Source organism: Rhea americana, unplaced genomic scaffold (assembly GCF_003343005.1).
Source record: "Rhea americana isolate MKP2758 unplaced genomic scaffold, rheAme1 scaffold_132, whole genome shotgun sequence".
Taxonomy (NCBI): Eukaryota; Metazoa; Chordata; class Aves; order Rheiformes; family Rheidae; genus Rhea; species Rhea americana.
The window spans coordinates 2,594,612-2,666,700 of record NW_028185395.1 but is presented as its reverse complement, the minus strand read 5'-3'; the positions used below and the strand labels follow the sequence as shown (position 1 = coordinate 2,666,700).

Below are 72,089 nucleotides of genomic sequence, written 5' to 3'. Positions count from 1 at the left end.
ACTGTTAGTACTAAAATCTTTAGGAACTCCTGAATTTAGTCTCAGGGACAGGGCAGTCTGGAAGTTTACTCCCCTTTCCAATGCTTAAGCAAGCTTGAATCCTGTATTAATGCCATACAAATATCTTTTTTTCCCAATGCATGAAGATGAAGTAGGGGTAGCCGCCCATGGTGGTGGCCTGCAGATGAGGAATACGGAAGTCAAAAGCCCTAAGACCACCTGTGTGTAAGCAGCCACTAATCTTTTCTCTGCTCCCATATGCTTGTCACGTGGTTGTGGTGGGCAGGTGACTCAAAGGAGAGGAAGGAGGCTGTCTCTGCTGAGCTCCACAAACCAAGGAGGTACAGGCTAGCTGGAAGTAATGTGTGAGAAAGCATACAACGCTTATGCCCAGAGTGAGAGTGGACAGTTTGGGGAACAACCTTGGTTGCTTTCTGCACAGTGGGAGATGCAACCTGCAGTCTCAGTGAATCCCTTTTCTAAACAATATGCGTGTTGCTGGTAAAACTGCCTTCAGAATCTGAATTACAAAGTGAGCTTAGTCAGCAGGGTCAGCCTGCTGACTCAACATCCTTTTTTGCAACCCAGTTACCATTGTCCCATATATTCCCAAAAGAGCTAGAGGGGCAAGGGAAATGAGTAAGGTCTGAAGATGCGACATAGAACAAAGAGGTGCTGGCAAGGCTGTGGGAACTTTTGCACCTTGACCATGCACTGGAAGCAAACTCTGTGGTCTGTTTACCCCGGGCATGCACACCCACGTAGCTTTCTAGTCACACATGTAGCTAAGCCCTTGGTGGAATTACAGTCAAAAGTAGCAATGGATAAAGGTGTCCATGGGAATTTCACTGTGATCCTGCCTATCCCTTTGAGTACCTAAATACCATTTGAAACATGGTCCTGAAAAAAAGGGATTAACTTGTTTCTTCCACTCCTTCTGCTTTCTTCTGTATGTTCTGGGTTGGCACAAGGTGAAATGAGAGCAAGGGACTGCACTTGTAAAACCTGTGAACTTTATGCAGCAATAAAGTAGCAAGAAGCAGTCACTAGCAGCTTCAGGTGGGGTATTGATATGCTTATTGGACTTGGCCACTACTGTTTTGGCAGTAAGATTTACTAACCCATTATCACTGTGGTTTGGTATTGATAGCAGCTCTTAAACTTTTATTCATCCTATTATAATAACTAACAACCTGTTCTTCTGATTAAAGGGTTAATTGCACATCAAGTACATTCAAAATCTTAATTTGATTTCCATTCGCACACATTCGCCTTGTGCAACTGTGTGGACTCTTCATCATTACAGCTGTTTCTCATGGCGATTTTTACACTGGGTTCACTGAATCAGCAACTTAGAGTAAATTAGTGTAAAAAAGATACAATTTTACGAGCATGGCCAAGTTATCTGTGTAAAAAATACTCTATACATCAAAAATGTAACTAAATATTAGCTATCAGCTAATTAAAAAGTCTGATATTCCAAGCGTCATTTTCCTTAACTATCATTAAGGTCATTTCATAGGTTTAATCATTCCTCTTGTCTAAGGAAATGGATAGCTGCAGAATGCCAGGCTATCAGCAATCTGGTTTGCTCTTGAGTAACAAATAGCACAGCCAGAATATTGCTCATTAGGTTTTAAATCCTAAATAGTGTTTAAGGAAAAGAGCTGGCTTCCTTCATTTCTGCTGAACAGCACCTAAATCCTTGACTGGTACTCACTAAAGTCACACATGGAACCAAAGCAAGGGAGATAAGGATGTGTAATTGGTAATATGAGACAGCCTGGGGCTGTTTACCTCAGATTTGTTACTTGGGTGTTGCTGAGTCTATAGGGCAAAGGGAGGGCAGTGACCAAGGAGCACAGTAATCTGTAACCCTATAGTCTTGCACTAGAAACAGTCCTACAGAGCCAAGGGGATGAATGATATAATCTCCACTCTTTTCCACCTTTTCACATGTATGCTATTGCTTTTGTTTAACAGGGGGTGAAAGCTGTCCCACTCCATCCTGCTCCCACTGTGCTCTTGCATGGGTGAAACTGGTTTCATTGGGGTGGGCTGGAAGAGTTGCCTTGCTCAGTGAAAATGATGCATCAAGGTGACGTCTCCCAAGAGGTGCTGGCAGGCAGGAGCTCCGGGGTAGCCAAGTGGGGCTCACCAGGGATAGTGCTGGGGGTCCCACTTTGCACCAGGGGGGGCAGCAAAGGCAAGCAAGCTCAGAGGGAGCAGCTCACCCCAGGCTGGTGGGGGAGAGGGGTTGGTGGCCAGAAGCAGGGCTGTCATGGAGCAGGGTGCCCTTCTTGAGGGACTATGGTTTCGTTTGCTCCAAAGATGTGGTGGTTTCTGCTGCATGAGGTTGTGACAGGCATGAGGGCATCCATCTTGCCTTGGGTTGGCCTCTACTGTCAACAGAGAGGAACTAGCATCTTCAGGGCAGGATTCATCTGCCCTGCCTAGATGTCTGCTTTAGATACGATGAAATCACCCAGAGATACCTGTTTCTATCCCTTGACTATGAAAGAAATGTAGAACAACATTAACTCATAGATGTCTGCATTATAAGATGTCCATATGTGATCACAAGACCCTCCACCCCGTTAGCTGTCATGCCTCAGCAGAAGGTACCAGGTTGTCCTTCATGCCAAGGCCTGGTTCGGGGCGGGGGTGGGGGGTGTCAGCAAGTCTGGGGCGTTACAAGCCTAAGCAGGATATTGTAGTGGATCATGGAGAAAAAGCAGTAGTTTATGCAAGAGTGGGGCATTTAGCAGCTGCAGCATCTGATTGCAAAGACTATGGTTCTGCAGGGGCACAGCTAGTACAAGAAGATTTTACTCTTCTTCTCCAAGTCTTAAGCACTAATGGCCCATAGGGCTTGCTTACGACAGTGGCATTCATGACCAACATTTTTCCTTTCCTCTTGATTTCAAGTATAAGTGGGAGGGTGGTCTTCCTACAGGGGTGTGGGGTATGATACATAGCCTTCACAGCTTTCCATCCCATAAACAGAGGTTTATGAGCACCACCCATGTCAGGACAGACATGCATCTTCACCACACCATGCCTGTGTCAGAAAGGATGCACAGCTGCACCAAGATGCTGTTGCAAGTGACCTTTTCTCCCTATAGTGCTGCTGCTTCCCATCCAGTGCAGCCAGCATGCAGAGCTGCAGCCAGATTATATACGTTGGCAAGACTGCACAGGACCTAAAAAAGGTATGTGTGTGTGAGGATTATGTAGTAGGGGGCGGGGAGGAGAAAAAGAAAGGATTAAAGCAAGGATAAGCTGAAAACTCCTTTTATACTAACTGTTGAGGATTTGTCAGTGCATATTGCTAGAGCTAAGGAAACTAGTGAAGGAGAACAGTGACTGCTTCAGTTCCTTATGACCAATCATCACCCAGTCTTGCAAATTCATGGAGCCTACTGCACTGGCTCTCAGAGCAGCAAGGGAGCAGCGGCAGGTTATTGCTGCGCAAGCCTGGCAGGAGACGCCTGTTCTGTTTCTCTCCGCTAGTGACCTGCCTGTCTCAGACAAACAAGCTGGCAGCACTGCATGTCTCCTCTGACAGTGTAATGAAAACTGAATAAACCCCTCCTCCCCTTCTGTTATATTTTGCATGGGCATGGGGCCTTGGAGTTGGTCTGTTGCTAATGAGCATAGTCTACATGCAACTTTCTTAATTCTAGCAAGAAGTGCTGAAAATCTTAGTTAGAAGTGAGAGAGAATTTCCAGCTTGTGTCATGTTTGAAAATTCCATTTACCTTGCGTTGTTCAATCTCACCCTAGGAACTGGAATCTGATGCACTAAAATATCTTGGTATTTGCTGGGTTGTCCTTAATGACTTCTGTAACAGGATAGTGCAAATGTGTATTTACAGTGAGAGTATGGTGTTAATAATGCCAAGGTCACGGGTTCGATTCTCGTACAGGCCACTTGTTTGAGGGTTGGACTAGATGATCTCCAGAGCTCCCTTCCAACCTTACCAATTCTATGATTCTATGTATTTACAGTTTACTTACAAGAAAATATGGTCTGGCTCTCACAGACAAAAAAGCCTAGCAAATGAAGCTCTCAGGTCACTGTAAGGAGTAATTTGACTTCATTCTGCTTGTGCAATGTCAGAAGTGATTGATATCTTAAATATGAGGAAAGTTTCCTGCTTTGTGCTACAGCTTGTATCACAATTGTCTTGCTCTCTTTTATGAAATGATTTCTCCGTGGTAGCTAGGAACATTCTCCTTTTTCATTCCCTACATTGTACAATGCAGTTTGTAATTATTTCATAATGACTTTAATTATTCATTCTTTCATTAAGGTTACAAGTGACATTTTTAGTTAATTTTTCTTTTTTAGTTGACTACTCAGCTCTTAAAAGACATAGGGGAGGTGAGGGGCGTAAAAGAGAGAGAAATGGTTATTCAGTTTCAGAACTATTCTGAGATAGACTCAAAGTGTAAAACTGGTTGTCATTTCTCAGACCAAAACCATTACAGTGGAAAATTGCCAAAGTCAAATGGCTCTGCAGGAACTTGCTTGTTTTGCTGTCAGCTTGCTCAGGCTCTGACCAGGGAGGCTACAGGGGCTGTCCTTCAGCACACTGTGCCAGCTAGGCTGGCAGGGAGTTGGGAAATGAAATCTTCCATCTATGACCTGCCCAAAGGTCTGTCACAGAGCTAGGCTCCTTTTTAGCCTTCTCTCCTAATCCTCTTTTCCTCTTCACCTCCCTTTCCCATCAAAAAGCTAGTAGGCTGCTACAAAGGTGGATATTCAGTGTCTTGAATAAAAAGGCACTGAAACAGTTCCACTTTCTGTGTGATTACCTTATATTATGTCCCTCAGGTACCTGCTCTTCTACTCTGAAAAGCTGTCTGAGCAGGGTTTGAGGGAGTTACTATGTTTGTTTGAGATATCCAGATGTATGGTCCTGCCTTTCTTAATGGGAAATCCTGCTGCCACTGGGCATAGATGATACCACAAGTGTACGCATGCGTGGTGGCATGGAACATCTCTCCAAAGGCTCCTTTATATCTGGAAACTCCAGATGTCAGCTGTGCACACGCAAATGATGTGCAAAGTAATCTGTTTTTTTTTAAATGAGGCTTACTGTTCTACACTACACAGAGCGCAAATTGGTGGAAATAAAAGCAGAAAGATTTTAATGTGGGAAAAACGCTGAATTCCATGACAGTTCATAGTGAACCATTGCTGGAGTTTTGAAAAATACCCTTTTGGTAACAGTGAAAAACGTTGTGCCTAGTATAGGGTAACTTGATATTGTGGATCTCATTGAACTGGAAGCTGGTGGTTGCTGAGGGTCCACTGATGATGGTCTACCACCATGTAAATCATACATGAATATATCAAAGCTGGGCAACAGAGAAGAGTTCCAGCAGTGCTCTGTGTATAGTACAGACCCACTATCAATGCAACATGGCTGACAAGACTAAAGAAAAGAGTAGAATAAGTTAGTAATTATTTCTACTCTCTATCTGTAAAGGAACTACATGGCATGAGTGGATCAATGAAGACAATAAAGTACTTTCTGAGCCCTTAAAGGGAAGGTTGGGGGTAGCCTTGGCTGCAGTGACCATGAGATGATGGAGTTCAGGATCCTGCAGGAAAGAAGTAAGGCAACAAGCAGGATTGCAACCCTGGACTTAAGGAGAGTGGGCTTTGGGCTTTTCAGAGACCTAATTGGTGGAGTCTCATGGCTTAAGGCACTAGAGGGTTCAGTAGAGCTGGCTAGACATCCACAAATCCATGGGCCTGGATGGGATGCACCCATGGGTACTGAGGGAGCTGGCGGATGTTGTTGCCAGGCCACTCTCCATCATCTTTGAAAAGTCGTGGAGAATGGGAGAGGTGCCTGAGGACTGGAAGAAAGCCAGTGTCACTCCAGTCTTCAAAAAGGGCAAGAAGGAGGACCCAGGCAACTATACGCCGGTCAGCCTCACCTCCATCCCTCAAAAAGTGATGGAACAACTCATTCCAGATGTCATCTCCAGACATATGGAGGAGAAGGTGATCAGGAGCAGTCAGCATGGATTCACCAAGGGGAAATCCTGCTTAACCAATCCAATAGCCTTCTCTGATGGCATGACTGGCTGGGTAGATGAGGGAAGAGCAGTGGATGTTGTGTACCTTGACTTCAGCAAGGCTTTCGACACTGTCTACCATAACATCCTCCTAGAGAAGCTCAGGAAGTGTGAGTTAGACGAGTGGACAGTGAGGTGGATTGAGAACTGGCTGAAAGGCAGAGCTCACAGGGTTGTCATCAGTGGTGTGGAGTCCAGCTGGAGGCCTGTGGTTTAGTGGCATCCCCCAGGGCTCAGTACTGGGTCCCATCCTGTTCAACTTCATCAATGACCTGGATGAGGGGACAGAGTGCCTCCTCAGCAAGTTTGCTGATGATACCAAGCTGGGAGGAGTGGCTGATCCACCTGAGGGATGTGCTGCCATTCAGAGAGACCTGGACAGGCTGAACAGCTCGGTGGAGAGGAACCTCCTGAGGTTCAACAAGGGCAAGTGCAGAGTCCTGCACCTAGGGAGAAATAACCCTAGGCACCAGTACAAGGTGGGGGCTGACCTGCTGGAGAGCAGCTCTGCAGAGAAGGACCTGGGAGTGCTGGTGGATGACAAGTTGACCGTGAGCCAGCAATGTGTCCTTGTGGCCAAGAAAGCCAATGGTCTCCTGGGGTGCATTAGGAAGAGTGTTGCCAGCAGGTGGAGGGAGGTGTCCTGCCCCTCTCCTCAGCCTTGGGGAGGCCTCATCTCGAGTCTTGTGTCCAGTTCTGGGCTCCCCAGTAAAAGGGAGACATGGAGCTACTGGAGAGAGTCCAGCGTAGGGCTATGAGGATGATCAGAAGGCGGGAGCATCTGCCCTATGAGGAACGTCTGTGAGAGCTGGGCCTCTTCAGCCTGGGGAAGAGAAGACTGAGGGGGGATCTTATCAACGTGTACAAGTATCTGAAGGGAGGGTGTCAAGGCGACGAGGACAAACTCTTTTCAATTGTCCCATGTGACAGGACAAGAGGCAATGGGCAAAAATTGAAGCACAGGAAGTTCTGCCTGACTGTGAGGGGGAATTTCTTCCCTGTGAGAGTGACAGAGCACTGGACCAGGTTGCCCAGATAGGTTGTGGAGTCTCCTTCTCTGGAGACCTTCAAGGCCCGCCTGGATGCATCCCTGTCTAACCTGCTCTCTGTGACTCTGCTTGAGCAGGTGTGTTGGACTAGACGATCTCCAGAGGTCCCTTCCAACCTTGCTGATTCTATGATTCTATAATTCTATGCTTAAGACTGAGGAGCACTTGCTGGAACTAAACTTAGCCCTTTCTGAAACTCAACTTCTAAATCACTAGCCTGGGTAATTTACATTCATATTCCTAGAAAGATCGCTACAGAAAATGTTGATCACTTTGAATAAAGCTTGAAAGTCTGGGTAAATTCATGAAAATATTGGACCAAAATTCAATAAAGGCACAGGGCGGATTAGGCTTGGGAAGCCCAAGACAATATAGTAGAATGGCTTTAATAATGACTTATGTAACCAAACATGATGTGATACTGTGCTTTGAGAAGTCTGTCCTTTTCTCAGTCTGTCCTTGCCAGATCATGGCTCTCTTTTCTGTGAGCAGGTATCAGCTTGATTTATGAAAATATGTGCCTGCTTATATGTGATACGGTTACATTCTTGTGAGGTTTGCCTTTGTACCCTGTGAGAAATTGTACAATACTGTACAACACCATACCATAAGCTAAATACTTTAGCAACTGGTTAACTAGCATACTTCAAAACAGTCATCACTAGGGAAACTCCTAATGAGCATGTTTTGATTAAGATTCTGCCAGCGATAGTCTTAGCCCTGAAGTGATTAAATATTTGCATCAGTGATTCGGAAGTAAATATAACTCTTCTACTGATTAAGATGTGTGACTTATGCAGAATGGTAAACAAAGAGGCTAGAACTGTTGCCCACAATGGTCCTGACTTCTTGATAAGCTTCGCCCACTTAAATGAAGTGTATTTAAATAGTCGACTGCACAGATACACTTTTAGGAATAAGGAATGAAGGTCAAACCTGCAGAATAGGGCAGTGTATCCCAGCAGGAATGGACTCAGAAAAGGATTTGGCAATGGAAGGATAATCAAATCAGCATGAGCTCCCACAGTTATGTTGTGGCCAAAAACGATTAATGGAATGCTCGGATTAATAGTGCATAAGCAGGGCAGAAGTAAGGTGATGTTAACTCTGCATACGGCATTAATGGGACTGATGCTGGACAGCTGCACCAAGTTTTTCCATCAACTGCTTTAAAGAGAAGCTGAAAAGGTATAAAAAAGAGCCATAAATGACTAGATGGCTGCAGAAACTGCCTTGCAGAGAGACCTAAAGAGTTCAGTCTACTGAGCTTACCAAAAGGAAGATGAGATGCAATTTGATTATTTTGCCTAAGTATCTTTTGGGGACTTGGGGAGAGAAAATACCAAGCTGTAAAGGCTTTTTGACTTAATTATATATGTGGACAAATAGTTGGAATCTGAAGTAGACACTGAAATACTCTACAAAATGTAGAGTGAATGATAAACAAACGATATAAGCTATCAAAGACGGTGATATTCCCTGTGATATTGTCAAATCAAGACAAAATACCTGCCAAGATAGTCAAACATTACTGACTCACATATAGTGTAACTGAGAATGACTGAAGGACTTGTGATATACAAGGTATCAGACTAGCAGATCTGGCCCTCTTAATCTGCCAGTTAACGGTCTATCTAACAGTCTATGACTGTTTTGAAGTATGTTAGTTAACCAGTTGTTAAACTATTTAGCTTATGCTATGGTATTGTACAGTATTGTACAATTTCTCACAGGGTACAAAGGCAAACCTCACAAGAATGTAACCGTATCACATATAAGCAGGCACATATTTTCATAAATCAAGCTGATACCTGCAGAGGCTCATCATAGAAGGTTTTTACAACAGCCAGTGATACCCAGAAAGCTGGACTAACCAAGGAAATTAGGTACTACTGAATTTTATGGAAATGAGGTTAATGATAGCTCCAGATTATCAGCGGGTCTCCAGCGTACATCCCTCAAGCCTCTACCAGTTGTGCCAAGGTGGACTGCAATGAGCTCATCGTCGCAGAGTACAGCTCTCTCTGATAACCATAGCAGATATGAGTGCAGTTCAGGGCAGGCATTTTGGATCCCTTACAGGTAATGACAGTTCTGCTGCCTTGTGACCAAGTACCTTTTACAGAGTGCATCACACTCATTTCTTGTTCCTAGGTGTAATTTTGAACAAAAGCATTCCCAAACGTATGTAACAAACAAATAAGCGTGTACTAAGCTTGCCAGCTCCTGCTCTGTGGTTTTCTGCCTGGAGTCCTGGTAAGTGGATGACACAAGTGTGTTGTTTTTTTGTTCCTCTATCATCAGTCTCGTGTGGGTTAATGGAAGGACTGAGTGAGGCAACTTCTCATACATAGTTGGTGACTATGCAGTGTTGAGGGCTTTAGTAGCTTCAGTAGCTTCCTGAGTCAAAGCAGAACATGCAACTTTCATTATGAGACTGAGACGCAAACAGTTTTGTTGCCTGGAAATCATACTCATTATCTTGCAGGGATTTCAGTGCTGGAAATAAATGTATGTATCTGTATGGAGCATGGAGGGAGCTTTATGTCATTTCTAAAATGATCCTGGAAGATGTACCAGATGGCACAGCCGTGTGGAATAATCAAAGTTTCATATCTATCAGAAAGATTCTAAAATTCCAAATCATCTGTACTTCTGCTGCCGATCATATACAAAATCATATGAGGCAGAGCTGAAGAAAGGGCTATTTTTCCTTAGGATGTGGATAGTTAAAGTGCTTTTCTGCCAGGTGCAATAGCTGCTCAGGAGCAGGGCATTTGAATCCAAGTCTCCTGTCCCTCATAGAAAGGCAGTATTATTCCAGGGTGAATCTCCTGACTTCCTGACCTGTTTCACTTTACAGAGAAACTGCAGTGGAATGTCTGAGGGCCAAGTTCAGGTCTCTTCCCCAGTTAATGTCTAAGTACATTATCCAAGTAGAACAACTACAAGAGGAGAGATGCCAAATATCTTCCCCTTAGAATACTTAATTTCAATGACACAAACCCTGTCCTGTCTCAACAGGCATGTCTAAGAGCTTTCTTGAAACTGAGCAGGAACTGAATTTGAAATTTGCTTTTCAGCTCCAGGATGAGTGCTCAGTAGCAAGGTTGTTGGCTGTAATGGGATAAGCAGCTTTCTATGAGAAAAACATGAGTTGGATCAACATTGAGAATCCCCTTTGGAAACAGGTGAACAGCTTCCAGGGACTGAGCTCAAATTCTGAGACACGAGTCTTTCCTCAGTATTCCTTTCTGCCTAACTTTTTGTGCTGACTTCTGTGTATCTTTTTTCCCAAGTGCCTGATGCTCTCTCTCCTTAAGCATTGTACAGGGGTCTTAAGTTGGTGAAGAGAGTTTCAGGAGAGTCTTGGTGCTACATCTAACTCTCAAGCTGCCATGTGAATTGAGACTCTAGCCTTTTCATCAGACTATGAGAGTATTTTTTTCACCTAATCTGCTCATGACAGAGTTGTAACATTTTTCCCCCTAGCCATTACTGCGTGAGCACTGTCACTTAATCCACCATGCCCAAGCCCTGAGGCTAGTCTGTGCTGCTCACCTTGGAGAATGCAGACTGAGGAGATGCAATACCTGAAATCCACCTGCTCTTAGCTGTGATTTCTAGCCAGTGGTCTGAGCATTGCATTGGTATGTCTTGTTAAGATGAGGGTAGGTATTGGCCTCGGAGAAGGGGATGCTAAGCATTATGGAGGGTTTCTTGAGACAACATCCAGGCCACAGGGAAGCAGGATGCTCTGCCTTCTGGCTAAGCATAGGGACATGTAATATGTCTTGCATCCAGCTTACAAAGAAATATGTAAGGTCTAGAAGGTCTTTTTAGAGAATGCAATCCAGGACACAGTTCACTGTACCAAGATTGCCAAAAGGAAGACGATGGTTGCCAGGGGTGTGGAGGGGCTACACCTACTCTTTGTATGAGTTTGGAACTTGTGCTCTCCCCAAGAGCACACTGACTACTTGGGTAATCCATTCTTATCCCACTCCCCTTTGGCAAGGGGGACTTATCAGGCAGTGCTGGAGGACTGCCAAGATGTGTCTGAAATAACCTCTATACTGGAGACTTTTCCCTAGAGATAGTCAGCCCTCATCTGCTTCCAGGATGATGTGTGGAGACGGAGAACCTTGCTGTTTCTTCTCTCATGATAACTCAGGGAAAGTAAATTCTCTACAAGTATACCATGTTGCTGAAACCCAACTGAAAGTAGTGGGTTCATGTAAATTCTGCTCAATCTCTGACAAAATAACTCTATTTTTTGAACAAGAAGAATGATGATGTGTTTTTTTGCTCTCTCCTGATGTGCCTTGGGATTAGCTGGCTATGGTAACTGAGGGCCACTTAGGTACAGACTAATGGATTTAAACACAGACTAATGGACCAATGTCTTCCGCAGAGCCGAGACAATCCATTGCACCTGCTTTGTTCCAGTGTTATCCCTCTCAGTTTGCTCTCTGGAGCCAAAATGCTCAGACGAATAACCTTCTTGTACCAAAGTGAGAGCATGAGCCCTACTGATTCTCATCAGTACAATAGGGAGTAGCCACAGAAATGAATTGCAACTAAAATTGGTAAGAAATAAGTTGCTGCTTTGCTCTTGAATTTCTTGCTGTTGAATTTCAGAATAATGATGTTGAGTGCCTGGGTGAAAAACTAGGGATAAAATATCAAATAAAATAAGCACAAGAAACCTCTTGTGATATTCCTGAAAATGTTAGTTGAAGACAAAAGTGTTGTAAGAACACACCTTGGGTGGTATCCATCTCTGACCATCTAAGGGTTGGATGAGTATTCCCAGTTAGGAGTTGGGAGCCCTCTGCAGTCAAAAGGAAAGCAAAGATGCATCCAGCAGCGAACTTACCCAAACTCAAGGTAAATGTTTAAGAAGAAAAGGCTGAATTTTCCTTTAGGGGTGCCCATTTCTCTCCACTGATTGTAAGAGAGCCTGCATAACTAGCTTAGATATCAATTTTCCAGACAGCTAAATTTAGAGAGATGAATCCCACCCATTATACAGAGTATACCTAACATGAAAGGAATGACTGATTACGTTCTCCAATATTAAATAGATCTGAAGGCAGATCTGTTTAAACTGACTGATTGCATTCTTCTCGTATGGCATTATCTGTGTACTTCCAGCACAGACAGGGAAGTATTAATGTCATGTACAAAAAGACATGACAAAAAATGAGAGGAGATATGATTGTTGTTCCAATAAATAGGAAAGGTAAACAACAGGAAGTGAGAAGAAAATGCTGCTCTAAGTCAGGGCTTCATTGTATTTTAGTAAGATCCCTCCTCAGATTTCCAGTCTGTTGCCAAAATATAATGGAACAGTTTTTTTTAGTTCAGAACTAGGTGCAAAGGTCCTAATAATTTCCTGGTAGTAAAATAAAGTTTGATATGTCACTGATGGTTGATGTAGCACCTGAAAGCATTATTTATGTTGATGTCTTTCAAGTCTTTTCACATGTGAACTTAAACAGAAAACAGTATCTCTTTAAAATAACTTTTTCAATAAGATTTTGAATCCCTTTTCATTCTGCTTTCTTCTTCTCTGCTTTTTTTTTTTTTTTTTAAAAAAAAAACTCAAGTGTTTTTTTAAACTCTTGGCTACTAGTTGCTGCAAATCCAGGCTCTTTATCCTTTCACAGGATCAAACTATAAGTTTTCTCTCAACTTCATCTTAGGCTCTTCAAAGCTACCAATACTCTCCTCTCTTTTGTTTCACTAGATCTATGAATATAATTAAGGCAGGAAACAGGAAGGGACAAAACATACTTTAGAAACCACCCAAAACAATGTGTATCTTCAAATGGCAAAATGATGCTTCACCTCAGGAAAATTGTTGTTGGGTTTTTATTTAGGTTAGTAATTGTGTGAGCATTTCATAGTGGGATATGTTTCTTTGTTCTCTCAGATTATTTGACTTTTTAGGTAGATTTAGAAACATAGATTTAGAAACACCGTACTGAAATGAAAACCCTGATATTTTTCTTAATTAAATGTTAAAAAGAAATAATGGACATTTTTCTCAAACTCCTTAAAATGTTATCTCAAAATTCCTTAAACTCTGCCTAAACTGGATAAAATTAATAGCAAGTTACAGATAGTTTCAGTCAATGCATTTTTAAATGAAAACTCAATCTAAAATATTTTGCCTTTTGTATTTAATATTTCTTTTTTAAAAAATTTAATACTTTCTTTAATACTTTCCACACTTCATGGTTGAACTTTTCCTACATGTTGTATCTTAGCAGTCAAATAAGTCCACATGGGGCTCTGTACCTCTCCAGGCTAGACTGCTCCTATATGTGAACTAGTTCTTGTATTGATAGCTCTGGTGTCTCTGTACAAAACTAACATTCCTCCCATGACTGTGCTGTAAATCTACTCTCTCCTGCTTTCCATAAATTTCCACTTTGCCCTGCCCTTCCCTCTTCATTTTTTCTTGTGATGTCCTTTTTCTTTCCTGTGGGTTGCACCAAGCTACTGTCTGTAATGCTTACCCTGCTGTAAAGCCTGGAAGCTACTACAATTTCCTAATCTATTTTAGGAGCTGGAGTTTTGTCCCTGTCTGCTCGTCCTCACCTTCATTTGTAGTTTCCCCTTTTGACCTGGATTTTTTTAATGTAGTTTTATATCTCTCTCTTCTTTTTTTTTTTCTTTCTGAGTTGTGTTCTTGATCTTTACTTCTGCAGGGACCAGGGGATCACCTGCAAAGTTAATGGAAGAGTTAATGGGGGAATGAAGAAATGCAGGAGACTGCTATTTTTAGCATGCTTCATCTTATGTAATGATTTTTTTCCCGTGTGATATCAAAATAGATATCAAATAGAATTTGGTTTCACACAGCCTGTTTCATGTCTCAGTGCTTTAAAAGAAGCTCTGTGAAATACTGATACTGCAGCCACTGTGAAAAAATAAATCCCCAGGGTCTGACCGTGTACTCACACACAGGCAAAATTCCCATGGAAGTTAGCAGGAGTACTGCCTGAGTAAAGACTACAGGATCAAGCCATCAGTTGTCCTCATCTTATGCCTAACCTGAAGAGGGTCTTTGTGTCACCTCTAACAGTAAATGATAGTTTTCATGTACATAGTTAAAGGTAAAACAGCAAACACACGACCTGAGCCCACTCCCTTTTACTTTAGCTATGGTACTGATAAGGGAGATATCACTATTTTGGTCAAGGACATATAATGTCACAAAAACATGGTGTGATACTACTGGTTATATACTGCTGGTCCATGAACGAGGAGGCACAAAGATGAGCCATGTAGCCATCTGTGCTAGCCCCAGTCAGGCAGCACATGAAGGCCACGAAGGTGACAGTCTGTGCATATATTTCTATTTCATAAAAGGTACAGTTCAGCCCTTAGTACCATAAGCTGCTTATAGACTGAGTTGAAACTTTTGTTTGTGCAGCAGATTTCAGTACTGTGAATTTGTTTTGTTAGAGCCTTTATTTTTACCTTGTTCCTCCCTGAGCCTTTAAGAAGTTGATATGGAGGAGAATAAGCATTGTGCTGGGTCTGTGTTGCACATATACTGGTATTGGGGTATCTCATGCTCTTTCTCTATCTTGTTCTATTGACCTTAAAATATATGATGTCCTAAAGTAGTTTTTTTTAACCTGCAAAATGCCTTAAAATATACAGTAGTATTTCACAGCTCTTTGGGGGTCTTTTAGGGAAATAATATAGCCTCTCAGTTTTTCTAAGGGAAAATAATGACACAAGCTCTAACAAATACTAGGTGCTACAGACAACTGCTCCAAATCAAGGTAATTAAAACCTTAAACTCTCACTGGAATAATCTTTGCAATTTCTTTCTATTTCTAATATTTGGAGATAACCATTTCTCAAATTTCTTTTCCAACATAGTTCAAGTCTTCAGCTAGGACTTCTGTATAGGCCCATGTTTCTTCTGGTACTCCAGAGCACATAGATATATTTTTACCCCCAACGTGTTTACATGTGTTATATTCTGCAATATCTACTGACTGAATCCAAGACTAGTAGCAATGAACTTCAGTGCTCTGTTCCTTGGCCACAGGATGTAGTGGATGGTAAAAGTTCACATGTTCAAGGGTAAGTTTGGACAAATTAACAGAAGAGATATCTGCTGAAGTTTATTTGATTACTCAGAAGCTATTGCTATGTCAGAAAGTCAAAAAGTCTTGAGTCAAAAAAGGCTGTAGACTGTAAGACTAGGGAGAAGTCTGATATGTAATGGTTCTGTGCTCTTCTTTGAGCGCCTGATTTTTGGCCCCTGACAATAGCCAGGGTACTGTGGGAGATGGGCCTTTGCTCTGAACTACTACAGACATTCACATGTTCCTAGCAGCAGTCCTGCTCCAGCAGTGTTGCATGGCTGGATGTAAATGTTGCTCCCTCTCTACAAAAGGATAAAATATCTACCCATCTTCCAGGGGCTTTGTGCAGATTACCTCAGTGTCTGTACAATGCTGTGTGAATGCCCAGTATTACAACAACCTCCTGCTTAGAAGCCTAACGGATTATGAACTCATGTATAAAATCCTTTGTAGACATGTTGAATGTAATTCTCAGAACTTTGCTACAATTTATGCCCCTTTTTACTCTTTCTGATGCTTCCAGAGGGCTGTAAACTGAGTCTCAGAACATGCAGAAAATAGGTCTAGTGGGTATTTGGGCATGGTTATACCATGTTTATAAAGCCAAGGATGATGGGGCAAGTGTACACTGTGGCTATATTCAACTTAGTGGATCTTCTGTGAGTGGCAAGCAGAGCTCATCAGATGCTGCAAAACCCATTCAAATGGAGGATTCTGGGTCCAATCTTGCTCAATTTATACATCAATGATCTGGATAAAGTTCACCCTTAGCAAGTTTGCTGGTGATACAAAACTGGGGAGAGGGTTGATACACCAGAGAGCTGTGCTGCCTTTCAGAGGGACCTCAACAGGCTGGAGAGTGGTGACAGGATGAGAGAAAATGGGCACAAACTGAAACATACGGAGCTCTGGCTGAACATAGGGAAATTTTTACCATGAGGCTGACAGAGCACTGGAACAGGTTTCCCAGAGAGGCTGTGGAGTCTCCTTCTCTGGAGATATTCAAAAGTCACCTGGACACAATCCTGGGCAACATGCTCTAGGTGACCCTTCTGGAGCAGGGGATTTGGACTAGATGGTTGCCAGAAGTCCCTTCCAAGCTCAACCATTCTATGATTCTCTGTTTAACACAGAGATAACTAAGTTTATGGGCTGCAGTGATGCTCCAGCTACTCTGTTGGGGCCTATACCAGCTAATTTAAAGCCTACTTAACTGTACCTAGAGTATACTGAGAGAGCCAGGACTGCACTTGGGAACTTCTTTATGTGGAGTCCTACACTTGTATTACTTAAGACCTTGACTATCACAAGAACCTTTGAGGGAAGTATAATTTGGATTTTTATGGCTTTATAGTCTCTGCAGAAATGCCCAAGCTTGCTGTAGAGCAATTAAAGGGGACATTAGTGACAGTCTAGCCTCAGCATTGATCTCCATGGCCACTACTTAGATTCAGAGGATGCCAGAAAACAATAGTAGATATTTTGGTAACTAGCCTTTTGGCATGGTAACCTGGTTAGACAAAACTTTCTGTCACTGGTTAGCAAGGCTAATCTAGGCTAATTTAAAATCTAATTGGAGATCTCCAAGTCTGCAGTGCAAATACACCCCTGTGAACACTACCCAGTGCACTTGACAGGCGCAGTACCTGGCACAGATTTGCTTCAAGCCCTCTGTCCTTCACTGTACTCAATATCACAGAATCTTGCTGAGAGGTAGAAAAAAAGAAAACAGATGAAGGAAATTCTCTGTCACTTTCAGAATTTTTTTCTCTCATTTCTGACCCACAATATCTTGCTTGGTTTACACATCAATTGCGTGTGATTTATGTTTTGGGCTGGGAGTCTCAGGGTCTGAAGAGCCAAAGAGAGAGCGGATATGAGCCATAATTAGGTAGTACTCGCACCCCCTGCCCCCTCGGGGAAGTAGCCACAATCCCCTTGTGGGACCAGCTGCTGTCAGCGCTAAAGCACTGCTCGGCGGCTCTCCGCAAGCCCCTTCCAGCGCGCCGTGGCCCGGCGAAGCGTCTGAGGAGCAGCCCCACAGACGGCGGAGGAAAAGCAGGTCCTCCCCGAGAAAACTCGGGGGCACCCGGAGGGCGGGCTACGCACCCGCGCCCCGAAAGGCAAAGGCGCGCCGGGGCGGGGAGCCCGGCGCGGGGCAGCGGCGGCGGCGGGGAGCGAGCGAGCGAGCGAGCGCGGCCGCCGGCGGGCGACGGGCGGCGGGCACATGGCCTGTCTGATGGCGGCTTTCTCCGCGGGCACCGCTTCGGTAAGGCGCGCTGCGCCCGCCGCGGGGCTCCGCGCAGGGCGGCGGCGGGAGCCGGCTCGGCGCCGCGGAGGGGAGCGGAGCGGTGCGGTGCGGTGCGGTGCGGTGCGGTGCGATGCGATGCGCGGCGGGCGAGGGGCTCTGCCGCGCTGGGACCCTCGGAAAGCCGGGGCAGGGGCAGGGGTGCGCAGTGCCCGGTACCGGGTACCCAGGCGCGGGGAGGCAGCAGGTTTGCGCTCCGCCGCCCGTAGCGGGATTTGACCGCTAGTTACCTCTTGCCTGAGCTAATAAAAGGGGATTAGCGGGTTTTCTGAGCATGCTCCGTGCTCCGCGACCGCATCCCGTGATTTTTTTTTCTTTACCCCCTCTCACAGATTTGCTGAGGGGCTATAACCTTTCCATCTCTTTTATATAATGGCTTTGGTGGAAGATTGCTGGTAGATTGGAAGAGGGGGAAATTCTGCAGAGAAGTTGTTTGGTGAAAGCACATACAGAGCATGTGGGAGCATTTCACTACTTCAAATGAGAATGTGTTTATTGCTGTGCCTGATAAACACTAGGAAGCAATTAAACTTTGTATAGGAATTTTGGAAATAAAACTGTACAAAATCAGATAAGATGAAAGGAGAGTCTTTCAGAGCATGTGCTCTTTATATCTGTTGCACAGATGTATTTGAAATGCGCATCACTTCAAATACACCATTGTACATATATGTCAGTAGAAAAACAAATGGTTGGTTTATGCCAGTAGATATATGCAAGGACTTGAATTGTGTTCAGAGAGTAGTTGTGGAGGGCGCAGTTAAGTCTGTAGCTGTTGCCAGTGCCCATCTCTGAGAAAGCAGAACTGGTCCTGCAGCTCAGAGCCAGTTGCAAGATCCCAGGCTCCTGGGGTGATCATCACCCACAGCAGATTGTCCCTGGAGGAAGAGAGCATATGACTAAGGTTGGAATGACTGTGTCATAGTCTACTGAAAGCAGGCATTTCAACCGACTGAATGATCAAAATGCTTTATTTACTGTTCAGGGATAAAATCCTCTGGTTTTGGATTGGTGATTAAGCCAGATTGCAAGAAGAGAGCAAGGATCTTGTCCAAAGGATGCTTTCGTTTCGAGCTGGCTTAACCTGGAGTAGTTCTAACTGTTACCTGAATACTCAAGGTGACCTGCTCATTGAGAGTTAGGTTTTGAATAACCCCCTCTGACATGTGAAGGTACTCAGTGGTTTCTGTGAACCAAACAGCTTAAGACTGCCTTTGCCTAGGCATATAACATGCAGAGTTACTTAAAAAGTAAGTCTCGAAAACGTGCAGGAGTGCATGTTGTTAGTTCACCTTCTACTTCCATTTTTTAGGCATGAGGGAGGTTCCCTTGGTTTAATTGTTCAGTTCTAAGATGTTTCACATTACGCTATTCAAATTACATGCCATTACACTCAACTATTTAAGAAACTGGAAGTAAATCTTAGTGGATACCTGACCTGAGTTACTTAAGAGCTTGATTAAAATCTCCCAAGAAAATGTAGTAAGTTGAGCTGATTCTTATGTCTAGAATTAGGGGGCTCACACGTGCAGAACCTGAAGACACTAGCTAACTACTGGGTATGTAGGACTATTTTTTAGGGTTTTCCATCAGCATTCATGACAAGTGACTAATGTGAACAGCAGTACTTATTCAACATGAATGAAAAAAAACATGGGCTATGACGGAGAGGATGAAAATGGCACAGTGAAAGGAAGGAATGTGACATCTTAACTGTGTTGGAGGACAAGTGTGTGGGGAACAATGGCATGATCCTACAGCTCTTAGTTTGAGGATGTTCAGCACTGATGCCTTGAAAAGCAGTGCAGCGCACCTGCTTTTCAGCAGATACCTCTGGAGACAGGTAGATTGTTGGACAGATGTGACAGCATGGAAAGCCTGGCACGTAAGCTATCTATAGAAGTTTTTTCCAATCTAGCTCTGCATTAAAAATATTAGACATTGCAGTAGACAACTGTGCAGATGCTTGACCCTGGTCATCACATACTCAGAACAACAGATGACAACATCCTCTGAATTGTTCAAAATTCTGCTTAGCTGAAGAGCATTTATGATTGTTTTCCTTTAGGCTTGGTACACATCCCATTGATGGCAATGTGAGGTGCCCATTCAGATAAAAAGAATGGAAAAAGTTTTGACTTTGTGTGACTAATAAAAAAGAAGAAAGAGGGCAGGCAGCAGGTCATTGTCATGCTCTGGAGAGGAGGGAGAAGTGATTCAGTCAAAAAAATGCCAAGCTGAATTGCACAGATTTCTGTGATGGGTGAAGTGTGATAAAGGTACAGCCATAAGCACAGAGCATTGACCGCAGTGTCAGGGGTGCAAGTACTGGAGCATGGTTTAACATGTCTATGTAGGCAATAAGATTTCCATTAAGGATCACTCACGAGCAAAGAAGGTGTGCTCTAATTTGGAGATATGCGAGGATTTTGGATATAAAGGTCTATGCTTTCCTAACAGACCTCTAGGAAAGAAGGTATACTGTTCTTGGTTGCAGAGTCCCTGAACTATCATTATTGGAGCAAATCATCCAGAAAACTATGCTTCTCTGAATTTGTGCAAGCGTGAACATACACAATTTCACATTTACACAAATATATTCTATATATACACAAATATATTACACAAATATATAAAAATTAAAGGAATAAGAGCTCTTAGATTTTTTGAATGCCTGTCTCTTAAAATGTCTCTGCAAATAATGGTTCTACTAGCTCCCTTTCACTTTTCATAGAATTGGTAAGGTTGGAAGGGACCTCTGGAGATCGTCTAGTCCAACCTTCAAAGGACTGGCCCATATGGGGATCAAACCTGTGACCTTGGCATTATTAGCACCACGCTCTAACCAATTGAGCTAAACCAAGCTCAAATAACTCAGTCCAAGTACAAGCCCTGGAATCAGAACAACTAAAATCAAGTTCTGCCAGTGTATGAGAAACCGAACACAGCATAGTGGGAACTATACTTAGAATATATGGGTATTGTGTGCTATGAGTAGTAGGTATGCAGGAGTTCTTTATCTATTTGTCAAGACATAGGCAGAACAAACAAAAATTTGTTCTATTTTTTTTCTCATCACCTTTCAGCACATTGTTTTGCAGGACTCATGTATTATTAGATACTTCTTCTGGTGCAAAAAGATTTGAAATGTATTCCTAAACAAAAGTCTGTGATGTTTGTTCTTTCTTCAACTTTTGCTCTCCAGAATACCAGCAGTTCTGTCTGTACTATGGCTGAGCCAAAGTCAGTGTGTGTTTCAGTGGATGAAGTGGTATCAAATGGCACAGACAACCAAGATGTTCGACTGATGAATGGGCACTTAAAAAAGGTGGACAACACTCTGACAGAAGCTCATCGTTTTTCCTACCTACCCCGCAGACCAGCTGTGAACATTGAGTTTAAAGAACTGTCGTACTCTATCCAGGAAGGGCCATGGTGGAAGAAGAAGGGTAAGGAAAATCTAATGTTTTAGCTAAAATACAAATGTTATTATCTGCTCAGGTGGGTGGTCATGATAGGTGGAATGAGTATGTTGTGGATGGTGAGTAAAGCTGGTAAAGGGAACATGTTTTCTCAGTTGCTGCAACAAGTTTGGGTTCTTGTTATACCAGATAAACTCCTCAGAGTAAGGAAAAAAATGTTCATTCTGAATGAAAAATAAAGAACAAAGACTGAAAGCAAATTATGGCTGAAGAGAGCATGAGGAGACTGTCCCAGGACTGATTCAAAGGCCAGATAAAGTATTTGTCTCTGCTCTGGAAGCAGAAGACAATGCAACCTTTTCAGGGATGTGGAGATTTCCACTGCCCCCTAATGGGCGAAGGGACACTTCCAGGGGCCTGGTGCAGTGGGGCATAAGGCCCATTGCACTCTCAAAGATACTGTAGATGGATATATTGGCTTGACAATAGTTCATATAACAGTTTACTTTTACCTCCCACCTCTAAAATGTCTGAAGTAAATGTAGTATAGCTGCATTGCCAAATATCTGTGTCCTGTGATCTTGCATGTTTACATTTTACTGCTGGGGTGATGGAACATGCAGTATTTCAAAGATGAAGGTGGCGGGGAGAATCATAGAATAGAGTCATAGAATCAGTAAGGTTGGAAGGAACCTCTGGAGATCATCTAGTCCAACCCCCTGCTCAGCAGGGTCACCTAGAGCAGGTTAGACAGGATTGCATCCAGGCGGGCCTGGAAGATCTCCAGAGAAGGAGACTCCACAACCTATCTGGGCAACCTGGTCCAGTGCTCAGTCACTCTCACAGGGAAGAAATTCCCCCTCATATTCAGGCAGAACTTCCTGTGCTTCAATTTTTGCCCATTGCCTCTTGTCCTGTCACATGGGACAACTGAAAAGAGTTTGTCCTCGTCGCTTTGACACCCTCCCTTCAGGTACTTAGACACATTGATAAGATCCCCCCTCAGTCTTCTCTTCCCCAGGCTGAAGAGGCCCAGCTCTCGCAGCCATTCCTCATAGGGCAGGTGCTCCCGCCTTCTGAGAAAGTGTTTTTTTTGTTGTTTGTTTGTTTGTTTGTTTTTTTAACTTCTTACAGAATAGTTGGGGTTGGAAGGGGTACCAAGCAGGGTCAGCTAGAGCAGGTTGTCCAGGACTATGTCTAGTCAAAGTTTTAGTATCTGCACAGATGAAGACTTTTTTAACTTTTACAATAGGTTGTGTTGTCAAATGGTTATTTCTTCAGTGCACTTTGAGAAGAGCAAGCATCTTGGACTTTAAGAAGGCTCTTGACAGCAGGAAATGAACTCTTCTAAAATCTTGTGTTTGGAAATCAAGGCTATGAGCTGTAGGCATGTCAGCCCATCCATGTTTCTTGGTTTTCTAGGATGGGTATCTTTAATTATACCATTTTTTTTTAACTGATGAAAATTATTGACTATTTCTAGGACTAAATCCTGAGGTTTAGTCCCAGATCAGGATTCTCTTTTCCTTGCTGCTTTGCTAATGCACAGCAGAGTTTGCAGCCTGTAAGGCAGGACACACCAAAATGATGCAGATATTGGATGCATCTCAAGGAAGTGAAGCATTTCTGTTTTCCTCTCACAATACAGTTTTACTTAGCACAGCTGTCTCTGAGACAGTGCTTCTGGTGCTGATGGTGGGAGTAAGGATATTCAGCCCTGTGCTTTATAGGCACTTGGTCTATTCCACTTCTGAAAGGTGAGTGTAAGGGGATGCAGTCTTTTTTTCATCTACTTTGCATTCATATTCTTTTTATACCTTTATCTGCTTTGTATAACCGCATGTTTTCTTGAGGATTTGTGGATTTTTTGTGTGTGACTAGTGATCTCTTTGGAAGGAAAATTAGGGCATGCAGTAAATTCCTGTTAGCAAAAAGAGACCCAAGAGAAAATATTGAACTCTTAAGGAGAACTTTGTGTACTAAATGACATAATTGCTCTTCCTTGAGGAATTCTGTCTTAGTAACATAAAAATATATGATTGTGTGCTTTAGTTATTTTTAAGAGGTAAGACTTTGCCAATGTGCTTCTCAGCTGAGCCATACTTGATATCTGCACTCACCTTAAATCTATAAATTCACTGACTTAAAGATTCCACTTGCGATTGTTCACAAAGTATGTTGTTGCTGTCTGGAAATTCTCTGTCATTGTTGGAACACCAAGGCTTTAATAGTCTAGAAATGTGTGATATGAGCAGCCAAAGAAGGGCTACCATATCTATGGTAGCTTATGCATCTTGTTATTAATTTGTTGAAGAATATGCAGGCTCAAGGCTCTAATGTTTCTTTCAACATCAAAACTTTGTGTGTGCATTCCTGCTATCTTTTAATTATTTATTAAAAATGTTTGTAGCCATGCTATCTGTTGGAGAACAATGCAGTTTGGCAGCAACTTTCATACATTCAAAATTACTCTTTGTCTTAGTGGAATGAACTCACATTTTGACGTTTATTTCCTCAAGAAATATTCCATTTCTTTCACAGTTCCTGTGCCAAAGCGTCCAATGCAGGATTTAAAAACTTGTGGTTTTTGGCTGGATCTCTTTCTACTGGCCAAAAAGAATCAAAGAGTTCTAGACCAAAATCCTCTGTCTGTATTTGTTGACATGTCTGTGAGTACCCTGACTTGGAACAAAATGGCATATCCTGACAAGATGTCATGCTGTTGAATGGCCAGTTGTGGTATGGTCTATACCATATGCAGTCTATGCAGTGACTATGGTCACTACAACTGGATTTGAAAGATTAATCTTTTTTGGGGGTATCTCTGAGTAGGAGTTGATATTTTCCACTCCTTGCCTGGTCTTCCTCTGTATCTCTTTCCTTGGATCACTAAGGAAGCTTCAGAGTGGCTGTGAAGTATGCCATCTGTCAGTAGGTCTTGGCACTCTTCTGTTAGCCAAGGGTCTAAAAAAGACTTGGGGATCACAGTGGATCCCAAGCTGAATATGAGCCAAAATGTGCTCTTGTTGCAAATAAGGTAAATCCCATAACAAACTACATTTGGAGGCTGTGGCCAGCAGACTGAGAGAAGTTATTATCCTTCTCTACTCAGCATTGTTGAGACCACATCTTAGATACTGTGTGAAGTTTTGGGCCCTCTAGTTCAACAGAGATGATGGGAAACTGGAAAAAGTCTGGCAGAGAGTTAAGAAATTGGTTGGAGAATCTCTGAGGAGAGGCTGAAGGAGCTGGATTTGTTTGATCTAGTGAATAAGAGGCTAAGAGGTGATCGAAAAGTGGCTTACAACTATTTAAAGGGCAGTTATAAATATGATGGAGCCAAATTCTTCTCAGTAGGGTCAGCTGATATAAGAAGAGCCAATGGCCACATGTTTATTTAGCATATTTAGCAGCTCATTTGACAAAACCTTTTCATCAGGAAGGTCGTGCAGCACTGGGACAGGTCACCCAGAGAGGGTGTGAATTCTCTGTCATTGGCATTTCCAAGATTTGACTGGGCAAAGGCATGGCTGACTTGATCTAGTATTGGTCATCATCTTGTTTGGATTAGAAGGCTGGATGAACCAACCTCCAGAGGTCCCTTCCAAGCAGCACATCTGTGGGTCTGTGAATTGCTAGCCAGATTATAGAGACGCTGTAGAAATAAACTTTTCTCCTTGTCACATTCCCTACTCCAGTTTTAATAAAAAATAAAACTCCAGTTTTAATAAAATGAATAGTTTTAATAGAAATATTTTCAAATAGAGAAATAGAAAACATGGAAATGAAATTGCAAAACAGTATCAAATGAAGGTAAGAACAGAAGTATCAGATTCCTTGAATCATGTTACTTGTTCTGCGATTAGAATGGTTTGTGTGTAATCTTAGACATCTCTATTTAAAATAAGCAGGCTTGTAGATAAATGTATCATGCTTGAAATTACTCTGACTGCCTCTTGTTTCTTCTCCAAAGGGAAACTGGGGCTTTGCAATGGGTTTTAATCTGTCTCTGCTCAGCAAAAGGGCAATGTTGCGCCTCCAAACACTAATGGCTGTGTCAGCTTTATGCTTCTTGGGGGTTTCCAGTGCTAAAAGGATCTCTTATTGCCCTAGTACGAAATATTTAAATTCACTTTCGTATGAGAAGAGAAACACCTAACACACTCTTGACGATACAAACTCCAGTCTAGGAAATGCAACTGATTCTTATAACACAGTAAGCTAAAATAAAGGCACAAGATGGAAAAAAGAAAAATGGAAAATACCTCAGTTCATATTGTTCTTTGGTGCTACTTATGGCACTAATGGAAAACGGAGGCTGTTATGAAATGTGCCTTGTAAATTAATAGTGTTTCTATTCTGATATGGAGCTCAAAAAAAATTTTGCTATTTCTACATCTTTCGCCGTGGCTGCAATGAATTAAAACCTTTCGGTGAGTGCTGGAATGTAAAGGAAGGAATATAGTTTCCTTGCTAAGAGAATTTGTGCCAACATGTTGGAGAGGAATTCAAATAAACAACAACAACAACAAAAAGCCTACTCCCCTCAGTAAGAATGGTATTGCAGAGTAATGTTAAGGTTAAGCTCTAAATTAACAAAAGGAGTAATAATTAGTAATGCTGCCATTGTGTTCTGTACTTAGCCCTATTGTTCAAACAGTGAAACTCGTATGGTATCTAACATCATTGAATTTTTATTAAAATCAGGAAAAATGAGAATTTGCTTTGCTTGTGAACAACAAAGAAGCTAAATAAGCCATAGTAGTCTTTAAATAAGATTTTTTTCATTGATTTATGTCTCAGCTTTACCATCTCTAATGTATCTATTAAATCTCACTTTCATCTTGAAAACAAGGAAGGTGAATTTCATTCTCAGAATTATGTGATAAATGCTGCTTGCTACAAACAGCCTGTTCCACTCATTTTAATGAGCTTTTATCAGATTCATAACAAAGACTGGTATGACTCTGGTCTTGATTCATTCGTGTGTAATTCCTGATGAAGTTGATGTATTAAAAGAGAATGAATCTGGCAGGCGAGTCCTCGATGAAACAGACTGTATCTTTGACCCATTCAATTCAGTAGGAGTTTTCTTCAGTATGAAAATTTGGAAAAGGCTACAGAATTACCTTTTCGAAAGGGCCCCAATCACTTTCCCCAAAAATGTTTGTAGGCATTTTCTCAGTGGGTGGAAAGAACTGTTTCTCCAGTTCTGAAGGAAGAGATTGAAAAGTGACTTAGCCAAGCTCTCGAGGGGGCAACATTTCAGGTTTCCCCAGAGCTGCAAATGTGCCTCAGTGTTTGAATTCAGTCTTTGCTCAAGCATGTGCCAGTAGTCTCCTGCAGACTGGCAACATTCAAGATTAGCTTAAGCAAGCTCCAGGGCTGCTAAGGCAGATACAATGTTTTGTAAGATGAGGATGAACTGGCAAAGCCAGAAAAAGGAAGCTTCACACCACAGGAAAGTGTTACAGCTGCTTCATCCGAGAATGCCTTCTCCTTTCTCTTAAGACCATACAGCTAGCTGACTTGAAGGGGAAGAGAAAGAGCAGAATCCTCTGATAGATCAGGTATAGGTTCCTTAAATGGGGAGAAACAGGATCCACAGAGCCTGAGAACATGCTTTGTTTGATTCTATATATACACCAAAGGACATTTATCCATTTGTTTCTAGGGATCTTTGACATAACGTAGGATCCCATGGCAATACCATTCCTACATAACTCAAGTGCATCCATGAAGAAAGTAATAATAAAACAGCTTTTAAAATTCTGCAACAACTTGGAGGTTACTTTTTTCTAGCCTTGTGAGTATGCATGGTTAATTGGGCAACATATTAGTTGGTAATTTCTCCATTGTTATTTTGAGGACTGTAATGACTCATTTGTAATGTGTTCGAATCTAAGTTTGGTAGGGTTTGATCTTTAGTAACCTCGCAGGGAATGGGCCCCAGCCAGTCAGGATGTGACCCACTATTTTGTGATGCTGATTACTGGCAATACCGAAATTCATGCCCAGCAGAAAATGTCATAATTAAATTCTGATTGTTTTGGAGTTGTTCTGATAGCTCAGACCCTGTGAAAACAGTTAGCCAGCGAGATCCAGCCTTTTCTCATAAAGTGATTGCTTCATGACTTTGAGATTCAGCACATTAAAGAGCAGATGATGCTTGCCTGTGAAAGGAGAGGAATGAAGGACAGGGTTTATGCTGTATGGTCTCTGATGGGGAAATATAGAATCTTTGGCAGGTTGCTTAATATTGTTGAAGAACAAAAAGCGCCCATCGCCATCTGAGATAGAACAGGTAGATACCTGCATTTCAGATACAAGGTTTTGTTAATACACATCTCTAAAGAAGATGGAAGCATAACACCCTGTCAGGTTGTTCAGACAGCTTTAAACAGGCTGAGTTTTGCTGACTGGCTTTGATGATCTGTTGCAGGTTTGTTCAGATACACGCACTTGGACAGGCTTGTTTCTTTACATGGAGTTCTTCTCGTGTGCGACTTCATTTCAGAGCTCCCGTCCTCCTGGAGAGATCTGAAGACCCAAATGACAGGGAGAGGGGGTGCTATGGAGGGGAGGGGGAGGGGAGGGTTTGCCCTAAATTATTTGCTAATCTTTGCTCGAGGAGTCAGAAAAAGCCTGTCCTCATCCGCAGCAGGTGCACTGCGGTAGAGGTGCTGCATGCGCGCTCTGCCTGGCTGCGGTTACTGGCGGTCAATGCACGGCAGTAACCCCGGCTGCGATGCTCCGGCTCCGGGGAGCCCGTCCTGGTTGGCTGCTCCCTGCGCTGTTGCTAAGATGAGAGGAAGAGATGTCGAACGGGAAGTGGTGAAACCCCCTTAGTGAGAGAGGGATTTATTTTTATTTTTTTTTTCCTTTCCTGAACAGATGGATTGTATTGTTTCCATCTATTTTAGCCTGCTTTGTCTGAGAGTGTGTTTTTGTTTTGGAGAGCAGAATGGATGCAATGCAATATATGTATGTTAGAAAGAATAAGCAAGTCAGGCTGGTTAAAATGAACTGTGATACTAGTAAAAGATCTTTAACCGGACATTTTATGGATTCTTTCTCAGTGTTTTAAAATTTTAGTAAAATTAGTGAAAATATAGCGTATGATTTTTAACAGAAGAGTTTCTGAAATCATGCTTCAACCTTGATAAGATCTGTGCAGTTTTTCTTTTAATACTTAAAGCTGTCTCAAGTTGGTAAAAATATACTGAGAAATCACTGTCACTAGAGTAAATTATGGTGATATTAATTGATAGAAAATGATATATTAGATGATGCATAACAATTCCTCGCATCCTCTTGCATGAATTGTGTAAAACAGAGGTAATCAGGGACAGATTTTGGTCAGCCCCTGAGTCTGACTCTTCAACTGTTTCCCAGCTCAGTATGAACTTATTTCAGTAGTAGTTACACCTAAATGAGTAGGATTATTTATTTTTCTCCATGTGGAACCCACTGTTCTTGTTTGCTGTTTTTTTTTTTTTTTTTTTTTTTGTAAGTGGTGCCTTTTTTTAGAAATGTGTGCATTTGCTTGAGTTAGTGAGTCTTGGTCCCCGAGTCCTGATATGAGCAGAATATATTTTCCTTTTTCCTTCTCTTTGTGGTATTGTATATTAAAATGAAGCATGTCTATGACCTACCTCTTTTACATTCTAGCCAATATTTTCATGCAATAAATTTTATAGTTGTTGTGAAAATTCATGGCCAAGGAAGGAAGTTTTAGAGAGAGACCAGTTAAGTATTTCAGAACTTATATGCCAGAGAAGTGGTGATGGCAGTGGGGATGATGAGTTGTTGGGAGCTTGAGGTACATTTTCCACTGTTTCTACCTCATGGTCAGCATGGTCCCTCTATAGCTTTCTGTACACTGAATGGGATCTGATTAAATGCTTTGCTCTCCTCTGCTCATCTGCCCTCATCTCTTGCACAAGATGTTGAGGTAGTAGAGACTATGTGCACCATCTTATCTTAAGAGGTGGCGTGCAGCCATGCCATGTGGGTAATGGCACAACAAGTCACTAATTGGCATATAGGTTTATTTTTTTCATGTGATGGTATTTCAAAGAACTTGGTCCAGAGTTGGAAGCTGCATCTAAATTCTGAAAGATGTGTAAATCGGAGTCTTTTTGTATTTGTAAGACTTCATCCTAATGATGGTGGATCAGAGTTCTCCTTAATCTCAATAAAAGGAAAGAGAAATCACCAAAGCAACCAAGAATAGAAGCTAGTCCAAGAATAAAAATGCTTTAAGAGTCCATTTTTGCTTGTGTATTTAAATGTCATCTTGAAATATGCCTTCTGGAAGCCCATGGGGTCTAAAATTACATGCTTACTAAGATGAGGCTTTTGTTCTCAGGGAACTTGAGATCGCAGAGTTCAGCTGTGTTCTCTAAAAAATAAATCTCTTTACACTACTGTATAGCATTATTCTTCTAAGTAAACTGACTGGCTTTCAGAAGACAGGCTTCAAAGAACATGGTATTTCTCAAAAGTAACAGGCCCTGACTCGGTAGACCCAACTGCGTTGTAATTTACAACTGCACCTGTAAAACTGAAGGACATTTTTTTCCTCTATTAGAAAACAATGTTTGGATTTACTCTGAAAACTGATATTTCAAGAATTATTCCAAACAAAATTCAAGGAGAATCCCAGCAAAATCTACATGATAGTTTAGCATACAGGAATGAACTGATTTGGATTAAAAACGAAAGCATTGCAAAATGAAGGGTGACTACTCAGTCTCAAAATGCCCTTGAGGCAAACCTTAAATACATTATGCAAAAAGGCCATGCCTTATCCCAAAACCTCTGTGGGTAGCACACTCTTGAGGTACTTAAAGAAATATATCTAACATAAAAGACTGAATTTTTGACAGAAAAAAAAATGGGAGTTTAGGTCAGTCAACTGCTGCACAAAGTCGGAGAAGGTCTACCTAGCTTAGAGTCTCTTCTCTGACAGTAGGCAAAAATGCTTGAGAAAGCATGTAAGAACAGGCAGACATATTTATTTACCTGGATTCCAAATTGCAGCTCAGCTCAGGGTTTTCCAAAGCCAGATGTAGTATCTTATGTTCAATAGCTCTTGATGCATTTCTTCTTAAAATTCTTTAACATTTCTTTCTTAAAATTCTTCCCCAGTTTTCTGAAGTAAAGCAGACTTTTACTGTTCCTGCTGTCACCTCACTATTGGCCTGTTTCTTAAATAAGTTAGGAGTAAGGTGAGCAACGCATAGCCCAGTACAGATCCCTTGAGGCTCAGGGGTAACTTTACTTCATTCATTGACCACTGACTCCTGCTCTTTGTTTCTGGTTGCTTCGTCTGCTTACGTGTTTATATGAGAACCTTCTGTCTTTCTTCATGTCAGATTCATTTCTATAAAGAGCTTTAATAAGGGATCTTGTTGAAATGCACCCATGGTTGTAGTAACATCCATGTAAGAGGAAAAAATGCCTTTTTTAAAGCTATTACTTCCAAGATACACCAAAAGCATTGGTACAACAACAAGATGATATGTTAGTGGTTCCAATTGCCTGCCTGCTGTGCAGGCTTCCAGGCTTTGAACCTAACCTAGAAGTAAGCTGTCTTCCTTTAACACCATAGGCAGCGGGGATGGCAAAAAAACCAGCCCTTGCTTAGATTTTCCTAAATGGGAAGTTCAGTCCTCTAGGGTAAAAATAACTTACAAAAACAACTTTAGTGTCTAGGACTGAAGGAGACCTCCTAATCAAGCTGAGGGACAAGCTGTATGAGGCAGTAACATCATTATCTTTTTCTTGATATCAAAGCCTATGTTGATTAGTAAAAGGAAAGGCTAAGAGTTCCCGAATCTCTCCAGATCACTTTGGAAGAATTATGGAATGGAAAAGCTATTGCACTTTTCAACCAATTCTTTAACTTGTTCATCTCCAAAATAACAGTTTAAATGTGATGGAAGAAGGTCACAACACATACATGGATGAGCAAGAAACACTGGTAATTTTCAGTAATTATTTAAATCGCCATAGCTTCCTACATCTAATTGTTTTTATGTATTTATTTCCTTTGTTCCTAAACGTAATTGTCAGGAGGCTTGTTGGACTATCCCACTGGTGATACAAATGTCTGAAAATGACTCGCTTGTGAATTATATGCATAGTGCAGATGGCTAAGTTTAATTTGGCCTTTCGATCCTTTCTGTCAAAGAAGATTTTAGAAGGAATATTTGATAGTGTATGTAAGAGCTAGTATAAAATACAGAAAAATATCTGTAAAATGAGGACAAAATAATTCCATCTAGAGGATGGTGTGGCTGGAGTCTTATATTGCAATATGTCTTAAGTCAAGACTCAAGCACTGGAAACCTTTTTAATTACATTTCCAGACTAGAATTTCTTGTCACTGTTAGGTTTGTATTTTAATTTACAGTTCATTTAGACTTAGTTGATTGTAGTGGGAGAAACAAATGCACTCTGAAGACTCTTAATTCTCTTCAGAGAGTATAGTGATGAAGTAGTCCAAATTTGTAGTGGAAAGAAGTATTTGGAATTACGTAAGAGTCAAACTGAGCTAACCACTTGTTTGTTTCTTCGTTATTCGTTATATATCTGTTCCAAAGAAAAATAAATGGCAGAGACCTTGGCTTTACAAGATAATTTACCATCTGCCTCTCATCTAGTATCTACAGCCTACATCTTTTGTGTAAGAATCATACTTCTTCCTGCTTTGCGTGTTTAGAATAATAACAAATGTTGTTTATAATTGGAGTACATCTGCTACATAGAGAAGAGAAAATGTAATCATGCAATGGTCAGGCTTCTAAATAAATGAGACCTCTACTCTGTCTCCTGTTCCTCAGACTTTTATGATGGACAAGAGAAAGACAGGAATTTCATGTGGAGTGATGCAGTTAGCTAATACAAAAATGAAAAAAAAAAAGTCTGAAAGTTTCAATATTGTCATTAAGCACTGGAATTAAACTCTGCCCATAGTTGCATGTGCTGTGTTCTTCTGGAACCGCTCAAGTGGATGAAGCTGCACAGAGACAGCATGGCTGGTGTATTTTTAATTATGATCCAGTCATTACCTTGCTTGGGAAATTAAACACTTGAGTAGCATAGACATAACAGGACTAGAACTGGTAAATGAATACAGGATTAAAAGGCGGGGGGATTGAAGGTAAATACTTTGCTGTTGGAGAATAGGCAGTTATTTCACCTGGGTCAAAATGCCACTGACTTCAGCTAGAACTTATTTAATACTTGTGGAAATGAATATCAATACTATCTGAGTCTCATAAAGTTGAAAGCTGCAGGTGGCTGCATGGGATTGTGCATCTCCTCCTTGTCCCAGGCAGGTGAGTATCACATGCTGCCACTGGGGCAATCTGAACATCAGAAAGGCAAGGGAAGGTGTGGAGGGGTGCAGCTATGCACTGGCAAGGAAAGGTTATTCATCTGAGTTTGGCTTTTGACCTTGAATCTTGCAGGATTATTCAAAGGAGAATTTCCTCCAGAGCAAATTGATGGTAAGTAGATATTAAGCACGCAGACAGTGGACTAGAGAGCTCTCTGAAAACTGGTTGGGTCAGATTTCAGCTCTTTTTTAATCAGAACTGTGAGTTGTTCATGAGAAGTTTGCAATAATTTCTGATTGTGGGGATTTTAAAACAAGACCATTAGTGGTAACTAAGTCCAGTGGGCTTCAGGCCATCAGGGGATTCCTCCTGCCCCAGCCCCATAGATAAATGGCAGCTGTGGTTTTGTGTTTACAGGTCCAGCTAGCAACCAGTTTTGGCATATATTCCCAATAGGTACATACACACAGGTGCACCTGCATGCATGCAATGCCCACAGTCAGCAGTACGGACCGACATAACCACAGCAGTGCCTTTATTAGCACCCACATAAAAGTGCTAATAAAAAGTGCTAATAAAAAAGTGAATAAAAGTGGCATTCATGCAAATGTGAGCAGTGAGGATGGCTCACTGCAGTTCCTCCTGTCTGGCTGCTTGAGAGCACAGCCTGCTGGTGGGTTATACATGCACACAAAGGAAATGTCTCCAGTGGTTAGTTTTAGATGCTTAGTCTGCCCAGTATCTGGTCCCAGGTGCTAGTCTCTTCCAGTTGCTGGCACCTGGACCTACGAGCCCCTCAGTTTTGTGGCCGCTTACTCCTGTGGCTGGCGCTCAAACCTCTTCTACTCACCAACTAATCCCCCTTGGTATTTGCTAGCGTCCATGCACACAGAGTGAGCTCACGCAGGAGATAATTAGAACTAGGGCTGAATAAGAACATAGAATAGATTGCAGTGGTCAAGCACAGTGCTTAGTCAGATAAGCATATTGACCAGCTGCCCATTTACATGTGTCTGACCCCTTTAATCCTTTTTTTTTCTCTTGTTTCCCCACGCTTGTTATTCCTCAGTCATTCCCCTATCCCTCTCCATATCTTTGGAATTTCCACTGAGTATCCTATAATAAGTTTTCTGTGCACTCCGTAATTCCCTTGAACATCCATAATAAGCTTTACACAATTCCAAAATTCTCTTCTCCCTGCACAGCACAGTAACTGCTATTCCCCTGTAGGCAATTGCCCCTCTGGTTTCCCCACTGGCACATCTTGGTAGGTGTCCCTCCAAAGCCAGCGAGCGCATCGGTCTCCTCTAAGAGTCTTGGGAGTGGCTGATTCATCTAGCTCTGTTTGTGCCAATGAGGTTACTGTCGTTGTTCCTCAAATCCCTGGACAGGTTTTTGTGCTTACTGTGATTAGCCTTTAATCATGAAACCAAACAAAGACAGTTTTTACACCTGTTTGGCAGACTTGATTTTGCTAAACTTCCTGTTTGAAAAGAAATAAAGTAATGTGCCTGGCCAGTAACGTGTTGAAGTCAATCAGAAGTTTCCCCATGACTTAGACCATCACTGAATTGGAACTCACACCTACACGTTTTTTCCCGCACATGTGAAAGTTTCGGGAAAGCTGTGAGTAACTGCAAACAGGAAATAGAGTTGCTGCCATTTGCAATTATAATAAATCAGATTCTGCTGTCTTTAAACCTAAATTATGACTGTGTGAGTTGCTATATTAAAAATAGTCAGAGGAGATTGACAAGCATTCCTGAAGAAAGTTGGCTATTTGATTTCCTGTCCAGGAAAATGATGATGTAAAAACCTCAAGGAGGAATATATTACCTGAAGCAGTCACAAGTGTCTGACCTCTGGGATCACAGTAAGCCTGTGTGCTCAGAGAGAGTGATTGGGTCTTGTCCAGTAATAGTGTAACACCTGGGACCGCTAAAACCAGGATGAAACTCTACAATATGCATAATACCCCTTACTATACTTACTCTTTATCTTCCACACAAAAGCATGAGTATTAGTCTTCTGAATCCTGTGTACTCTAAATACTCTGCATATATATTATATAAATAAAAAATTATAAATTATAAAAATTATAATATAATAAAAAAAATTATATATATATAAAAAAAGAATTAAACAAGTCTTCCCATATAGGGCATGGCTACAGCATTGTCATGCCCTGTGTTTGGTTCTTACTGACAGGTATTAAATAGTGGAAATAAACTTCCCTGAGCAAAGTGAATTAGAGCAAAAAGTGGTGTACATCTTGAAGTAAATGGAACTAATTTGGGAGATAACCTGTGACTCAGCTCAGGCATTCATACTATACCCCTTTAAAAGTACAGGGCCAAATGAATCCTGAAATCACAGCAATGACATAATGGAGAGAGTTTACCCAAAGAATAGCTACTTGATAGTCTGCCAGGACTTTCATCTTATGGTAGAACATTTTGGACCAAATTCATCCCTGATACAATTTCACTGAAATTAATAAAGCTTGCTCAGGGAAAAATGTGGCCTACTATCTAAAAGACACTTTTCTTCACCATAAATGTAGAATAATGCTTAAAGTGCATTTTAAAAATACAGAAGCTAATGTCTTTTATGCTAAACCTTGAAACCTTGTCTGTTGAGTGTCAAGCAACAGAGCATTAGGGCTAGACTAGAATTTTGACTATGGTGGTGATAAAGGAAAGTTCATCTTTTTTGCCCTCCGTCCCATTGCCCACAGATTTAACCTAAGCAAACTTGGATTCTAACTTCTGTCCAGATGATAGGTATTACAAATGAAGCAGAATGATGCATATTTATATGGTGGTGGAAATGTGCCTACAGACAACACATCACGTAGACATGTCTCAGTGCATCAGATAGCCCCCCCATTTCAGAGTGAAAAGAGTAATGTATTGACTTCTTACCAAGATTCCTAAATTCTCCTTTTATTTTTCTGTGAGCATATACTATCTGTATTATCTTTATTTTTATATATAAAAAATGCATTAGTGTTCTATATCATGTATAAATATACCTAGATATGTCCAGCATATCTGTATAAATACATGTAAATATGAGAATGTATGTATATGTATACATTCTTAATAGTTCTGTTTTTATATATATGCACATATAACCAGTGATGGAACAGCTCATTCCAGATGTCATCTCTAGGCATATGGAGGAAAAGAAGGTGATCAGGAATAGCCAGCATGGATTCATCAAGGGGAAATCCTGCTTAACCAATCTGATAGCCTTCTCTGATGGCATGACTGGCTGGGTAGATGAGGGGAGAGCAGTGTATAATGTGTACCTTGACTTCAGCAAGGCTTTTGACACTGTCTACCATAACATCCTCCTAGAGAAGCTCAGGAAGTGTGAGTTAGACGAGTGGACAGTGAGGTGGATTGAGAACTGGCTGAAAGGCAGAGCTCAGAGGGTTGTCATCAGTGGTGTGGAGTCCAGCTGGAGGCCTGTGGCTAGTGGCGACCCCCAGGGCTCAGTACTGGGCCCCATCCTGTTCAACTTCATCAATGACCTGGATGAGGGGACAGAGTGCCTCCTCAGCAAGTTTGCTGATGACACCAAGCTGGGAGGAGTGGCTGACACACCTGAGGGCTGTGCTGCCATTCAGAGAGACCTGGACAGGCTGAACAGCTCGGTGCAGAGGAACCTCCTGAGGTTCAACAAGGGTCAAGTGCAGAGTCCTGCGCCTAGGGAGAAATAACCCCAGACACCAGTACAAGGTGGGGGCTGACCTGGAGAGCAGCTCTTCAGAGAAGGACCTGGGAGTGCTGGTGGATGACAAGTTGACCGTGAGCCAGCAATGTGCCCTTGTGGCCAGGACGGCCAATGGTCTCCTGGAGTGCATTAGGAAGAGTGTTGCCAGCAGGTGGAGGGAGGTGATCCTGCTCCTCTCCTCAGCCCTGGGAGGCCTCATCTCGAGTCCTGTGTCCAGTTCTGGGCTGCCCAGTAAAAGGGAGACATGGAGCTACTGGAGAGAGTCCAGGGAGATTGGACTAGACGATCTCCAGAGGTCCCTTCAAACCTTGCTGATTCTATGTAATAAATAGAAGAATATAGATATGTAATGTCTATCTATATAGATATATTTATTTATTTACAAAATCAGGCTGTATATATGTATAACAAATATTTTGAAATTAGCATTTTTATAGAAGTATTTATTCCTTCTCCTTTTTAGTGACAGTGTGATACAATGTTAGGAAAGAAAAGAAGTAATAACCTGATCTTTTTTTTAATGAAAAAGAAAAGAATATCGGTTGCTTAGAAGTGCTTCAAATCTGTTGCTACTGGATTAACAGCATAATAAGCTAAAATCGCAGGAAAAATAACTGCAAAAAATGGGAGCCTTTTTATCCACCTGAATGCTATTGGTATAAAGAGTGATAAAAAGAAAAGACATTTTGTTGATACTTTTCAACAGAAGCTTATTGCATTATGTAAGTTGAGTAATTTTCTGCTCTCAGTGATTTGTCTTGTAATCAGATTGCTCGTATTTTGTTTGTTCCTTTTTCTTGAGAAGTTATAAGGGAGCATGGGTTGTAGCCCTTGTGCGTATCAATGGTGGGTCCTATTCACACATGTTTGGATAACTTTGCCTCTCTGTTTACAACTGCCAACATTTTTTTCTGAATTCCTTTTGTATTAATCTGAGCGTAATTGCACCTCACTTTCCTGCTGGGTGTAAAATAGAGCATGCTTACATCCTAGATAATTGTATTCTATTTCTTTTTATTTGGGTGATGATTTGCCAATGACAGAGCACTGGCAGGAGCTGTATCTTGGGATGTAGATGGAAAATGCTGCACTTTAACATTAACTAGTGGGAATGTGCACTTTGATTTGCAAAAAGCACTGTCAGAGTAGTGCAAAAGCACTGACAGAGTAGTGCAAAGAATGAGAATCTAATAGTGATTTTTCTAGCTGATTTTCTTGGGGGCTAGAAATGTCCCTTGCATGTTCTAGAGAGAATGGGTGATAGAGCTGATAGAGCCCAGGTGAACCCCTGAGGTCTGCAAATAAAGGCACTTTCCAGAAATAGCTCTGTGCACAGAGTGGATGTGCTCTCCTGTGCGGCTGTGTTTGCCTTCTCTGAGCATCTCAAATGTGGGAAAGGAAAGGGCTGATGAGGATGTTGTCTGGTGGTAGTTGGGCTTCAGAAAATCCACACTGCATATCCCGGACACCTAGGAAAGCTGGAAGGTACAAGCAGGAGTCCTCTGTGATTTTCTTCTTCATAGGCATGAAGGGAATGGGATAGGCATGGTGAAAGCTGTGTGGCTGTCATTGTCTTTTGTGCTAGCCACACTGGCAATAATACACCCCACAGTTGGGGTGAATTGACCAGTGCATTTTAAAGGATTGTCTGTGTGTCTTTTCCAGCTCCCCTCATTATCTGTATCTGTGCAGGTGCTGATACTGAAGAACCCAGGAAGAAGTGAGTCCAAATGCTTTCAGGGTGTTTACAACTGTACACAGGGAAAGGAGATTGAAGATCGAGTCAAGATTAACCTCTCCTTTTGAATCGTGTATCATTATCTGATTAGATCAGAAGCAAAGCCCTGCAGCTTAGTCAGTATTAGAGCGTAGGCACCAATTTCGGGAGGAAGCCTTTGAGAAGAGCAATCTTCACCCGTCCACCTACACCATTTTCTTTGCAGCTTTGTAAGAGTGACAAATGTGAACCTCTCCAAAGGCAGTTGCATCTTTTCCTTATACATTGACTTTAGGAAGACTTCTACCCCCCCACCCCAACCACTGAATCTTCGATGACCCCCATGAGGGACCCTTGTCTCTGCTGGTCCTGGACTGATAGTTCAGAGGTAGAGCAGCTCTGCTAGAAGTCAGTGGATCAGTCCCTCAAGAGAAAATCTATGGGTTTCATATTGCCCATGCTACTTTTTTCCAGGCACTATGAGCCTCTAGCTTAACTAAGCTGAGGCTTTAACTCAGGGCCACAATTTAAATGGGCTGGAAGGAGAGGAAATAGGAGAAAGCCAGGAATTCTTCTCAATTGCCAGGACTGTTCCTTTGCCCGAACAGGGACTCTGCTGTCATCCAGCAGTTGTTTTGCCTTATTGCAGAAAATGGTTAAATGGCCAGATGGTTCAAGTACTCTAGCTGGTGCTCTTGCTGCACTGATTACAGGTCCCCTTCTCAGGGTCTATACCTGCTGGGACTCATGTCAGATTCTGTGATGTTGGTTCCAAATGACTTTTTGGTTCAGGTTCAGCTAACATCTCCCCAAGGATTTTTTTTAAGGTAATAGATAGTGGGATTTTTGTAGGCAAAGCCAAACTGCAGGTTTGGTTACATTTTGAATTTATCTCCCTGTGTGAAACATCCTAATGTGACCTTTACTTTCTTCACCTACAAGAGTCTTATGTCAGTGCTTTGGATCACTACAGGAGAAAATTCTGTAGCAGGTCCTTTCATTTTGTAGGGACAATTTATAATCAACAAATAAATGAACAGTGTATGAGAGAAAAATGGTCAAACAGATTCTATCACTGTTCCAAGGTCTTTATCTTATGCATTTGATGTCAGTTGACTAAGATCACGGGACCGTGAATTTGACCAAGGCATGTAGAAGCTACTGTGGTAACAAAAATAATTGTGAAAATCCAAAAGAACTTTTACAAATATTACAAATATATAAGTGGAAACTCATCAGTCAGAGGCAAATTGAACTTAAAACTACTGTGTTGGATTTTGCTCAGGTTTTCACTGGAAGTGGAGTGGTGACTTAGTTCTAACATGCACATACAGAAATTTTAAAAAATAGTAATATTTTCAAAATGTTGTGATCTCATGACAGAACAATGTTTGGTACTTGTGCCATTACCCAGATTGTTGCAGCCCCTATTCTGTCAGCATAATGGACAGCATAATGGAATCTCACTTATTGGCAAAAAACAAAAACAAACAAACAAACAAACAAAAACCGCAAGATAGTGCATTCACCACTTACACATAATGATCAGAAACATTTAACTGGCATTGAAATTAAGTCTAACAATATTAGAAGCTTACTTATTTTTCCAGTTGCACACAAGTTGCATTACTTTCCCTTGTTTTGTCACATATAGTTAGAAAAATTTCATGAAAACTTTGAACTTGTGCATCTCTAGTATGGCACAAATGCATTACCTGTATAAGTAATGTCTGTAGCTAGGTAAACTTCAATAGCTAGATAGCTGTGTGTAGTGAAACTGCTCATTTCACAATGAGATTTTGAATTGTACTTAAGTATATTAGATATTTTTTTAAAATGTATTTCTAGTGTAATTATACCTTAAAGACAGTGGATCATGTTTTCACTTAGGTACCTCATAGCCATGAGAGAAATATTGTCAGTCAGATTCATTTGAGCAAATGTAGACTTTGACCATGTCTGCCCAAGTTAGGCAACAACCTAGGGTTTTTTTATATACAAAGGAGTTTTCACTGGCAGAGTCAGGAGAGTATAGGCTGTGATTCATCTTATCCTAAATAAGCCTAACAAGTGTCTCTTTCTCCATATTTACTAGGATTAATAACTCAGATGCAGATGTTTGCATTCTAGATGTTTGCTGCTGGTTAAGATAAATCCCATCCTGAGATTTTCAGTTCCTTATCTATCCATATTTATTACATGGAAGGTTTCTGCCTTCTATGAATCTTGGAAAATTGCTGTATGTCTAGATTAATATCTCAGCTTTTAATTCCTCAGCCTCATGTCAGCTACTGAACCAGCATAAACCCGTGCTGCTTTATTGATTTTGGTGGAGCTCTGTTGCTTTATAGGAGCTGAGAATCTAGTCCAGTGAGAGGACTTTTTGGAGACTTTTTGGGGGGATCAAAGTCTGTGGCTGAAAGTGACATGGATATTGTTTTAATTACTTCTTTTCTTTGTTTCATTTAAAGTGATGATATTTGTAAGGAAAACCATGTAATGAGCCTGGACTCTATCACCTTCTTTTCTTCTGTGTGTACAGGTGTTAATAGGTAGAATGGATAAGTAAATCATAGAAGCAAGTATATTAAATATAGATTAAAATCATATAAAAAGCATACAATAGGAGAATAAAGATATCTCAAGAGACAAGTCAAGCTTCATTTTCTGATAATGTATCCAACCGGCATTTTTCTGAAATGGCGTTGTCGCTTTAGTTGGTTAGAAAAATGTGTTGTCTTGACTTTGGAAAAACAAATGTATTTTGGAATATGGTCTACAGGTATATCCAATTAGAAGGGTATGAGAAGACCAACATTGTTTATGCGAGCCTTTCTGACTAATGATGAACATCAGTCTTCAGGCTGCTGGTAAACTGATTTCTGTTGGTAAGCTTCTGATCTGTGGAGGAAGCATCTGCTTTCACTATCAGATTTTTCCTATTCTAATAGACCGGTTGGGTCAGCTGACATCCAAACTAAATTTGTTTGTAGCTTGCTCCTTTCCTTTTCATTGAACAATTGAATAGTCAGGTTGTAAAGAAGGACAAAACGATCAAAAGAAATTATGGGTGTTACTGGGGAGTTGGCCAATATAAAGTATGAGTAAAAGGACTGTTGACACAACGGGTCTTCTGATAAGCCGATAATGAAAATTCATCTGGAAATGTTCACTATCCTCTTTTTGTTGGAAAATGGTAATGCATTAGAGTAGAAACATGTTGGTTCTTGTAGTTTTTTCTGACTGTGTTTGTCAACTCCAGGACTTTCTAGTTAGGAAAAGAAAGATAGAAAATCCAATCCATCTGCTGACCAGGGCGTTTGAGAAATTTAAGAGTCAGGTTGGAGTTCTTACTCTTAACTCAAGAATTTAGACTTGGTTAACCTCTGTATCAGTGTGTGAGACCACTCCAGACCACTGGCTTCTGGAGTGATATGCTATTGGTTTTGTAAAAAAAACTAATTAAACAAAAGATCCTTCACCAAAATTCAAGGTTGAGATTCTTCTCTGCTTCAGAGTAAAAAGAAAATGGAAACTTGAAATGGAAGTCCTCCTTTTGTGAAATGAGTTCTTGCATTCTGACTTGCCAAAATGACTTACGAATCATTTTGTAGATAATTTAGAAAAATAGGCTTTCCAAAATGAATCTGATGCCTCATTTCATATGTCCTGAAATAGGGAATTAAAGTTCATTAGCCTGTTCGTTTTTTAGCTTCAAATAATTTTAATGTGTACATTAAAATTAGTATGCTAAAGAAGAGGTAATCACTTTGATGATATTTATATTGCAATCTAAGTGTGTTTGTCAAATGATTATTTCTATTTTGCATGTGAAATTCCCCCCAAAATTTCCTCTTGAAAATTCTCATCTTTACTTGGAATATATTACTGGTAAAATATTTAATTACTTAGGGTATATGGTTAGCAGCAAGAGTCAAGCTTTGTGCAAGTTACTCTATAAGCTTCAGCTAATCCATAACACAAATGTAGGTCAGCTGGAGCTTTTTAAAACAGATGGAAATTGAGTGGTTTATGGTAGGTCGATAGATGTGTGTCCCCACAAGACTGCCAACTTCTGCAGTTCCAAATTGTAGAAAACGCAGAAATTGGTCTCCTAAAAGCCGCTTATTCTAACTCATTTTCATTCCAGAAGCACCAGTGCACTGTGCAGTTGGGTTTTGTTTGTAACATAGTAAGCACTGACATGCTCGAAAAGATAATAATTAGTTCAGCAGTGTTTAGAGGATTTTATATTTAGTTTGCTGACAATGAAAGTATTTTAATTTGGGCGACTTTATTAATGTAAATATTCAAGAAGAGAGATAAAAACACAGTTGTTCTAAGTCAAATGCAAGAACTGGAGGTGATCCAGGGTTTATTTCCACATACACTTCAGGGTTTTCTTTATTTTTATATCCTGGATCATAGATGCTGTCTGTCACTAGGTTAGAGCTAGAATGAAGTGAAGATGTTACCCTGTGTTTCTGTTTCCTGGAAGTGTTGAGACTGGCCATGGGACGTTCCACTGAAGTAGAAGCTTCTTCTGTCTCAGAGGTTCTTCTGAATGTGACTTCCCGTTGCACTCGTTCAGCTCCCCCAAGTTTGGAGGACAGCTGTTGAAGTTTTTCAGTCAGTACCTCTGCTCCTGAGTGGATCTATAAGAATTAAAGCTGTAATGCTTGAGTTAAAATTTACATTTTATAATGCCTCTGATATTTACCTCTGAGTGTGTTTCAAAGGGTATTCCTAGCCCCAAGTGTTCTCCGGTCCACTTGTGGAACACGGAGTGGGGATGAGAGTGGTGGAAATGGGAAGAAGTGGAAACACTTGAAATTTGCAATGCAAAACTGTTTGATATGGTTTGGGAGGGAGGCAGGATAAGAACGTGTAGGAGTTGTTTAGAAGGTTGGATGGCCAAGCTGTTTGGCAGTTGCCTGTTCTTCAGATAAAGCTCTTGAAACAAACTGTCATCACCACTGTAGTTGGAGAAGACTGCTATGAAAAAAAAGGTTTTTGTTTGGAGTCAAATATAATATTTTGAATTACTGAAACTGACTTGTGAACTGTGAAATGTTTTAAAGGTCAAACAGTGTGGTATCTTTTAAACAGCAAAATCTGGAACTCAGAACATTTTTCAAAATCCAAGAAATGTGGCTCCCCATGTCTATAAGGGTAAAGGACAAAATGTTATTGTGGGAGCAAATAAATCACCTAAAAAATCTATGGTTTTGAGAGCCACTTTTCTTTTTATTAATCTGGGTGGGTTTTTTCCTATGTCATTTGTAGGAGCTGTTTCATCACATTCTAATTTAATGCAGATATTCTGATAAAGTTGTACCCAGAAGTATTGCAAAAATCTTTTCTTTGCAAACCAAGGTCTTCAGCCTAGCTATTACACATCAGGTCCCACTTGGAGAAGACTGATGCTATCTAACTTCTGTCATCTGTGCTGTAGTTCTAGAAAGCACCAGGACCTTCCTCTCCAGCCCTTACTCAGCGTAGGTAAGAAGAGAGATGCAAAACTTTACTTTCCCATTCAGGAAGGTCTAGATTCTGTGTCCGTCTTCAAACACTTCAGTTTCATGTTATTTGACAGTATGCTGCCTCCCTGCTCTGTCTATGCAAGTGAATGGGGAGAGGCTGGAAATGGGAAGGGAGACAGTAAAAGTAAAAAAATGTGATTACTCTGAACATCAGCACAGAAGTCCCAAAGTGGTCTTCTCTTAGGGAAGAGGGGTTTCTGCCCTCCTACACAGAGTAACTTGGCTGCATCCGTGTTTAAAAATGAAGGCAGGAGGGTCAGTTCGGTCCATAACAACTGCTGGACTATTTTAGAATGTCTCCTGCTTGAAATATTTTTCAAAAAGGAAGGGATAGTAGAGTAGTTTAATTTCATCTGTTCGTAAGGCTGTGAATAATACTACTTGTACTTTGAGGTATAAAGGTACTGCAATTATGAGGAAATTGCTTTCTGCCTGACTGGTATACGTAAACAGCTTTCATCTCTAAATGTATGTATGAGGCTCGTGACTTTAGTTTGTCATTCAAGGCAGCGTGTCAGCCTTTCATTTCAAAATGTGTTGGCTCTTCTTTTGTCAGGAAAGACCTTTCTTGCACTTCTAAGCAACAGAAACAAAGGCAATTAAAAAAAACCACCAAAAAGCAATTATCAAACAGGGGTTGGGCTATGGATATTGCTTTGAAAAGACATTTCCAATACATTCATAAGAAAGACAAAGTTGTGCGTCATTCGTGCACGTTTTTTTCCCCTTGCATTTTTCCTAAGGGTTGAAGATAAATTAGGAAAGCTATTTTCTTTGCAGACTAAGTGCAAGCTATGCCCCAAATCTCTGAATGTTTCAGCATGTAAATACTGCTTTTGAAGCCATCAGGTCTAGTTGCAAGTACAGATTCATTTGCATTCATGTTTGAAGGTTACCTTCGTTCATTGACCCATTTAATTGTCAATCCCTACCCTCAGTTGCAGGCATATGGCTTCATGTGCATGTGTATGAAAGACAACTGGCTTTAAATCTCTCAGGCAGAAATATTCAAAAAGACACAGGCAAGGACTTAGTCTTCCTGTGGACAAATCTGATTAACAAGCAGGACCTGTATGTAATTGTCATCAACCTATAGAGCTTAGCAGAAGGCTCTACCCTTGCTATAGAACAGGCTAAGGGGACATACACAGAAACGATTTGATTCTCTGAGTTCACCAGATGCCTGCAGAGATGAGTTGCCCACTGTGTTCATCACTGAACCTCTGCCAGTTCTTGCCTTTCCTGCTCTTTGCGACTGGACCAAAAAGCCCTTCGTATGTCCTTGGAAACACACTGTAAGGAGAGAAATAAGGAAGGTGTCGCTTGCCTTATTCTGGTCCTTGTAGAAGTAGATAGGTTGATGTTCCCTCACTGTGAATACCAGGAATGGCTCATAGCAGCTGTTGCAGTGGGACCAGTTTCAATCAATACCTCTTTAACAAGAATATTATTTCTTTAACAAGAAAGGTGTCTAACTCTTACTTAGGCCTCTTGTCACCTCAGTTTGCAGTAATGGATTGTTTAAATACTTCAACTCAGCCTGCTCATAGCCGTTAAGATTAGATTTAAAGGGGATGTGCTCAAAAGACATTCATCTCTCAGCACGATGGGGAGGTGTAATTGATAGCTGCTGGTGCAGTGAGGTGTGCGCACCACACTGATGATTTCTTTTCTGTTCCCCTGTCCTGCTGGAGGAATGTGGTGATTCAGGAAGGTCTAGATTCTGTGTCCATCTTCAAGTACTTCAGTTTCATGTTATTCGACAATATGGGTTTTACGTACAAAAAAACTTGCCTATCTGCTCTTTGTATGAAGCTTGTGTAGAAACACTGCCTAGCCAGGAGATTTGACAGAGCCAGAGAGGGTGGATGAGGTTGCATAGTCTATTAAATTTTGAAACTCAACATCATGGGGCTACAGTGCTTGCTGCCTAACAGACTGTCATATCCGATTAAACACAAATGAGACTCAGACACTAAAATAATGCAATAAGCAGCTTGCATAAGAGAGAGAAAGCATGGTACACACAATCCTTATTTTGAAGTGTCAAAGGAATGAAAACTTTACTTAATCAAGGCTTTTCCTATTTGACTCCACAGTGTGGACCATCAGATCCAATATCTTGCATATGTTTATTATCTAGCCCAGGAATCTGGAAGAACAATAAAATTAGAGAGTATTCTCAGGTTCTTTATATTCTGCAGTTTGGTTTAAGATTTTCCCTTGGCTAGAACTCAGTTTCTCATCTAGATTCTCATCTTCTCATCGGTGTATTTTTTTTTATTTATTTTACAACATTGCATAGAGTAACTAGAGATTTTGTGTCATAAATCTCTTGTGTTGTGGTTCATAAGCTCTCTTTAGACTCTGATCTACTGTATGTTCAAATGACTTTGCAGAGAAGTTAGCTCGTTTGTTTAACATAAAGGAAGTGTGCTGCTAGAAGTCAAATCATGGGCACCCCCACAAAGAGACATCAAAAATTGTTTTTAAAGTTTATTCTCAAATATTTCACTTTTAATTAAGATCTGACCTTCCAAAGCTTATTTCTAGTTAGGTTTGAACCAAGTGCTACCAGTACAACAATGTATTATTGAGCTGATCGATAGCCTGAGGCAACTATTCATGGAGGTGTAGCTGTCCACAGTTACAAGAATGAGAAGTAATTGCTGAAGCTTAATGATGAAGTAAAAATACAGTGTCTGATATGATTGTACATTCCAAATGAGGGCAGGATACTCTCCTTAATGTTGTTTATAGGAAGCACCTGAAACATGTGGAGTGCCAGGTCAATCTGAAGCCTTTGCGTGTGTGGTTTTTGTGCTCAATTACTGCAATTGTGTGAGAGAATGAGGGAACATGGTCAAACTGAGATTAAATAAGTATAAAAAATGTCTTGGTATACATTTTCTTTGTGACTGATATTGAGATCAGCCATCGAATTTTTAATGAAGGATGAGATTTGTTACAATGTCTGAAGGTCTGGTGTCTAATCTAAACTAGTTGTCCTGAGCTCCCTCTGCAGCAAAGAGAAAGATGCACCTGCAGAAGATTATTTATCCCATCCAAGAATAGAAATTTAAAATAGGTAGAATTAATTACATGTCACGAGTGCCTGTATTTCTTTATGGATCCTAAATGATTAGTTTAGGATAGGTGTCGAACTTATACATGTGTAAAATTAGGTAAGATGAACTCTGCAGGACTAGCTGTAAGCGATGGGCTAAGCTCTCCATTTGAGTTGTGAATAATCCCTCCCTTGGTCACTAAGTGGGAGATTGGCTGTGGATCAAGAGTAATTTCTTTAAGAAGACCTGGTTGTGGGTTATATTCAGAAACGTACTTTAGTTCTCCACACAGAAGAGAGCTTTACTGCCCACTGGGATTGGGATTTCTTTCTTTTCTTCCTTTTTTTTTTTTTTTTTCCATGAAGTGTAGAAGATGTACATTATATTTTTTAGGTTGAAAGGAACAGATTCCTCATTTTTGAGTTGGAGAGGACTTTGAAAGAAAGGCATTTTATTTGGTTTCTTCAAACACTTGCTCAGCTTTTCTCCCCTGTTCTAATGTTTTGGTGCTTGGCATACTGTTTTATAAACATTTATATAGCGAAGGTTGCTTCTCTTAGGCAAGGTACAAGAATGCATTACAATTATAAATTCCATTAATTGTTATCAAGCAGGACTCAGAGCTTAGACGGTGGAAAATCCCATTGTTCTATGTTCCTGAGAGATAGGTGAATAAAAAATAAATATATGGATGTTTGGATTCTAAAGTACAAAATACTTCAAAAAAAAGATTTATTCACTTGTAACGCACAAATGGTGGTTGGAGCCATAAGTTTTGTTTAGTAGAGAGTTACTTTAGACACATTTATTATCATCAGTGTGACTCCCCTTCCCCAACTATAGGGATACAGTTTGGCCCTATATGTAATAGGGAAGATCCTATTATTTTAGCAATATAACTTTTCTATTCCCAAGTATTGGTATCTGTAATTGACTTTGACTTCAGTGGGGAGCTGGGAAAGAAATGCCAATTTAACCAACCCTCATCAAAAGACTTTAAAGTTCAAAAAGTTCTTTTGCCTCACATTTTACTTCTAATCTGAGAATCGAAAACCTCTTATTTAAATATTAATGAACCTTGTCAGTATGGCTGAGGAGAAAGCATTCTGTACTCACTTTGTGAGTGAGGAAAACAGTGCCCTTCTCCATTAATAGCAGAAATAGAAATATTCAAAAAGCATTTTTCTCAGAAAATCCCTGATAATTTTATGGAAACACATTGTCTTTGAACTAACTTTGATTAGGTGAAAAGCCTCAAGTATCTTGATCTTATCACTTCGAAGTGATCTAATTTTTCTTGTTTTGTATGAAGATAAAGCAAACAAGCAGTCCAGTTTAGAATGAAATACCGTAAATGTTGTATAGGGGGTAGTTTCATTTAATTATAAATCCTATTTTTGTTTCAGAATGGAAAAGAATAAGAATATCCTGGGTGACATAAACTGCCTCACCAGTCACACCTCCCCTGCCTGCTTGCAGATCATGACTTCTTGTCCCTTGTGTGGGATATCATATGTATCAATATTATGAGGTTGTTTCCACATCTGGATGGACTTTCACAGGTTCTTTCTCTAATGTGTATGTCACTAACTTGCCCTTTAATGTCAATGTGACCTATTTAGTCTGTTTTGCCCCTGGCGCTTGCCTTAGTCCACAGCAAATAACCAGGGAATGGGTTGCAGCCATCAGTGTCTGGGTATAATGGATCTCAGAGGCAGCAGCAAAGTCTTAGATTTACTAGAAGCATTTTTCTGTGGTAGGAGTAATCCCTACCCATGTCTCAAGGGGCAGATGAGGTTTGTGGGGTCTGATTCTGATTTCCCTTACTTAGGTTTTGTGTTGGAGAAGTCCCTGGACTTCGACATAATTTTGATTTAAACAGGAGGTAGTGAGATGAGAATTAAGCCCGTGAATTTTAGAGTAGGAAAATGTAATAGAATTTCTTTAATGGAACAGAGTCAGTACATAGTGCCAAGAAAGTGCTGAGGTTTCTTCTCATAATTTACCAACCCATTTGATTGATGGTACTGTAAGTGAAGAAATTTGTGTATTAAATTTAAAGTACTATTTTAAAAGTATGTTTCTTGTGAAGGTATTAAAGTAAGTCAGATTAGTAATTTCCTACTTGCCATAAATGTCTTCTGTATTTACGGCTGGATGTTTTTGAACAGTAATTAATGATGCTCCATCTAAAAAAGTAGCACAGAAAGACATAGAAATATAGTCGTTGCATATGAAATTTTAATCAAGAAATTCTGCACTTTTCTTGACTACAGTTAGGAAGTACGGACAGAGCTGGTTATGATGTATTTGTTTAAAAGAGCCAAACTATGCTTATTTTGTGGTTCAGATTTCAGTAGTTTATGATTTTGCTAAACTTGAGCTGTTTAAGTTTTTATGTCCCCTATTTGCTGTATTGAATATTCTGAGAAATCTTTTAACAGTTTCAGGGCTGTGGTACTTACAGGGCATAATCATCTATTTCTTGCCTTTAGAAGAGCCTGTGATACATAAGAAACAGTTCAGATGTATTCAGGAGGGCAAATCCTGCTCTAATTGCAATGAGTAGGGAAAGCCCTCTGGGCTCACCCAGGAGCTCTGTGTGCCTGCTGATGGATGCAGAAGTAGGTTAAAAAGCCTAGAAACTTCTACAAGTATGTGACATTTCTGTGGATGGCAAATGAGTATACTACTGACAATGAAATTTAAATAGATCTACTATTGTAATGTACACCTAGAGATGTTATTTACCTGAATAAATTTTCTATAAGGATAGGCATTCTGGTCATATTCTTTTTTTGTACTGATTTAGACACATTCTTAAGCATATGCTCTTATGCTCATACACTAAGTTTGAAGTAGGGGAAGCGTGCTTCCTTTAGGATTAATCATAATTTTTGTGAAAATAATAAAACTAAATCTCCTGAGAAAACCTTGTAGAATCCACAAGGAAACAGATAAAACCATCAACAGATATCTGCGTTGCTGAAGCCTTTAGCAAAACTTCTGGTGATTCAAGCAGCGAGAGCTCCCTAGGTATCTGCATCAAATAAAGAGGTCTCCTGAGATCACTTTGTTAAATGAGGGACTGCCCTGGGCTTTCTGCTACGGTTGCACAGTAAGGGAAATCCACTGCTGGAATGAGTGGCTGTTCAAGCCAGTCATGTGGTTTTGGCTGCGAATCTGGTGCATTACTGGAACACTTGGAATTTTGCATTCCGCGGGAATTCCTAACAGAGGAATAAACAAAATCTATTTCCTCAGAAGGAACAGTTGAGCTCTTAGCATGTAATGTGAGATGAAATTAAGAACAAAAATTGTTGCATTACTTGAAGCTTCTGTTTCAATTTTGATTCTTTTTTGTATTTTAATTTTTGTGTGTTTTATTAAGGAAGTTGCTATGCAGTTGTTCAAGTTGGTAGTGGATTATTAATGTACTATTAGAAACCTAATATATTAAGGATTTCTTGAAAACAATATTTAGATTCCCATAGACATAGGCCCCTAAATATATTTTTGAGGATGAAATCACAGTAAATCTGGGAGAGGTAAACTGAAGCTATTTCTGTTCAAAACTGAAATAATTCTAGAGAGAAATATCTGAAAACCATGATGCTAAATTGAGTTTTGATGTAACTCTGGTCAATAAGGAGACAGCCACTATGATATTAGAACTGAATGGCTCATCATATGTATTAATCTTACAGTGGATTCTCTTTGAGGTACAGTCTTCCATTAAATTCCTCCTAGGCTACTGAAGCTCCTTGCTGCACTGATCATGGACTAGTGAGCTAAGGAAAATGAGCTGGAGCAACTAAACTGAGATAAAAGGTGATCAGAAATTCCTAATATATAGCAGATGTAAAGAAATCCCTGTATTTTAAGAATACAAACGTCTCCAAATGCATAATCTGTTTCTCGTGAAAGACATGTGGCCCACTATAGAAGTTTTAGGTCAACTGATTCAGTTAAAGATTAGCCTCAATGTTCTGAAACAGAGGACTATAGTCACTTACGGCTTTTAATTCCTGATAAAGGATTATACTTGGCACCATGCTACTGCTACAGTTTTAAATCTCTTGGATAGTTTGCTAAATTAACCTTTGTAATAGAAAGGCTTCTTATGTGTTTCCAGTCAAAAGACTTTGATTTTGAGTTTGTTGTGACTCAAATACCAATGATTGGGATCATGATCTAAAATTAATAGTGTTATTTCTATTTCTTTTTAAATTATATTCTTGTACTGTTTCGCAAATGAGTTGGAGAGGTGCCTCCCCACATTATTTAAGTGTTGTGTATTAGATACTTAAAATGGAAATTTCCTACAGAGGGGTAGAAACAAATGCTGGTAATGAGGGGGAAGACATTACAATTAAAAGGTAATTTGCTTATCATTTGTGAAATGGTATTTGGTAAAGTGGTGGTTTTAATGGCTGTAATTTTCAATTTTGCAGTCATATGTAGTGAGAAGAATGGCTTCAATTTTAGATGATGGTATGTGTGCTGGAAGTATATTTTCAGATGATGATTCTGTGTTTGAGGTTATATCTTTCTCAGTATTTATGACTGGCCACATTCTTTTTACTGTCCTACAAGTATGTGCTGTGTTTACTATCCTGACCCTGGCACTCGTGATGAACTGACTATTATGAAACTCTTACAAGAATCCTATATGCTGGAAATCTGGGTCAGAGCAAACCTATACAGTAGAAACTGGTGTCACAGAAAGTTACCATGTGACGGTCTGTTGTTTTGAACAGCTTTGTGGGGCAGACCGAGAATACAGAGAAGCACCAATGAATACACCACGGTTAGCTGTGCTACATGTGGGACCCAGGGAAAAAAACCCTGGCCCTGGTGGTGTTAATGGCAATTCAACTTAGCCAGCTTTTGACCAGTGTGAGAAAGAGTTTTCCAACTGCGTGGAATTTGTGTGTGTTGTGGGTGTATGCAAAATGCATGTAATTGGTCATGAAGTCCAATATTTGAGTCCTTTACAAATCTAATAGGCTTGAGAGATAACAGATGTTCATTAGGCTTGGGTGACAGCACGAAGGACCTTGTCTCTGTAGAACCTATTTAATAAATACTGTAATGTTTGAAAGGCCTGGTCTCTTCCTTGCTTCTTTCTTTCAAATCCTGATTTCCAGAAAATAGTGATGTTGGCATGAAGGACAAGGTTGTTAGGCCTTGTCATGGGTGTCATGGATTTCTCTCTTCTAAATAGCTGATCCTTTTGGTAGATTCTGTTTCCTCTGTGAATGACCAATGTGAATACTATTTTCCTACCTGTAATGTCTCAGCAGCTTCTAAACAAATTATTTCATTCAGGTCCAGGACAGAATTTTGGCCTTAAAAAAAAAAAGAAAAAAAAAAAAAAGACACTTGACAAATCATTATCTTGATATCTATATTTTGATATCTATTTTAATATATATGGTCAGATGTATTTTCCAGCACATTTGCCATGAAAAAAAAAGTAAGATCAAATATTTCTACAGGGACTTTTGTGGCTGTTGCTTTCCTCCTAACCCGAGGAATGCTTGGAGAAGTGTATTGGCTGTGGATTAGAGAGGTCCTATGTCAGCACGGCATTAGTGTTCCTGGTACAAAAGTGTGCTTTCTGTGGAATTAAAAGAGTGTGAACTGAGAATAGAGAAAAGAAGAAAAACGAAAGACAATGCTAAGGGGATATGAAAGGAGGACAAGGAATGATGGGATTAGGAAGAAAATGAAATCAGTAAAAGAGATTTGTTTTCTAGGTGCAGAAAAGGTGATTTTTCACAGCATTTCAACATTCCAGCTAGAACCTATACTAATGAAAATCACGGCAGTGGGATAGCTAACACATAGCATATAAGTGTTGCCTACATATACACCAATATGGCAAAATGGATTGCTAAAGCCTTGCACTGCATGTAAACGGATCTTCTGCCCTTCCATTTTTTTGTTGTTGTTTAATTATAGAAGCATTTTCAGAACAAAGGTAGACTTGTTTTTGACACCATATATTTTTGTTAGTATTAGAGTTTAACTAAAGCAATTGGTCATTTAACTGAAGCCAGCAAGCAGATAAATAAATGGGAAAGAGATTTTGAAAAGTTTAAACGCCAGTCAGGTGCCCACCTGCTCCACCCACTTTTCATGCTATCCATCTTCCAGAGATCACTGAAGGAAAAGGCTTTCTGAAAATCCAAAGAACTGGAGAAATGAATTTGTGAATCATCGTTACAGATTATAATAAAAATGCAATTAACCAATGATGTTTTGAAATCAACAATTTCTATATTACTGCATTTCAGTTTTCTAGATGTCAGCTAACTAAATGTCAACCATTTGCTTGTTTTACTTGCCAAAAAATTTAATAAGCTTTATCCAAATAGATTTCTTAAATTCAGTAAAATGCTTCTGCTCATCACTTTAAAAATTGTGTACCAGAGGTCCTGAATTCCTATGCAGGAGAGTGGAAGTGTTAGATTGCAATATGCCTTAAAATGGGAATCATGCAGGACAAGATGAATTCTCATTGCTGTCCAATTTGCATACATCTACCGAACCATGGATTTGAGGGCTTTAAATTAGAATTTACCAACAAAGGTACTTTATTCAGAAATAAAGCAGAATATTTAAAGCTGATGTTGTGGTTATCCTAGAGCAGCTCTGCCTGAGAACCTGCTTATCGTGATATGATCTTCTGAAGTGGATTAATCTAAATGAGAAAAAAAAAGTTCTTGATTTGGAACAAGCATTTTCCTGGGAGTTATTTTTACAGAGTTATTGTGGTCTGTCTCCCCGCCTAGACAAGCCCTTGGAGTTGCATGTAGGGTGGCATCTTCTGACAAGAGAATGAAGCAGGATTCTCTTTTCCTGTATGTCTCCTTTCGCTGTGTTTCTTGTGATGTCTCTTTCAATGGGGAATGAACAGAAGAATAGGCCTTTGTCATGGAGGTAGTGGCTGTTGCTCTCCCAAGAAATGATTGTTTCGTTGAGAGGACAGCACTCGCACTGGAGATGCAGGGATTGCAGGGAGCTCTTCTCCAAGCCTGTGGAGTTCCATTAACTGTGGAATATTAAATATTATAATTGAAATGCCAGCATTCCAGCAAAATACTCCAAGAATTGTAGAAAATGGCAGCAAGGCTTCCTACCACTGTTAGAAAGTTTCCCTCAAGTGAATCAAGAGGGCGTTCTTGTAAACGGATTCATGTAATCCCATTATACTACTTTTGTAGTGGGAGGAGGTTGCTGTTCCCTCTCGAATTTGGCTTTTGATAGTCATTATGCTGTGCTGATCTTAACATCAGCCTCTCAGCAGGTATCCAGTAAAGGCACTTTATCATCATTGTTTAACAGAAATAAATGTTTATTTTCCACCAGACCTGACTGTAAGGAGTCATAGTTAAATGAACTTGTCTTTCTTCTTTCAGGTTACAAGACCCTTTTGAAAGGGATTTCAGGGAAATTCAGCAGTGGAGAACTTGTTGCAATTATGGGTCCTTCTGGTGCTGGGAAGTCGACACTCATGAACATTTTGGCAGGCTACAGGTCAGTAACAACGAAAGTCCCAAGTAAGATGAGGACCATCTAGACTGACGGTTCTTTGGAGACAACAGCAGAAGAAATCTTACTCAGTGTTTATAGAAAGCAAGTAGTTCACAGATTTCAAATTAGATTCTTATTGTTTATATTATTCTGTTTTTCCTGTTCTGGACACTTATGATTTATCTGTTAAAAAGACAGATCCAAGAATAGGAAGCAATTTCAAGCCCCAAAACAAAACAAAACAAAATGCTTCCTTTTTAGCTATGTAACAAATCTGACTCAGTGTCTTATGTTTGTGATATTTTAAAATAAGGTTTTATAGGCTCTTGAAAAAATGATCCTTTTTATCAACACTTTCAGCAGCTGAATTCTTCTGGACTTAACTGCAATGTGTGAAGTGACTGCAGTTCTGCACCTGCTATTCTGTGGCTAAATACAAAGTGGCTCTGTGTTGTTAGCCTCTGGTCATAAAGAACAAGACACAATAATCTAAAAATAGTCACTTGTATGACTCGATATTTTTTTAGACATTCATATAAGGTAGCACACGTCTTGTACTAACCTGGATTAAAATTTTCATCATAATTGCATGAAGCCTCTAATGAAAAAGAAGATCACAAAATAAGTTCATTTCTATCCACTGTGTCAGCTTTATTCTCTACTGGGCAGTAATTACCTAAGTAATTACTTAAGACTTTTACGAACTGAGGCCTGTGGCAAACAACTGAAAGAAATATTCACCCCTGATTATTTTCTTCCTCCATTTCAGAGAGACGGGAATGAAAGGAGAAATTCTCATCAATGGACAGCCTCGAGACCTACGCTCTTTTCGCAAAGTCTCCTGTTACATCATGCAAGATGACATGCTCCTTCCTCATCTTACTGTCCAAGAGGCTATGATGGTGAACATTATTTCTGACTCTAATTTATTTTGGGGTGCAGGATAACAGAAAATCTTCATTTGTGTATTGAACATGTCGTTACTCCTAGTGGTAGCACTAGATGTTGACTATTTTTAATCCCATTCAATGAAAATGCCTGGTCTTTGATGATGCCTTCAATTCCATTTCAGGCTCATGCTTCTGTGGGTTGTCTGAGCTTCTTTTGCTTTATACTTTCCAATATGTGACCAGCACTATGAAGAAAATTTAAGACTATATACTCCATAGACCTCCCAAAGAATGGAGCCTACAATTCTGCATGAAATGAGCCTTTGTAAAGACATCTTTTTTTTTCTGAGGTGGTGGATGAGTGACCGACAATAACCTTTACATCTCCCTTTCTTCTCTAACTGTAAAGTGCTATTTTGATTTTACGCCTGGGCTGTCTGCTGCTTCTACTCTTTTGTGTCTTTTCTTTGATAAAGGCATTGTATAAAATCTCTTGCAGTTCTTCACAGAAAAACAACAGAAATGGAATAAGCCAGAGACCTAAAGGCAACAGAAAGTCTTCTGCTTGTAATTTGTCATGGTGTCAAGAGGTTTACTAATTGCCAGCTTGAGCAATCAGGCTAGAAGCACCTTTTGCTCAGTTTGAGAAAGGAGCTGCTCTCTCTGAGAGGATATTATCATTTGATAAGGCTAAGGTTGTTCATACTGTATACTACCATCAATTCACGAATTTTAAGGTCAGAAGAGATCACTATAGGGTTGTCTGTGCTTTATGTGGCTGCCTTCCTGTAAAGCCTCTTCTTTGTGAGGAAGTTTCTCCTTTACATGAACATTGTAGTCAGAATCCCATAGGTCTGCTTTTGTAGAATTGGGCCCGGATTCACTGTAAGTGTATCAGTCAAGGCTATGGGAAAAAAAAAAAGTAAAGTCCTTAACAGTTTAATTGCTTCTAATAACAATTAATCAGAACGTTTTTGTGGAGCTACCTCTTAGGACAGCAAATGGCATCTTTCACAAAATTATTTCTATACTCTTTTGTTCATGTCCTGGGGAACAAGGGAGGTTTTTAGTATCTTTATGTTATGCAGAAGCACAGAGAAATCATGTTTCTAGCATTGCCTAGGAAGCGAGTGGTAGTGGGACAAAAATGAGTATCTCATCTTCTTCTCAACTTCTTTGACTTGCAGAATGGATTTTCTTTTTGGTATGACTTTGTCAGATGCTTGAGTGATTGCCTAAGTCAGCATATACTCAGTCACCTACAGCGCAGGCATACATGACACTTGTGATTTGAACATTTTAGCTCAATTCAACCGTTTAATTTCCCTTCTGTTTTAGAAGAAATTGTTTAAGTGATATATTGGGATATTGCACCTGAGACACCCACTGAAACTGATTGCCATGCTTTAGATCAGTTCAAAGTTAAATTTCTTTATATTCCATTCCAGGTATCTGCTCACCTGAAACTTCAAGAGAAAGATGAAGGAAGAAGGGAAATGGTACGTGTACCATCCTTCAAATTGAGACTTTTTGTGGGGGGCCATGAAATAAGCTCTGTAAAGGTGACATTTTTATCTAACTTTGAACTGCATTAAACTTATAATGACAGAATAAATCATAGCCTCAAAATTGACAGATATCATGAGAGAATGAGTAGTACAATCTCTATCGAAGTAGCGTTCAGGATGCCTGAAGCTGAGACTGAATGAGTAATTGTAAAAGATGTATTCGAATGAATTCACGTATTTTTAGGATTCTTTTTAATGCGTGTTAGCATTTGGATTCACTTACATGTGTGTCTGAGGGCTCAGGCATTCTCATGTGTGGCCAGGTGGGTCAGTCAAAGCCAGTCAGATCTTGCAACAGTGCGTGAAGCCTAGCTGTGGAGTTCATATTTTGGAGGATTCATGAAAAAGTTCAGTAGTTCTTGTAATTATTGCAGCAACTGATGTGCTCATATTTGAAAGCATTGATCTTTATGGCTATGCTGGTGGGCAGAAAGGGTATGCTATTTGATCATATTGTTCAGCTGGGTAAGTTAGTGCAATTATAGTGAAGATGCAGGCTAATGTATTTTGAAGCTACACTGAGCGGGCATGGTATGGACAAGTAGGAAATCAATCTAAAGCATGGATCTCTCTTTTCTAAAGCACCAGGAATGAGAGTTGCACACTTTGTTCTTTTGCATTTACTGCATTGTCCTGCTTCCGGTTGTGACTGGCCCGTAACTTTCTTGAGCGGGAGAGAAGTCTTGGTGTATTTTTACCCATGGAGACCTGTAAGCCAGCTGGCCTGTACTGAAACGAGCCTCACTAAGAAGTATGCTCTTTCACCCATTTGAGTGGCACGATTCCTCCCCATCATGTGCTCTGACACAGGACTGTCTTTTTAAAGCAAATACCTTGAGGTGTGCAGCGAGACAAAATGATTTCTGACATGCTAGCTCCTGTGTGAGATGGCTTTCTCCACTAAGTTTCATTATCTCAGTTATACTTAAAAGGATTGTAAATGAGCCCTTTCTGCATCTATAGGCAAAGCTTAAAAAATCTGGGCCTGAGTATTACTAAGGACACTCAGAGCTCAGGTGTTTCTCACTAGTCGGGTAGAGTTACCAGAGCATGCCAAAGCGTGTGAGAGGAACAGTTCAGTGCTGCATGGTGTGTTTCAAAACAAAATACGACTGGGGAGGGGGAGGATTATGCCTGCAGCTAAAAATAGAAAAATCACAGCACTGATGAAAGTGGAGATGGTTCAGATTCTTGAGAAATTCAAGAGAAGTGAAACTGTAGCTCAGAAAGTGTTTGGGTTTGTTTTTGCTGATTTCAAGCTGGGTTTCAGTCCTACATAGGACAACACCAACAAGGACAATAATTATGCTCTCTCGTACTCTGCCTTTTCAAGGGGGAGGCTTCTAGCTGAGGGCTAATGGGGTTTATGCAATAGTATGACTTCATGGCTAAAATTGTGATTTTCCTTTCCAGAAAACTGATAACTAATTCTGCCTTTGCTGTTGACTAGTATGTTACGCTGAGCAAGTCTTTAAGTCTTTCTGTGACTCAGATGTCCATTAATAAAAAGGGAGTTACTATTTGCATAAAAGACTCTCAACATTTTTGCTGTACTTATTCCTGTAAAGTTTAAGATCGGAGTTCTTCATGTTTTTCCAAAGTTATTTTTCATAAATAGAAAGAAGGATCAGATTTTCATTTTGGTGAATTGTGTGCTCCCAAAGTCATACCCTGAGGAGACCCTCCAGAGCAAAAATGATGCAGAGGGCAGGGCTAAACTGAAATCAAAGTCTGTAGGAGGCAGGAGGAGATGAGGGGCCCTATGAGTGGGAATGGAGTATGGCTGGCCCTGTGTGAACTGAAACTGTGGCTGGAGAGGAACAGTTATGGAGCAATTCAGAGCATCTTATTTTGACTTATTCTCTGAAGTTTTTTTCACAAGCCTATCCTATCCTTTAGATAACAGGGCCTAGGGTAATTTAGGTGACAGGGTTATTCAAGCCGCTGACATAGGACCTGGAGCCTTCCTGAGATACTTTCCCATCCTACATTCCTCCTGCTAAGAGACTTCGCATCAGTTTCCTGGCTTGTTTGCAGTGTACACAGGAAAACTATGGCTTGTATGGGCTGTTCTGGGGGGAGCTCTGTTTCAGGAATGCAAGAAGCTTTCCGTTCTTTCCTAAATGACAGATTTGTTTATTCATACACATCTCATTGAGGCTTGAACTTGACTTGTTGAACTTACTATTTCAGAGGAGTCTCTTACTCTATTAAAAGATGCTTCTAGCAGAGCTGGCAAGTGATTCTCAAGCTGAAGTTTATAAAGGAGAAGGGAAAATTGCTTCTGAGCCATCTGGTGAAAAGTATACCCCTTACCCAAAATGTGAAATATATGGCAACTTCAGAGATACAGCAGCTATTTTCATGGCTGTCTTGTCTGTATTTATTTCCTAATTGTGCTTACATTGGGGGCAAAAGCTGTGTGAACCTGTTAAAACGACCATAAGGCGTCCCCCAGGCCTCGGTACTGGGTCCCATCCTGTTCGACTTCTTCATCAATGATCTGGACGAAGGGACAGAGTGCCTCCTCAGCAAGTTTGCTGATGATACCAAGCTGGGAGGAGTGGCTGATACACCTGAGGGCTGTGCTGCCATTCAGAGAGACCTGCTCAGCCTGGAGAGTTGGGCGGAGAGGAACTGCCTGAGGTTCAACAAGGGCAAGTGCAGGGTGCACTTGCCCTTGGGGGAGAAATAACGCTAGGCACCAGTACAAGGTGGGGGCTGACCTTCTGGAGAGCAGCTCTTCAGAGAAGGACCTGGGAGTGCTGGTGGATGACAAGTTGACCATGAGCCAGCAGTGTGCCCTTGTGGTGAAGAAGGCCAATGGTCTCCTGGGGTGCATTAGGAAGAGTGTTGCCAGCAGGTGGAGGGAGGTGATCCTGCCCCTCTCCTCAGCCCTGGGGAGGCCTCATCTCGAGTCCTGTGTCCAGTTCTGGGCTCCCCAGTAAAAGGGAGACATGGAGGTCCTGGAGAGAGTCCAGCGTAAGGCTATGAGGATGATCCGAGGGCTGGAGCACCTGCCCTATGAGGAACGTCTGCGAGAGCTGGGCCCCTTCAGCCTGGGGAAGAGAAGCCTGAGGGGGGATCTTGTCAATGTGCGTAAGTACCTGAAGGGAGGGTGTCAAGGGGACAGGGCCAAACTCTTTTCAGTTGTCCCATGTGACAGGACAAGAGGCAATGGGCAGAAATTGAAGCACAGGAAGTTCTGCCAGACCGTGAAGGGGAATTTCTTTCCTGTGAGAGTGACGGAGCACTGGAACAGATTGCCCAGAGAGGTTGTGGAGTCTCCTTCTCTGGAGATCTTCAAGGCCCGCCTGGATACAACCCTGTCTAACCTGCTCTAGGTGACCCTACTTGAGCAGGTGTGTTGGACTAGATGATCTCCAGAGGTCCCTTCCAACCTTATCGATTCTGTGATTGAGTAAATTCTGTTGATCCAGGTGTACTTTTCTTTTTGGAACATCCTGAATTTCTTCAGTCTTGGAGAATCTGAAAATCGGAATTCTAGAAAGGGAAACTTACAGGAATCAACATATATTTGGTAGCATAGGATTGCTTTGATTCACTCAAATATTTCTTTTAATAAGCTAAACAGATTTTATATAGGAGAATATGTTTGTTTCAAATCAGTGGTTACATTTATTTGTGCTTTAAAAGTCTTAATTCCTTTGCACCTTAGTAAGTTAGGCCAAGCAAACCAATCCACTTGTTCATGTTGTCACTGTAATTACAAATAGCTCTTTGAGAAAAAGACTGTCTCGAATGCATTTATACAATACCTATTAGAAGTGTAATCATTTCCTGGTTAGTACTGCTGGGCTGCGTAGGAATAAGTCATTTATTTTATTGCTGTAAATTGTAAGGTAAATGTTTATTGTAGATAAACTTTATGAATTTATGTATGCATGTGAGCAAGATTACAGATGCTTGTTTAACGTTATCAGGAACAAGTGAAAAATCGCCAGTGAACCAGACCTCATAGTCCTTGTTTTTAATTTCTGTGACTTAGGAAAGTTGGAAGGGCTTCTGCTGCCCATGTACCATAATGCCCGAGAAGTCTGGTCTTTTCTAAAGATAAAGAGAAGGCAGTAGTTTGGCTATTCCCTCTGAGAACCAGAGTTGCTGGTTTGGGGTTTTTGTTTTGTTTTGTTTTGTTTTTTCCTGACTAAGAACGGTAAACACCTGCAGTTCCTGGAAATCAAAGTCAGCACAACTGCAGTATCAGACCTTGGCTCGTCTAATCAATTTTGGCCACCTTTTCAGAAAAAAATGACAGTCTACTTATCCTACACTTCAGTGAAGTGTTAAAGGTCTGGGCTTCCATATCACCTTTTAAAAGGTTTTTTTTTTCATCATCTGAGTGGTGTAGCTTGGAATCAGCAGTTTTTATGTCAGTGGTTCCACTGATGCCAAAAAGCTCCTTTCCTCATAAAAGGGTGCAAGGCCGGATCCACAATCACTGAAGCAGAAAATTCATAGCAGCGGGGATTATTCTCCTTTTGGTCCAAAGACCCTGGAACAGACTGTGCCCTTCAGGAAACTGTGCCCTGTGGAAATCCCAAACATCTGAGAGTATGTGTGACAACTGAATTGGCCCTGAGAAGAATGAAAGCACCTAAGATCAATGGTGAATCTATCAATTTGAAGGGCAGACTCTGAAGAAGAGATATTAGGTGAAAATAGGTCATTACTCTGCAGAAACTACTGCTTTTTATTATAGAGTTCTGCATTCTCTTATAAATACAGCCTAGAAATCCCATTGAAAGAAGCCCATTGGTTTCACTGTATAATAACTGTTCACATGCTGCACAGCTCTTTTGACGTCTGTATCAAATCCAAGGGTTACTATTGAAGAACTAATTTTCACTTAATTTTCATGGGAAGGGAGTCCTACTGAGACCAGTCATGTAGGAAGGACAAATAGAATTTGGGTCAAAATGGTAAATGCTAGGCTCTGAAGCCCCACTTAGTCTAAGGCCTACTTTTCCTATGTTGTATGGAAAAAGGCTTCAGTGTATGATGGTGAGACAAAGTCAGTGGCTAGTTCAGATTCTCCATGAAAATCAGTGATACAGTAAGGAGACTCTTCTTTTGTGCTAGCAGATGTAAAGGTAGGCATTGTTGTGTTTCCTTTAGGTAAAGGAAATACTGACGGCCCTGGGTTTGCTCGCATGTGCCAACACGAGGACTGGGAGTCTTTCTGGAGGCCAGAGAAAGCGTCTTGCCATTGCTTTGGAGCTGGTGAACAATCCTCCTGTCATGTTTTTTGATGAACCAACCAGGTACCTTAAGGCCAAAATATAAAGATAGACCAGTATTGCTGTATATGGTTGAACAATGCATAGAAAGGTTATTCACCTTTAAATTCTTAGAAGAGACTCATTTTTTTAATTGCTTCTAAGGTACTCAGTTAGTGCCCCGGGTCACTGCTGTAACCTCCAAACCATAGAACTATAAATAATTGAGAGAGACATAAACTGAAAGGGGAAGGAAGAGAGAGGGGAAGTTGTGTTCAGATTATAGCATGTGAATTTTCTTTTTCCAGCAAAGATAGCTTGTGAATATAAGCCTTTCTAAGAATGACTTTTAGTAAAGAATGTAACCGCTGTAGGATTTAATTCTGTGCTCAGTCCAGAGGAGGCTGGGAGAGCTATGACTATGTATCTGTTCATTGAAGTAGGGAGCAGCTTTAATCTACAGTCTTAAAATGTAGAAGCCCCTTAAGACAGCTTTGAGAACACTCGTATTTTTCATTCTCAGGCATGCTTCCAACTTAATTAAAAGGGTGATGGAGAAATACAACCATAAGGTTGACACATGGTAAAATTAAGCTGCTACAGAGACAATTTATAAAGAGACTAGTGAGAGACTAATGTATCAGATACATGTGCTAGTTTCCAGTAGCGCCTGTGGAACTGTTGATCTAACAAACTTCTTCTTTCCTTTTATTCAGTGGCTTGGATAGTGCATCATGTTTTCAGGTTGTCTCTTTGATGAAAGCTTTAGCCCAGGGGGGCAGGTCCATCATCTGCACGATTCACCAGCCCAGTGCTAAACTGTTTGAGTTGTTTGATCAGGTATTATTCTCAGACTCTTTCTCTTTATGTATGAGTTAGGTAGGTTATACTTTGAAGACTGCCCTCTCTGGGTAGACATTAATAACTCTAATCTGTGGTTCCAAATCAGATACGTAAATTAGAGAAAAATATACTTTTTCATGTATTTGTTTTCTTCTTCTATGCCTATTTACATTATATAAATGTAAAGCTGATCTGTTTGCAAAGGCACAATTACTACACTTGGAATTTTCATGTTCTCACCTACCACCATTCCTGGGGATATGGCTCTCAATAAAGTAAATAAGAAGTAATTTAAGTGCAAGGGGACTTTAGTGTAAATTTCTGCCATGTGCACGTTCTCATCCTAGCTACACAGGTATAAATTTGGAAAAGTCTATTCATGCAAAATAATAATAATTGAAATGAAGTCAGTTGGAGATCTTTTCTCCAACCTAACAACAAGATGTGTACTGTGCATGTTTAGGTTAGATTTAAATTTACTTTAATCTTGTTAGGAGATTTAAATTAGAGCTGTGAGAGCTTAGAGAAAACCAGCTATACCATAGGTGAACAAGCTTGCAGATTGCCGGTCTGTCAGGGAGGTTTATTTAAAGTCAATAGTGAGGCTAAAAGCAAGAATAATCAAGCTATTTCCTGCTACTCTACTCTATATTTATAAATACGTATAAATTATGTTTATTTGTACTCCATCTCTCCTTCCATTCCTGCATTCACTAGCCTCATTTCCCAGCCAAAAATATCCATAATGTATGGAAATTAGATGGCTCCTCAGTTTTACAGTTTCTTGCCTACTGCCAGTTTGTGTCTAAGGCTGGAATTAATCTTTTCCTGTGCTAGGGTGCTGTTAAAGCTGGAGGGAATGTTTGCAGAACTCAAATCTTCAGCATTTCTAATATTCTGCACATTTTCCGTTAACTATAATTCCATGCAAAGGCAATTCCAAGACATGACAAATCCTTCCAAGTTGTTTTGCCCACAGGGCAAAAGAGATCATTGGGTTTGTGGCTTGCTGCTATACAGACAGTAAGTTCAAATATTTTGATAGTATTTCATTTGTTTTCTTTTTCTTCTTGCTCTTGTTTTTCAGCTCTATGTTTTAAGTCAAGGTCAATGCATTTACCGTGGGAAAGTATTAAACCTTGTCCCTTACTTGAGAGATTTAGGTTTAAATTGTCCAACCTACCACAATCCAGCAGATTTTGGTAAGGAAAATTTGAATAATTTGGTGTTTTTTGTGTTTGATTGTCATCTCCAGGAAAACAGGAACATCCATACATGTGCGTGTATGTGTATGTTCCAAAATTGAAAACAAAATTAATCCAATCTTTTCTCAGTAATATGAATGCCACCTAGTGGTAGAATTTAGTGAATATTTCTCTTTGACAGATGTCCAGGTACAGGAAATGAAAGACAGAACATATTTCTGTGTTTCAAATTAACTAATCTTAAAGTCTTTAAAAAGTGACTCTAATATTCCTGGGTTTTTTATGAGAAATATCGCTGTGGTATCATACTGCTAAGAGCATGGGTTTTTTCTTCCATTGTTGTTTCTTAATTCCAAAGTGAATTAAGTGAGGACCGCAGAAGAGATCTTTGTCACTGCTGATTACCAAGGAAATCAAATATTCGCTGCTTTTTCTCTAAAAGGATTCATTTATCTAGGAGAATGAACAAAATTCTCTAAATTTTTTATGGAAAAATACATATAAATTACGTATGTGTGTGTGTGTGCGCATGCATGCTTGTGCATGTATATTTATATGTGCTCAATATATAATATAATATATAAATATATATGTGCTTATATATTTATATATTTATATATCTATATTTAGAAGCTGTTTTAAGCAAAATCCTCTTTCTATCAACACTACAGGATCAAGGGAACCTAACAATAAGGGCTGCAACTAATCAGTGGTATAAACCAGTGACTCACCTTCTGTTTTGTGTAGTTATGGAAGTAGCTTCTGGTGAATACGGAGACCAGAGCAGCCGGCTGGTCAGGGCAGTGCGGGAGAGGATATGTGACACAGACTACAAGAGAGATGTTGGTGAGAACGAGCTGAACCCCTTCCTCTGGCACCGGCCTTCTGAAGAGGTATTTGGCATCCAGCAAATAGTAGATATGGCTTGAGGCTGGGAGAGGGAGGAAGAAAATTTAAATCCTCAATGGGAAGGTTTTTGGGTACATTCGGCTGCTGAGAGTGGATTTTGTGAATGAAAACTGAGATTCTGTGAAGAAAGGAGCTTATTCTTTTATGTGTTTCCTCTAGGATTCGTCCTCCACAGAAGGCTGCCACAGCTTCTCCGCCAGCTGCCTAACCCAGTTCTGCATCCTCTTCAAAAGGACTTTTCTCACCATCATGAGGGATTCAGTAAGACTGTCTTTATAATACTTCAGTAGATAAAAGATCTATTCAGTTGTTTGGGAGATAGTGTAATGCCTAAAAGTTCCTGTCCACAGCCCACGTATGAAGATTGTTTGCTGTTAATTGCCTCTGCTTTAATTGTGAACGTTTTTGTTTAGTGGAACTCTGAAGTGTCTGGGGGGAAAAAAAGCAAAGTCTAAAACCCCTCTGTGCTGCCATGTCTTACATATAGTTATTTATCCTGATACAAGCTGAGTGTGAAGTTGCACTGATATACCACAAATTTCCTGGTTCCTAAAAGTTCAGGTTGGCACAGAGTTAATTTCAGTGTGATGCGAAATTAATATTTAAAAATCTGTTTTTCCTGGTGAAACAGAAAGTCAATAGAAAAAGAATTTTGATTCTCCCAAAAGGAAATATTTCTGTTTACATGCATTTAAAGTCAAGATTCAACTATCATAATGAAACTCTTTCATTCCCAAGAAAAAAAATGTTCTTCACCTTTTTTTTTTAAAAAAAGCAACCTTCCTCCCCACAAATCTCAAGCCCTACATATGTCTTGTAAATTCATTAAATGTTTTGATTCCTCAGTTTGCATTAACAAAATGCAGAGGAACATTTTTCTTTTTACTCAGGAAAGCTTTTCTTATCTCTGAGTAGCTCAGTTGCTTGTGGATTTAACAGAGGGGAGTACTTCTACTGTCTCAGTGATGAGCCTTCTCTGAAACTCGTGAGTTAAGGAGATGAGCTTCCTCAGCTTGACAGTACATGCTTACTTGTCTAAGAGACTTACTAGTGTACAGTATAAATAATACTGGTTGGCTAAGTGCTGTCTCTAGTGGCAAGTTTGCAATTTAATAAATTTTCCCTCTCATGTAAAGCACATTTCAAAAAGTAAAGCATTTCAAAATGAAGGAAAAAAAGCAGCAGAAAAAAATCCTTCTCAAAAGACAATATATACATCAATATATACATTAATTTTATACATTGCCCATAGAAAAGGGAAAAGCCAGGCACACTACTTTGGGTGTTATAGCAAAAACAAATAGATGTTTTCCCCACTGCTCTGACTGGGAAGATACGGCAGAACCAGCTTGCTATTCTAATGGATAGGAAGCATCTGCCTATTTCCAGATTATATGCCCATTTGTTGTTTTGCCAGAGCACTTCTTTGTCTTAAATTGTTCTTCTCCTTTGCTGCAGTTTTATACTGTTTCATATTATAGAGCAGTTGTCATTTCAAAGGTTAATTAAGTTGCTGAAATTTGCCGCCTTCTATTCTGGAATAGCTTGCAGGTCTAGTCTACTACCAAATAGTCAAAAATAAACTAACATGATCATGTAATCCAAAGCATGCATACGGTTTCACGTTCTTCACATTGCTCAGTTAGGAGTTTAGATCTCTCTGCTATCCGTGGAGGACATCTCAGAGGTGTTCAAACACTCATGCAATGAGCTCTTCTTTTCCACCAAGGTGAAACTGTAACTCATTTTCTGACACATAGATGGAAGAGCAGGGTAATTTTTAAGTAAAGATTTTTTTTCTTGCTTAACTCTGAAGACTTGCAGTTATTACATGTTTTATTCTTTCTTCTGTTCTTCCATACCTCTTGTAGGAATATTGAATTGCAGAAAAGGCACAAAAGGCTAATTTACACCAAATTAAGTCATCCTAATGAATGAGAGCCAATGACTCCATGACATTGTCAGACAGTGAGATTCCTGGTTGCAGCATTTGCAGCTGCTGCCTTTGTCTGAAAGAAGAAATTCTCTGTACTATAGACCTTGTGCCTGCTCACACTGGGAAGCTCATTAGTGTACATTTTTCTTAGCTGAAGCCCTTTGCTAGTAGACCATCTCTATATACGTTCTTTGGGATATACTTACTGTTTTTCTGCAAGCTGATTTCACTCCTATTTGCTGTGGGTGTTAAGCCCAGTTATCCTGATCAGAAACATTACTCTTTCCTTGCTTGTAGGTCCTGACGCACTTGCGTATCACCTCACACATCGGAATCGGACTGCTCATTGGCTTGCTCTACTTAGGAATTGGCAATGAAGCTAAGAAGGTCCTCAGCAACTCTGGCTTCCTCTTTTTTTCCATGTTGTTTCTTATGTTTGCTGCACTCATGCCAACCGTGCTTACATGTGAGTACTGGTCTTACTGGTAAATTAATGGGCAAGGAGATTGCAACAATGTGGGAGAAGAGAGGGTTATAATGTGCTTGTCTCATGTAAGGTAACATATGTTTTTTTTTGTTTGTTTTTTTTTGTTTTTTTTTTGTTTTTTTTTTTTTTACTTTTAAGACAAGTATGACATAAATCTTTGACTTACTAAGATGCTGTATAGGTGTACACAGATTTATTCAGTGCTACTTCCCAGTTAAGCCAGTGTTTCTCAGTGCTGATAGTTCACTATTACAGTCCTGGGCCAGAATTTCCTCTTCTGCTAATGTATAAGTGCTACTGAATGTGTCATGTGCTTGTTGTGGGTTGTGGAGGAACTGTGGTAATTTCCCTAGTACTTTTAATTTATGTCTGCTTGGGGTAATCATAATCATGTATTGTTAGAAACAAATCCTGCAATGTGGACTGTTCCATACTTCCTCTAGGAGGGCTGTTATGTTGGATTCCCTGCCTTATGACACCATTTTTATCTCAAAAGGGCTCAAGTAAGGTTGAGATGATCTGAGTAACCTGGTAAATATTGTAAACAGTGAGCAACTCTCAGGGCTTACATGTCAGTACATGTCATTCAAACTGGTTTGTCGAAGGCCTGAGAGCTCCAGTCCCACTGTGGGACTGCAGCAGCTCAGGATTGGAAATGGATTACTATGTTACTTTGTGCAAGAATGTTACATGTTGACAACCTAACTTGTTTTACTAATTTCTCTGTAGTTCCTCTTGAGATGGGAGTGTTTCTCAGAGAGCATCTGAACTACTGGTACAGTCTGAAAGCCTACTATCTTGCTAAAACCATGGCTGATGTTCCTTTTCAGGTATATGCTCTACTCTTCAATAAAACAAGAACAATTTAAATTCTTGCCAGGCAGATCAGCACTAGTATTTTCTCCATCTGAACAGAAACTATTCGCATGTGTGTGCTGAAGCTTCAGGTCCAAATCAAAACATCTTTAGAATTAAATGGCAGGGCTTCACAAAAGCCTAGGCTTGACACCCCCCCCCCCTTTTTTTTAATAAACAAGTGAGCATCTTTGGTTTTGTACAAATGGGCCATTGCAAAAGGTGGTGAGTAAGTGGGATGTATTTATGACAGTCTGTGGCAGATGTATTCATTCTCCTCAGCTGTCATGTAACATGCAAAGACTGAAAACCTTTGATAAACTAGCATATAATGCTTCCCCTGTGTTTTTACCTCACTCTGAGTAACAATGAATGTTTGGCTTTAATGAACTACCTGCATGTGTATCTCCTTGCAGATCATGTTTCCTGTAGCTTACTGCAGTATTGTGTACTGGATGACCTCGCAGCCATCTGATGCACTCCGCTTTGTCCTCTTTGCGGCCTTGGGAACCATGACGTCCCTAGTGGCTCAGTCTCTGGGTCTTCTGATAGGTGCAGCCTCTACATCCCTGCAGGTACTGATGGGTGTTTTGGGGTCTTATGGGAATCCTGCTATACCCTAGTACTGTTTACTTGTTGTGACTGCTGCTGTGTGTCCAAGGCATTTGTTGGGACATGACAGGCAAAAGATTCTCTTGATCTGAAATAGTTACTTGGTGCTTCCCACTAGCATCAACTTAAACAGCATGTACACCCAATGAATGTGAGGCAATACCTTTCTTTCCCCATTTGAATGGTGCTGTGCAGGCCCCTGCTCGAGTAGGCTGTCACTTGCTATTCATCCCAGGCTGAGCAGGTCCTAGAATATGCAGGACTGATGCATTTCTGTGCACCTACCGAGTGGAAGAGGTAGGTCATGAAGATCTGTAGCTGTGCTCAGTACAGGATTCTTCCATACACATACAAGGAGAAAATTGTAGGAGGCAAGGCAAAGGAAGGTTTGTCTGGAAACCAAACCCTGTGCAGAGGGAGGGAGAGAGGCAGCTCGTGATGTGACTGGCACATTGGAAGCTGGCTGTGTAACTCCATCCTGCTTCCTAGCAATAGTGGTGGATAAGTGAGAAATCCAGAGTGGAGCTGTTTTGTACTGCAAATGATAGTGATAACAGATGATATTGGCATTATTATGTACCGATACTATCAAAGTTTCTGCAGTAATAGTCTTGGGTCCTGCTCTCTGCTATCCTGTGGAGACCAGCACAGCCCCGTTCTGTGACCACTGTGTTTCCACTCTCCCCAGAAATACCTATATAGCCCTCTGCTCTGGAGGGGATGTAGAGGAGAGAGTATGGAGTCTGGCCAAGACCCGTCTTCCTTACCAGAGCCCTCCATCTGGTGATGCTCCTTATCCTCTTCAGAAATTTTTAGCACCAAATGAAGCTGCTATACATATAGAGTTAATGGGGAGGGAAATCTGAGGTGGGAGTGGGTGAAGGCCATAATATTTAGAAAGAAGAGTCTCTTAAGCAGAAAAGTGAGGAATCCCAGTGCCCATCTCGTTCTGCAACCTTCATTGTGAGTTCAAGTGCCTTAAAGGACGAATCGCAGCACTGTAGAGAGATCAGCTAGGAGCAGAGTTTTAGCAACAGGAGAAAAAAAAAACTCCTTTCTTCTATTCACAACCTCTAACCACTTCCCTCCCCAAGAAAATTCAGCAAGTTCAGGATATTTGTGACTGATAATTTGGAGGAGTGGCATAATCAGAAGGATTTGAATGCGCTGTTCCCTGCTGCCTGAGAGCAGATTTCCACAGCTTCTCTAGGTCTGGCACAGAGCAGAGGATTTGCCATAAAGAAAGCCTGCTCATTTAAAGATTGATTCCTCACTGGAGGTCGAGACATTAGACAGAAGAGCAAGTTAATTTCTAGTTACTTCTCTGGCGCTCTGACAGGAGGCTGTTCTTTACCTTCCCAGGTGGCCACTTTTGTGGGCCCAGTTACTGCCATCCCGGTGCTTCTGTTCTCTGGGTTTTTTGTCAGCTTTGATACCATTCCAGCGTACCTCCAGTGGATGTCCTACATTTCCTATGTCAGGTACTGCTAGGGAGGCCACTAACCTCCCATCTTCAAAATGTTATTCGTTTGCTTTTGCTTGCTTGCTTATTTGGTTATTTTGGGTGCCAAAGAGACTGTGTTCACAGCACCTTCCTTACAGTATAAACATACAGAAAATGTAAAAGAATACCATGCTATCTCACTGCATTTTGTGCTGTATATGACATGGAATTAATAAGAACATTCAGCATAAATCACATGCCACTATTCCATGTTATTCCCATTAAATTCAATGAGATTTTACAGCACATGGATCTCCATGGATTTTGGAATAGTGGTTTGGGGAAACAGTAGGGACAGTGTGCCCAAATGAGAAACTGATGAGTCTGCCAGCACCTCATTTGGGAGGAAGAATGTTATTTAAATCACCACTCTATCTCCAATGGGTTTGTTGGAGAAATACCTTTAAACTTGCAATTGTACTGCCACAAGAGGGGTGGGATTTGTGTCACCTCTAAACTGGTGGTTTAAGCCCCACCTACAGTCAGTGGAAAGAGACAGACACCTTGTATCCTATCTGTCCAGAGTCAGTCACTCTATCTGAGACAGTTATCTTAAGATGGTACAATTGCCATCAAGAAACCTCTGGAGGCTAGCTCGGAGGACTAGTTTAGATTAACCACCTAAATATGCCTGGACTGTAATTAGGTGAGATGAATTCTCCTGAAGGTGGCCAATGGGTTTTCTCTGGACTAAAATGATCAGGAAGTGGACATTGCAGAGAGAGCTACATGGGTCCTTGGAAACATCCGTCACCGTTCCCCCTTTTCCTGCATCCGCTTCTGAACTGCACTACTATTAACAAAACCCAAGCTAAAATCTCCTGTCATTTGACAAGTGTGACCTCACGCAGAGACCTGTCAAAGATTAAGAGGCTGCACCCACTGGATTAGTGACTAGAATTCAAGATCAGGCTGCAAGGGAATTGTCTAGCCCATATGGAGTCTCCTGAAACTAAGGAGAGCTAGCGTATTCATGGGGACCGTGCTCATGTATCTGCTTGCAAAGTCAAAACCTATGTGCACCCTGTCCTGGGGGAGACATGGGAACTGTTCATTATTAGCTAGTAAAAGTATATCACAGAAGGTAAGAGAAGAGATGTTCTAGTTTGATCCCAGTTTTAATATATTTCTGACTTCATGTCGTAATTGTGTCCCTACTGCTTAGTTTTGAAAATAGAATTAATGATGTCACTTTGGACTGAAGAAGAATTTCTGAATACAAGCTGAAATTAGTCTGCTTTATGTTTTAACATTTTCCTTTTGAGAAATTACACTATACGCTAACTGAAAGCTGTTAAAGGCAAAACGTCTGCTCATGCAAAATGCCAGTGAAGTGACATTTGATTTGCTTGATTGTAACAGGGGCAGAATTTGCCCTGAGACACATGTCCGAGCAGTGTTGAACCCTTCAGCATTTCCAGCCAAGCTCTCGTAGAGTGTTTTGCTGCTGCAATACTTTTAAAGAGGTCATCAGCATTTTACTTTGTAATCCATCCTTCTCCTTTCCAGATATGGGTTTGAAGGTGTTATTCTCTCCATCTATGGACTGGATCGAGAAGATCTGCATTGTGACAAAGATGATACTTGCCATTTTCAAAAATCAGAGGCGATTCTGAGAGAACTGGATGTTGAAAATGCCAAACTTTACCTGGACTTCATTGTACTCGGAATTTTCTTTTTCTCCCTGCGCCTAATTGCCTATTTTGTTCTCAGATACAAAATCCGAGCAGAGAGATAAAGGAAAAAACAACTATAACAACATAGTAGGAAAAATTTTAGACATGCAGTAGAGGGCACTTGACATTGTCTCACTGTGGCAGGCCGGTCTCCAGTGCCCAGCTAGATGCTGTTATGACCTAGCCCATAGAGAACCACATTGGGATAGCGGACATGTAGTATTAAGCCAATCAGTCCAGTTGGGTTGGGTCATGTTTTCATTACACTTTCTAGCTCTAACTAGGAAGAAGAAATAGAAGGGAATTTCACAACACAGAATTTCAGTAGGAGGCAGTGTAACTGTAACAAAATACCTGGTTACAGGAACTTATGAAAACCAGTTCTGTGATAAGGTAATACTAGTCCTGGTAGCCAG

The 72,089-nt window shown here is 40.6% G+C and overlaps 1 protein-coding gene across 1 annotated transcript; it reads left to right on the top strand.

Moving 5' to 3' along the window:
- The first annotated feature begins 20,787 nt into the window (after positions 1-20,787).
- ABCG1 (ATP binding cassette subfamily G member 1) lies at positions 20,788-71,828 on the top strand. The gene is made up of 14 exons (XM_085297893.1): positions 20,788-21,019; positions 53,837-53,954; positions 54,721-54,853; positions 56,290-56,340; positions 61,546-61,691; positions 62,363-62,486; positions 63,577-63,691; positions 64,442-64,587; positions 64,763-64,864; positions 66,837-67,005; positions 67,756-67,856; positions 68,298-68,456; positions 69,856-69,974; positions 71,507-71,828. The coding sequence occupies exons 1-14, from the start codon at positions 20,800-20,802 to the stop codon at positions 71,733-71,735; spliced, it is 1,932 nt and encodes a 643-aa protein (XP_085154019.1). The 5' UTR covers positions 20,788-20,799; the 3' UTR covers positions 71,736-71,828.
- Positions 71,829-72,089: the final 261 nt, after the last annotated feature.

Coding starts and splice junctions, on each gene's coding strand:
- ABCG1 (XM_085297893.1), top strand. CDS start 20,800: ATGGCTGAGCCAAAGTCAGTGTGTGTTTCAGTGGATGAAGTGGTATCA. Junction 64,865..66,836: donor TCACCATCATGAGGGATTCA/GTAAGACTGTCT, acceptor CCTTGCTTGTAG/GTCCTGACGCACTTGCGTAT. Junction 67,857..68,297: donor TGGCTGATGTTCCTTTTCAG/GTATATGCTCTA, acceptor ATCTCCTTGCAG/ATCATGTTTCCTGTAGCTTA.